Raw genomic sequence first — 70,300 nt, forward strand, 5'->3', positions numbered from 1 at the left:
GTGCATTAGGCATATGGGTGCAAACTTTTATGAACACTTCAAGAACAAGAATCTTAAGAACCTGTTTAAGAGGTTGTGCACCCAAAATCAACAGAGAAAATTCAATGCATTATGGCAGATGCTTGATCAGTTGACTGCAGAGCTAGTGAAGGTAAGGGCATCAGGAGCAGGCACGAGTCAGGCTGCAGAGGCTAGGGATTCAATTGAGAAACCATTTTCACACTGGATTCGAGGTGCACCTAAGGAGAAATGGTCATTCCTTTATGATACCAACGGAATACGGTATGGTATTCAGACAACGAACCATGCATAGTGTTTCAATATGGTTATGCGTTCTTGTCGTGCCTTTCCACTTGTGGGAATTGTTAAGTTCATCATGTATGGGTGCATGAAGTATTTCAGAGAGCGTTACACGGCTGCAAGCATAAACATCAGCAACCCCCAAATTCAGTTTTGCAAAAGAGTGACACAATATATGCAAGAGAAGATTGAAAAGGCAAAACTGCACCGCGTCATATCCACAGGTACAATGGAGCATAGATTTGAGGTTCTATGTAAGGATAGAAGTGGTCGTGGTATCCGTAGAGATAGAGTGGTACAGGAGAGTTTGATTACAATTGATGGCAAAGCATTCTGCTCCTGCATGAAGCCTAAGTTAATGCATATGCCATGCTCCCATCTCATTGCAGCATGTGCAGAGTCTGCGTTACAGCCAGGACTATTTGTTTCACCGTACTTCAGCAAGGAAGCAGCTGTATCCACATGGGGACATGAGGTATACGGGATTGGAATTGTGGGGCCTTTCACTCAGGATAATGAGAATAAGATGTTTATTCCTGATCCAGCCACTAAGAAAGGCAAAGGCCGCCGTCAGACACGTCGTATTCGGAATGGTATGGACGAGTCGGAAGCAAGCAAGGCACAAAAACGTTACAGCCAATGTGGATCATTGAGTCACAACTACAAGAAGTGTCCTCAGAATGCACTTCACGATGCTGCTGACGTCGGTCCTTCCGGAAATCCCAGAGATGGAGCACCTCCTACGTTCAGACGAGCATCGGCGAGAATTGCTCGTGGAAGGCATTCGGTGTCATGATCCACAATTGTATTTCATTATTTGTAATATGTAGTAATGAAATATGGCAGGTATGTAATGAAGTATTATTGTATTTATGTGTCTAGTTTGTATGAAATATATATTTAGCTATGTGTTCTCATATATTTTTGAATGCAGGTATGGAGATGAACTCCTTGCTAGACCCAGTGATCGACTCGAACCACAGGTCTTACTTTGCAGCTGTTGAGCACCGAGCCCTAGAGGTGCTACGTCCTCGTCCACCCGGCGAGGCGATCTCTATACACAACGATTAGTGTGACCGGTATGTAATGAAATATTATTGTTTATGACTTATGTATTCGCCGGTATTCCTTTGTTTCGACATTTTTTGTTTTTTTGCAGGTTACGTGAGGCCGGCCTACTGACTCTGAGCCGTCTTGTCGAGGTTGGGCCTATTCAGCTCGACCGATCCCTCCTGACGGCGCTCGTTGACAGATGGAGGCCGGAGACACACACGTTCCACCTCCCGTGTGGGGAGATGACTCCTACGCTGCAGGACGTGGCCTACCTCCTCGGCCTCCCTATCGTCGGGGAGGCTGTAGGTCCGCGTGTGGTGGCGGCCTCATGGAAGGATGAGCTGGAGGCCCGTTTTGCCCTGGTTGACCGCGTGGATGAAGCAGGTCCGATCAACCCGCACCCGCGAGCAACAGGTCCTTCGAAGACCTGGTTTCTACAGTTTACAGTACGTATTCATTCCAAATATAAATTTAATTGTTACAATTCACATGTTCCATTGATAGTTGAAACTATTTATCTTAATTGTTTATGCAGCCTGCCCTTTTGGCTGCGGATGCCGACGAGTACAGTGTGACCAGATCGCTGGAGGCGTACCTACTTTGGTTGTTTGGTTACATCATGTTCAACAACACTCATGGCAACTCGGTCGATAGGATTCTCCTTCCGTATGCACGGGAGATTGCGGATGGGGACGAGGACGTACCGCCCTACAGCTGGGGTCGTACGAGAGGCTAGCCGTTGGTCGTACGAGAGGCTAGCCGTTGGTCGCCCCTTAGTCAGCCACGAGCCTTACCACGGGGGCATGTACGGCGACGAGGAGGACGAGAGGCCCACTATGGGAACTATCTGGATCTGGCGTCAGGTATGTTTGCAACAAACCTAATTTTGTTATTCATTGTTACATGATGTATTAGCGCACTTTTAATTTTATTTATTCGGAATGCAGAGGTCCTGGGCACATGCGCGGGTTAATTTATGTTTCGTATTTCGGTTTCTACATGTCATTACGAAATATACGAGCGTACGCTAACATCCATATTTTTTGCGTAGGATTCTACCCCGATGCGGGCGCCGGACCTTCTTCTTCCTCCTTTCGACCAGATAACGAGACATTCACCTTAGACGACTTCGACAGCTTGAGTCCAGAAGAGCCTGCCGCGCAAGGTGACCCCGATGTCTTGGGGTATTCATAGCTAGGAGGAGCACCACTTGGGATCTCTCAGCAGCAGACACCGCAGCCCCTTGCGCGTCCTGAGCGACAGGTGAGGTCTCCGGATGTTCTCACCTACTCCGAGGGACATGTCCGTGCCCAGCAGAGGGCTAAGAGGGTCCGACGCCCTAGGGGTGGTTAGATGTATATGATGTTTATTTGTAATGAGATAGCTGTGGACCGCTTATTTGTATCCGATGTTTATGATTGTGGTAGGTTACTTGTCATTTGTTTTTATAGATATTATTTATGTGAACTTATTATGTTTGTGGGTTCCATAATGCTCGTGAAATAAGGGAAGTTCTTGCGATTTTTTTCCGTGATTTAATGAAGGACAAGTAACGTGCGGTAGGAGTTAGCGGCCGAGATCTTGCCGATGATGATGACGAATACACGCTCGAATAGCTCAAAATAGGTCCCTGCAAAAATAAAAGTTCGAGAAAAAAAGGGGGGGCCTGTCGCCCCCCAATGGGCGACAGGGACCTGTCGCCCGAGGGGAGGGCGACAGGCCCCTGTCGCCCGTTGGGGGGGCGACAGGTCCCCCGTCTTTTTTTTCTCTCCAGGGACTTCGTTGCAAATTTGAAAAAAAAATTACACATTGGGCCTGTCGCCCTATGGGAGGGCGACCGGGGTATATTTTTGAAATATTTGAAAACGGACATATATTTTTGAAATTTTAATTTTTAAAAAATATAAAAAAGAAAAAACTTCTTCAATTTGCTGCACCCCTAACTGGCCCATTTCTGAACAGGCCTTCTCGGCCCGTGAACTCCGGTGTGCTCCACTGTGTTGTCACTTGTCAGCTCTCACGTGCCGCCGCGAGGTGCGGTGGCAGCGGCAGCAGCCACCCGTTCCGTTCGTCGTCTGACCTGACGAGTGGAGTGACGATGGCTTCCTGGTCATCACCAGCGGCTGCCCCGTGCCGGTTCCTGTCCCCCCTCGCCACCGCCGCCTCCTCCCGCGCCCTCCTCTCCTTCCCGACCCCAACAACAAGGAGGCGGCTGCTCCTCTCCAGCACCGCCACCACCATTGCCGCCGCCATGGCCGCTTCTTCGCCGAGCCCCCCCTGCAAGGTCCTCGACTCCCACCTCCACGTCTGGGCCTCGCCGCAGCAGGTGAGCGAGGAGGCGACGCGCGCCAAGTTTCGGCTTCCTGACGGGGGGTGTTGGTGGGTTAATCCTTCTGCGGTGGTTGTGACCTGGGTGACTCTGTCCCCGCAGGCCAAGGAGGGGTACCCGTACTTCCCCGGCCAGGAGGCCACGCTCCGGGGCGACGCCGACTTCTTGCTCGAGGTGAGTCTGAGAATTTCAGAAATGGCGCATCTCATCTGCCCTTGCGGTAGCCAGCTTGATCCTTGTAGCCTATTTCTTTCAGAGTCTCTGACGGTTGGGGGATGAATTCTGATTTGCGCCCGTGCTAGTGATAGATTGATGGGTAAACACCTGTTGCGGATTGTGTCCATGTGAAATCCTAAAGAATTGGCACAGGAATCTTGTCGAAATTGAAGGAAACAGCTTGGGCAATTTTTTAGCATATATGGAAAATAAATTATCAGCTAGTGGATTCTTTGTTTAGTCTTTGCTTCTGAACACGTGGTGGACCTACCGACCTAATTGCAGTCCTAACAGTGCTTCCTACTCTATCCCGTTGTTATATGAGTTGGATCAAAATCAAATGATCCAAACTTGCTATTGAAAATTGAAGTTTTGAGTCTGCATTTTATATTATTTGTTTGGTCCCACTAACCCACTATTACTAGTCCTTACAACTTTTGATGCGTATGAAGGTCCTGATTAATGAACTGTTTTGAAAATGTCCCTCTATCTAGTGTATGGATGAAGCTGGAGTGGATGGGGCTCTCATTGTTCAACCTATTAATCATATGTTTGATCATTCCTTGGTAACTAGGTAAGCATTTTCTTGCATGCATCCATTCCAACTGGAAACCACCTGAATTATTAGTTAACAGTAAGACCATGGTTTATTTCATTTTCATTTTTCCTGTAGTGTGTTGAAGAAATACCCATCTAAATTCATCGGTTGCTGCCTCGCGAATCCTGCAGATGATGGAAGTGGGATTAAACAGCTCGAACATCTGATTGTACAAGTACACCTCTTGGAGCTTTTTTGAGGAAAAATTGGTTTCATAGCATCGAAAGATCATCGTTTCTGAAAAATACCATCAAAAGATCTCTGTTACGTAAAATACCATTGAAAGAATCATTCCGTTTCGAAAAATACCATTCCGTTAACTTTTGCAATGAACCGATCACCATTCTTTTTATTGGACAAACTAAAATATCTGTTTTACCCTCATCTTCTTCCCTTACTCTTCCTTCTTCCTTCCACGAGCACGTATCCGCCCGCTCCTGCTAACCTGCCCGGCTCCGCTTGCCGCTCCGCCCACCCCTGCCCACGCCACGCACCGTTGGCCTGTGCTCGTCACAGCTAGCTATAGCAGCAACAATAGCGGCTAAGCGGCATTGCCAGCGGCACTGGTGGTAGTGGCCGCTGTGTTCGTGCTCGTGCTGGTGGTGCAGGTGTGCAGCGGCTGCCAGCGGACGCGCTGCCAGCCTGCTACTGCTGCTGCTTGTGCTTGTCTCCGCAGAAGTATCGGAGGATGCAAGGCCCAGGAGCAGGTCCACAAAGCCATCCACGATAGGTGCTGCTGCTTGCCATTGCCGTTGATCTTGAGGTACCACGCCGGGCGCCGCCCAGTTGTGGAGCCCGTGCGCGGACACCATCTCCTCCATGGACGGGCGAAGTCCCTGTGCGGGCGGATGTGTGCTCGCGGGAGGACGAAGGAAGAGCAGAGGAAGAAGATGAGGGTAAAAGAGACATTTCACTTAGTCCTATGGACAGCAAAATGACTGGTTCATTACAAAAGTTAACGGAATGGTATTTTTCGGAACGGAATGATTCTTTCAGTGGTATTTTACGTAACGGCGATCTTTCAGTGGTATTTTTCGAAAACGGTGATCTTTTGATGCTATGAAACCAATTTTCCCTTTTCTTGAACACAAAAGGAATGATCCAATCTAGTATTTTCTAATATACAATTCCTTCGTTCTCATCAGGAAAAATACCGTGCTGTCCGCTTCAACCCAAACTTATGGCCACCAGGTCAAAAGGTTTGCAAATGGCAAACTGAACATCACTTTCCTCTACTTATTAATTCTGATTTGTGATCAAAGTGGCCTGAAAACACTAAATGTCTCAAATAAACAGATGACTAATGAGGTTGGAAGGTCATTGTTTGCTAAGGCTGGAGAACTCGGAGCACCAGTTGGAATAATGACGATGAAGGTAAAAGATGCATTCCTCTACTAGATTTATGCGCAGTTACTATTGGACTATGGGATTCTGACAGCAAGAATAATATAGCAATATGTTCACAGGAGTTTTTGAAAACCCAGTCTGCATCTGTTTTGCAAAATAAAATTGCATGAGGCTTCTTGAATGTAAAGTAACATGGACTTAATTATGCTATTTGTTACAAATTCAAAATCATATACTTTTTCTTTGATGTTCTTGTGTATGCAGGGAATTGGTTTATATATTCAGGAAATAGAGGAGCTTTGTAGGGATTATCCCGAAACTACTGTTATCCTTGATCATATGGCTTTCTGCAAGCCACCAACGTAAACTTGTGGTTTTGCTTGTTCCTAGTTTGTATGAATGTAGTCATATGAAGCTGTAGCCTATAGTAGTTTATGTTGTATTTTAATGCAGGAACAATGAAGAAGAGAAGGCATTCTCTTCATTTCTAAACTTATCCAGATTCCCAAAGGTAATTTTCAAAATCTGTTTATTTGTCCATTGCAGATCAATATGGTCATGAAAAAATAGTTTTTATGGTGCAAACGAGCCATTTTCAGTACCAGCTGACATTAGCACCCTCAGATTTTTGTTATCAGAGATCAGGGGGCAGTAACACTATTTCAGTACCTGAGCTGATTTTATTGTCAAATAATGACATCATGAATAAAGTGCCAGATTGTCGTAGAAGTTGTGCGGTTAATTCCTTCTGTTTCGGTATCACTATACTTACTCTAATGCCATGATGCATTACTTCAACAGGTTTATGTCAAATACAGTGCTCTTTTCCGCATCTCAAGAGAAGCGTATCCATATGAGGACACTGCTCAGCTTCTTTTCCGTGTGATATCTAACTATGGAGCCAATCTAATAATGTGGGGAAGGTGAATTCACATATCCACTGATAGTTTTAATTGAATATACACTAACGGTGACTATGAGAGACCACTCTCAGTTAACTGATAGCAGCAGCAATTACAAACTCTTAACTAAAGAGGGGGGTTTGCTGTAGAATACAGAAATCATATAATCACTTCATCCTTTGGCGATACACTATTACCATTGATTAATTATGCTCTGAACCTGTCTGCAGTGACTTTCCCTTTGTTGTTCCTGAATGTGGCTACAAAGGAGCAAAGGAGGCAGTCTCTCATGCCGCGAGCAAGATATCTGTTTCACCATCAGATTTGGAATGGATCCTAGGTAGAACAGTGAGCCAACTATTCCAAGGTGCATGGGTTGCTCCTTGAGGGAGCTGTCATGATCAGTGTAGTGTAGCTGGTAGGATAATGTATTCCGGGACAGCTAACTCTTCACACGAGGGTAGTCTTTGTCCTATTTTCCAATGTTCAAATGTATACAATGTTTTGGTTTGACATGAATACAGGAGATAAAGCATTTCTAAAGTTCTGATTTCTATCGCCAAAATAACCTAATTTATTCTCTTCTCATTATGACTCCTGTTTTCTCGGCAAGAAAAAATTCTTCATTAGACTTGATCGTGCAACTTAAACATGTGAAGATGAACTAGAGGTGCATAGGCCAAAATGTGGTCAGTATAGGATAACCCGAATGCATGTTTGCTTCTGGAATAATCGGAATTCAGATTCAGTTAGAAATGTCGAGGATGGCGTTATAACCAGCTCATCGACTTCTTGGGAGAATTAAGTCTCGAGCAAATTACCACTAATATATCATTTTAATTTATTTAAGCTGTAACAATTATAAAGATATCGTTAGAATCATTTCTGATGCTCCTAAAACACACAAAATGGAATAGCCAAAAAATACAAGGAATAAAATCAGAGTTGAGTTGTAGCCATAGAACGTAACGCAGCTCAATGATGCGAAGCATATGTAGAATCACACATTCAATATTTGTGATTGCGCAAGGTTTAGACGCTCAATAATACTACGCATCAAGAGACCCAACCAGTGCAAGGTATATAATTGATTTCCGTGCACGTAGCATTACCAAAGAAAACAATCCTCCTATGATAAACATCCAGTTTTGTGATCTACATCAACCATGATAAGAACTCACATTCACGCCAACCTAATGCCTCCTTTGAAATGCGTTAATCTCAAAACATAGGAATAAAAAATGACACTTCTAGCATCCGGATGTCCGATCAGAATTTTTCCATCGCACAGTCTATCATAATATTAAAAAATACCAGCCAGAACAGTAAGCAGAATTGTTCCGGGCAGATGATTAACAAGGACAAGACGGCCGTTATGTTTAGTGGGAATACCAGCCAGAATAGTAAGCAGGAGGTAATGCAAGCTCGGGACATTCTGGACATTCCTAGAGAGACAGCGAATGAGAGGTACCTGGGGTTACCTGTGTATATTGGTAAATCAAAAAAGAAGGCGTTTGAACATCTGAAAGACAGGATTTGGAAGAGAATTCAGGGGTGGAAGGAAAAGATGCTGTCGAATGCTGGGAAGGAAGTGCTAATTAAAGCTGTGGCTCAGGCCATTCCAACCTATACTATGGGTTGCTTTGAAATAACAAAAGAATTATGTGATGACATAAGTGCCATGATCTGCAGATATTGGTGGAGCAGCCAGGAAAAAGATAAGAATATACACTGGATTAGTTGGGAGAAATTGATGAAGCCGAAGAGTGAGGGAGGTTTGGGGTTTAAAAATATCCACTATTTTAATTTGGCCATGCTTGCAAAGCAGGGGTGGCGTCTTGTCCAAAACAAAGAATCACTGTGTGCACAAGTGTTAAGAGCAAAATACTTTCTGGGGGGTGATGTGCTACAGGCAGTGCCAAGGCCTGGGATGTCATATTCTTGGAGAAGTATTCTAAAGGGAGTAGAAGTTCTGAAAAAGGGGATAATCTGGAGGGTGGGCAATGGCGAGGCTATCAGAATTTGGCAAGATCCATGGCTCCCAAGGCAGTGGACGAGATTACCATCGTCGCCAAGGGGGACAAGCCTGGTCCAGAGGGTGGAGGAACTGATCAGCCCGGTAACTGGAGGGTGGGATGTTCAGCTAGTGGAGCAAACATTCAGGCCAGAAAATGCAGAACTGATCCTGTCATTACCAGTGCACGCAGAGTTGGAAGACTGTGTGGCTTGGCATTTTGATCCGAAGGGAATTTTCTCAGTGAGATCAGCATATAAAGTGTTGGTGGAGGAGCAGAAGAGAAGCTCGGTCAGAAGTGTTCAAGGAAGTTCATTGGGGTGTAACCAGCAGACTGAGCATTGGAGAGGTATCTGGCGCCTGAATTGCCCAGGGAAAATAAAACACTTCCTATGGCGGTTAGGCCACAATAGCTTGGCTGTGCGCATGAACCTGAGGAGGAGGGGTATGGAGCTAGATACGAGATGCGTGATGTGTCACAGAATGGACGAGGATGGGGCTCATCTATTCTTGAAGTGTAAGAATGTAAAGAAGTTGTGGAGGGAGGTCGGTCTGGAGGAGACCCGCATGAGGCTGGCACAAACTGAATCAGCGGAAGAATTCATTCGTAAAGTGCTCGAGCTAGACAAGAAACAACGGATGCGAGTGTGTATCCTGTTGTACCATTGGTGGAGGGAGAGGAATAATGTGAGGGAAGGGGAAAGAGAGAGGAACACGACCGATTTGGGCCTCATGATCCAAACCTACACTGAGGATCTTCTGAAGGAGCAACTGGAACAGTTGGGGTCGAGCCAGAGACAGGAGGAAGGGTGGAAACGACCAAGCGAGGGCGCTCTGAAGATAAACGTGGATGCAGCTTTTAAGCCCGACACGGGTCAGGGAGGCTGGGGTGCTGTTATCAGGAATGCTGAAGGAGTGGTGGTAAGAGCTGGCGCAGGAAATCTGAACCGCGTGATGGATGCTTTTCATGCGGAGATGATGGCGGCCAGGGAGGGAGTTCGATTGGCGGCAGAAGCAGGCATGGGGCGAGTGATCCTGGAGACGGATGCCATGCTAGTAAAATTTTCTTTGCAGAATAACAGTTTCAGGTTATCGACCCTGGGAGGCATCATCTGGGAGATCAAGACGTTGGCTGCGTCTAGCTTTAGTTCCGTCTCTGTCATTCATTGTTATCAGTCATGTAATCGTGTTGCACATGAGCCTGCTGCGCTTGGTTGTAATAGCCATGCTGGTACCTCCCTCTATTGGGACTCTGTACCGCCTGAGGTTGTGGAACTGGTGGCCGGCGATCTAGCTGGGCCGATGGTTTAATGGAATGAGTTTTATTCCGCTCAAAAAAATAATATTAAAAAATAACAGATACAACATTAGAAATCAATGCTTGCAATGTCAAAAAGAATATGTACACAAATGACTCTGACATCCCATTTGAGGATGGAAAATTCCCACCCTAATATTAACACCCTATTTCATGCAACATCTACTATGGAACATAAAGAAATAATTATTGCAACATCGGTGCTTGTCTCTTACAACATCTGTCTAGCGTCCGACGATCAATAAAAATCGGACGTCTAAGTCGTAGCATTACCAATAAAAAAAATACATGATCCGAGTTGGTCCTCCATTGCAACTCTATAGGAATCAGTCTTGACAGGAATGGAGACTTTCCAGTGGAGTCAAATGAAGGGATAGGCACAAAGAAAAGCTTTCAAGAGGTTAGACCACATTAATTTTTTTCTTAGGATGGAGCTTTTCTTAGGAAGTTTATATGACTTGAGGATGAATGGTCCTATGTTCTGAAGGGACACGTATGAGTTGATGCAATGATTCTTCTCTCGAGAGAGTCATTGCATATATATCTCTCTCCTCAAACTAGTTTTTTATTAGCCATGAACCCATGCAAAGATATGAGTTAAATCTTCTCTGTCCTTATGGATTGGCATGCTACGGTGGGAAAAATCGGTTCATCAACTGCCAACTCACTTTGAGTTCACTTTTTCCCTCGCTCTCACGGGAGAAGTCCTTATAAACGACATGTATTGTTGCAATGTAAAAATATCCTAAAACCTATAACACTGCTTAAATTAGCCATAGTTTTTTATATTGTCTCCGTTTTTTCTCAAGGATGGTGGTTTACTTACTTGTTGACACACTACAAACATAAACTATAAGAGCTCTATTACAATAATTGTAAAGTACCAGAGAGTATTTTCAGATACTTTTTCCTTGCAATTTTCTTGACCATTGATGTATGGAAAATTAAATTAAATTAGTATTCAGTCCCACTCTTTTTGGTACTTGACCCCATATTTTTGTACCACCAGATACTTTAGTCTAGGCACTTTCAGGTACTTCCTACCTTGACCACCGTACCATTCTGTCAGATGGACGGCTCTCATTTTTTTCAATCATTATAAAAATTCTCATACTATAAACCAATATTAGTACACATGTTTTATTAGGTTTATTCTTTGACCAATTGGGTTCTTCACGTGCCTAGAAAAATAGTACTATACTCCCTCCATCGTTTTGGCTTTTTAAATGCATACTACTCACCCCGTTCCAAATTATAGTTTTCATTTGATTTTTTTTACCTCAAGTTTGACCACTCGTCTTATTCAAAAATTTATGCAAAATTTCACTTCTTTTATTGCGGCTTGCTTTATTAATAGAAGTTCTTCAAGAATAACTTAAATTTGATGATGTTTGTGCAAATTTTTTGAATAACACGAGTGGTCAAATTTGAGGTCAAAAAGTCAAACAAACTATTATAGATGGAGAATGTATCTAGACATAATATATATAGAGAGAGAGACTAAAACCACCTATAATTTAGAAGGAATGGAGTACAATACTAGCAATAGTAGTCCATAGTTTTCTGGGGCAGTTTCTTCAAGGAATCAATGATTACTTAGATTTGCAAGGCAGCTAGCAGTAGCAGTCCATAAGATCCGTTACCACATCTTTTGTATTACAATTGCTATAAAATAGAGCTGCATGCGTATTTGTATCGTGACATCGATGGCCGGAGGATTTTTTTTTTGACATAATTCACACCTAAGCAAAGAAGCATCTCAAATTCGCAATTCTCAAAGGCTGGAAAAGAAAACGGAGAGAACGGGAGGAGACCCAGGAGGGACGACCCCCTGACCCCACCGACCAGCGTCACGGACTCTTCTTCGGAGACCACCAAGCCCTACTACAGCAGCCGCGACAGCAGCAACCGCCGCAACCGCGGCGCCGACCCGCCATGCACCACCACCACCACCAGCAGCCGCAGCGGGGGCCGCTCCCGCCGACGCAGGCCTTAGTCGGCGCCGGAATGCCGCCGCCGCCGGCGGCGCAGGGAGCCGGGGGTCTCGCCTCGATGGCGGCGGCGCAGGCCACGGCGGAGGCGGCGGCACGGGCGCGCGCGGCGGAGCAGATGGCGCTCGAGGACGCGTGGAAGGCCCTCAACCCGGACTTCAGGACGCCCTTCGCCTCCGTCGAGGACGCCGTCAGCAGGTGCGTGCGCCCCGCGCGCGTCCGATCTTCCTCGCCGCCGCCGATCGGCCTGCTTCGTCGTGGCGCCGTTACCACGCGCGTTTAGCGCGTCGTGCTGGCTCGCTCTCGTGTTCTACTAGGGATCTAGTTTTCCACTTTCGTTTGCTGCGCGGTTCTTCCTGCTTGCATCTTCCGTGGGATATGTTTGTTAAGGGTTTTGGGGATTAGTTCATCGTGTTGGTGAACCCGCAGTTGATTGGGTTGCACTTTGTTCTCTAGAATTTGGTGCGGCGAGTTTGATTTCCACGTGGTACGGCTTGATTCGGGGGAAAGTTATATGCATAGACATAAGACATATAACAACCTCCCAAGAAATCTGTCAAGGATCGGAACATAACGAAACTCTGAAATGCATGGTAGGAGATCATCAAAGTGAGGATTTTTTTTCTGGATCTCTGTGGGAACAATCTCCCAATGATACATAAGGAACTAATCCGACCAATAATTGTGACTTTCACTTTCATTATTTCTGACATGGTATCTGAAATACGGTTCTTAACTGACAGTTTTTAGTGAGATCATTAGATTAAAACCTGCATCTGTAACTGAATAATATGGTTACCTATCAGAATATAAGCTAGCTCTTGACGATTGAATTATTTTGACCAGGCATGCAATTTCTGAATCCAACATTTGGTTGAGTAAAATTACTGTTGTCAAGTTGTTCTAATTAATCTGACAAAATAGCTCATCCCTTTGATTTTTTTTTAAAATCACTTTATACATCATTGCAAATGCATGTCACCCCTGATAAATGCACTGTATACTGATCTATCTCTTGAATAGAGACTCTCTGCTTGTTCTTAGAGGGATCACATTTTTGCCCACCGGCCACCGCTCTTCTTGGAAACTCAGACTATCTTGCATGAAAGTTAGTTGTGATTTGTTGGAGATTAGGATTAACATATACATGTGCTTACTAGATGCAACCTGAAAAGGTCTAGTTGTTGCAATCTGCTGAAAGAAAACAGTTGAAATCAGAGGATGTCACATGCCTATTTTGCCATTTATTAATTAAAAGAATTCGAGACTATGAAGAATAAGAATTGTTCATACCCATATTGGTGCTGTCACTAGTTAGCAATTGTTTGCATGACTAACAATCTTCTTCATCCCCATCCCATGCCCATCAGGTTGCTGCCATACCATGTCTTCGCGGACTACGAAGAGGATGACGATGTCGTTGATGCCACCGGCGGCGGCAGCAGCAGCAGCAGCGTCGCCACCGCGACGGAGAATTCAAGCTCGCAGAAATGGGAGGACCACATGGCCGTCACAGTGGAAGGTTTTCTCGAGGTCTTCGAGAAGCAAGTGCTGACCTTCAACGTCATGAACCAGCAGCGCGCGGCGGGCCTCAACCGCGCCGAGGAGCAGCTCATTCTGGAGAGGGCGCTGTACGAAGACGAGCGCTCGCAGGTGGAGCGCTTGCGCGCGGCCCTCGTGCAGCACCAGCAGCGGGAGCATCAACGGGAGCAGCAGGAAGCCGCGCGCGCGCGAATGGCGCTCGCGCAGGCGCAGGCGCAGGCGGCCGCGGGGGCGTGGCCGGCGGCGCAACCCGCCGCCTCGTGGCATGCGCTCGCGGCTGCGGCTCATGGCGAAGGGGGCTCCCGCGGGCAGGCGCAGGCACCAGGAGCCATGATGATGCAGCAGCAGCAGCAGCAGCAGCAGCCGCCGGAGACGATGATGACTTCCGGTTCCGGGGCCTGGCAGGCGCTCGCAGCGGCGGCACGCGGCGAGGGAGGCTCCAGCGGGCAGGCGCTGATACAGGCCGTCATGATGCAGCACGTGCAGCGGCAGCGGCAGCAGGAGGAGATGATGGCTGCGGCGGCGTTGCGCGGCGACGGCGTTCCCGGCGGGCAGGCGCTGATGCAGCTGATGATGATGCAGCAACAGCAACGGCAGCGGCAGCAGGAGGAGATGATGGCAGCGGCGTCGCGCGGCGAAGGCGTTCCCGGCGGCTGGCAGGCGCTTCCGCCGAACCCGGTGATGCAGCAACAGCAGCGACAGCAGGAGGAGATGATGGCAGCGGCATCGCGCGGCGAGGCGAGCCCCGGCGAGCAGGCGCTGGCGTCGGCCGCGTTGATACGTCAGCTACAGCTGCTGCAGCAACAGCAGCAGCAGCAGGAAATGATGGCGGCGGCCGATGGATGGCAGCAGCTGGGCGGGCGGCAGTTGTATGCGCCGCCGCGCGGCGACGGAAGCTCGAGCTCGCAGGCGGCGCTGCCTCCTGCGGTGCTTCAGCAGACAGGGCAGGGGCAGACCAGCAGCGCGGCCGCTGGGATGGCGCTGCCGTGGCGTGGGGGCGCCGCCGAGGGAAGGGAGCAGTAGCGTTGCTTAGGCTTTGCGATTGCTGCGAGAAAACCAATCGTGAATCTCTGTTGGATGAGTATGTCACTGTTGTAGTGTTCATGTGAATTAAGCTCGTTTGCAAAAAGCGGCCGAATTTGTCCGTTTAACCTTCAACTGTCATTGTTAATGTGTCATTATAGAAGCTTATTATAGTAATTAGTGAGTTTGTTAAGTGGTGCATGGAGCATTTCAATAACGAAGTGCTAGAAGACTATGAGAGATGACAAGGTTAAATCCAGTTCTATGAAGACGAACGGAAGGATGACATGGGCCCTCGATCTTTAGCCCTTTGAGGACTAAAGTTTAGTCTTTGCATTAGCCTTCTAAAATTTCATCTCTGAAGTTGTTTGAGTCCGTTGGCTAATTTGAAAACTAAAACATATATCCCCAATCATTAGCTCTACCTTTCATGCAAGAAAAATAACTTTTTGGTAGAATCTATACATAAATAGTCCCAATAAGCACCTCTTGGAAAGACTAATTTTTTGAGGAAGCTAATTCACTTTAACGTCAAATAGCCACCCATTTGGATCGTTTGGGCTAAAAGAAGGGATGCTAATTTTTAGCCCCTAAATACAAACAGGCACAAAATGTTTCGGGTATCAATTGATCAGATTCATGTGGACTCGTTTCCCAACAGGATACCTCAACTCTGAAACAAACTTGACAAGGTGGCGCAGCATGTGTTTGTATCTTGTACATCATATAGAGCATCTTGTAGCGTAAAACACGACAACCACGGCAAACTATTTCCCTATCCGCATGGCAGAGGGACCGACTCTTTGTACCTAGGTTACAATTACAATAGTAGCTTACAACATATGGACGTCGTCTTCCGCCGTCGCCACCCGTTAACGGAGAATGACACCAGACTTCATCGACCTTTGGGCTCCAAGTCGCTGCAGGACTTTTGGTGGGCATACAAATTATTGTTGGTCTCGTAGACTTGACCTTCGTAATTCATAGTATGGTACAAGAGCAGCGAGTAGTTTTGGGCAACTTGTTGGCCTTCTTATCTGTCAGAAAAGAGTAACAGAGGTAGCTACATTCAGGACATGAGATTAACATGAACTCCCAACTTACAAAGTCCTAACAATTCGGCTTAATCCAAAATTTCAACTGCTAAGACAGAAGTAATGAAGAGCATCCAAATTTCTAGAAATAGTGCTGCAATTAATTCCATCACTGCGAGAGTTAATTTGAGTAATGGATTTGTCCCAGCACCAACTCATTGGTCATATTTTGTTCTCTTTTTATTTCATTTCAAAAATGGAATCAGCTGGTTGCTCACCCTATTCCTCATAAGAATATGGCTAGTGAAAAAATGACAAACTCAAACTGGGTCATCCCACAAAAATCATGGGATGATGAGGTCCCAAAAATCATGGGATGATGTACAAAAATCATTTTCTTTAAAGGCATAAGTGTATTTTACACATCTGAACTTTGCAAAACGTCCATGACATCGAGTACTTTCAAACACGCAGCAGGTCAAGTTACACCCTAAGGTGGTTTTGGGAGGCAGTATAGCTAAACCGGGATCCAGATCATAGTAGTTTTTGCCATGTTTGCAGCCATGACTCCGAATTTTGCTGACTAGTATCAGTTGAAGTGGGAAAGAGAAGACAGAAAAATAGAAGAGAAAGAGATCAACCATATGGATGTAAAAAACTCTGAGTTGGATCTCCATCTTAGAAGTACAAGGTACAAAGCATTAAAAAAGTTACTCCAACTGAGAGCCAACTAAAGGAGATTGATTTAGACCACATGATGGACCTGTGGAAATAGACTAGTTATTTTGGGTAGCCTACATGCATACTTTTGAACCCCAGTTTCAAAAGAGTCAATGGAATGAAGAAGTCAGTAGTTAATACCTGGTAACTACACGGATACCGGTACGGGTATCGGATACGATACGTACCGGATACGCGGATACGCACTTTCCCAAAAAACACTGATACGGGGATACGGCTAGGATAATTAATAATAAATATCACATAGATATGCAGCAAGTGAGATTTTACTCTTGAGTAACTTCCCCTATACTCAGACATGCAATACTTGCATGTCCATACAACATTACCTCTAGAACTAGCCTTCTCTAAAAGCACAACTGATTCCACAAGGGGTTCTTCAGTTGCTGCTCATCTAGTTCGATTGCAGCAAGTTCATCATTCTGTACCATCTCTTACTACCAAAACAGCACTTGGGTGGGCTGATTGGGCTGATTACTGCTTTGGGCTGTATCCCCATCTAGCCCAAAAGTATCGGATATGCGTATCCAAGCAAATACGTATCCATTTTTTCAGGATACGGCTCGAAACATATCCGAGGCGTATCCGGGGCGTATCCGTATCCGATACGTATCGGATATGGATACGCCACCCCCTAGGAGTATCCGTGTAACAGAGATGTAGTTACTAATTCAGGCTATCTGTGAACCATAATCAGCTCATTATTTTCTGAATAAAAGGGGTGTGAACAGTCAGTTTGCACAGGATTTGTAGCTGATTCCTGGCGTCCTTTTGGTTCATGCCTAACTTTGCACAACTTAAGGGAAAGTGGGCTGCCAGAAAAGTTGTGGCGAACAAAATGGTAGCCACACTTGTGGCAAAGTTTGGCACGAAAATGAATCTGACATGTGGGGCAAAGGGCTAAGAATGTTTGGGGAAACCACAGTTTGTGGCGCGAACCAACACATGCCTATGAATCTGTGTGAGCTACTGTATGGCGTGGCAAGATGTGACAAGAACCAAACAGGCCTGATCGAGAATTTAACAGGAAGAACTGGGGGAACAACTTCTTGACCATTGGCAAATTTGTATAATTCTCAGGTCAGCACTTTCTACATTTCTGAAACAGTGTACTCTTAGTGAAACATAAAGAACACACTTCTGCAAGTATAGATCCAATCAAAGTCCAACAGAAATGATGGCAGCATGATAAAGCATGCAGCTTAGAAAGGGAAAGTAATCAAACCCCAAGTAGTAAGTAAACTAAAGCAATAGTGGCAACAAAAAAGTACTGAAACTCTGATTAGCAGCACTGGAATTTAAGCAATTTGATAGTTACAACAAAGCTACCAGTCTACAGAATTGGATGAGATATCCATATGCAATAATTTGCTTGACATGTGAAAACTTGCAACTCACCTGGTTTTGATTTGGCTGATGATGGTTGAACAACAACGTGCATTGTGATAGCATTACTGGGAAGATCACCAAAAGGTGCTCTGCATTGAGCAACACTCTTATCATTTTCTAGAATTTTGCCTCCGCTTATCAGTTTCACATCATTAGCAGTCTTTGGGCTAATTGATTTATCTGCAACCAAAAAATGCATTAGAAATATTATCTGGGCATGGGCAAACGTATGCTGTAACTGAACTGGTAACCGGTATAAATTGCGGCATACATAAATGTAAGCCAATTTACTGCATCAAAACAAACTCCACAAATTAACAGTGGAACAGAACAGCCAAAACTGTTCATGCAACAACTCTCTGCAGCAATACTAAACACCAGCAAAAAAGAATATCCTAGCCCACAACAAAGTTGCCTAGTTCAATCAGTGAAGAAGTGTCATACAAGCCTGCAGGATAAGCAAACGAGAAAGACTAGCAAAAATATGGCACCAGCAAAGCGAATGGTATATAATTTGAAGTGTAAACATTGGTACTCATTTTCAGTTTTTCACACCCTCGGGAAAACAAAGCAAAGAATACATTGCCCTTCCTCCCTCTTTCTCAAAAACTATCCACAAGGAAGCTGTTGTAAATGGAAGCTAAACGTTCTCAGCTAGAATCCCATGAGCTTCACTATATGCTTCTTCTACTGGGTTCATGGTTCCCCATTGAAATTCCATCAGTTCCTTAAAAAACAATCCTGGCCACCTTCCAAATACTCTACTGTTCGAACCAATCATAGACCTTTCAACAAGAGATGTAATAACATTTCAGTTTGTAAAAAAAAAACTCTATTATTACTGTTTGAACCAAGCCAATATATGGGGTTGACATTTCTTCAAATATGTTCTGGCACGACCATAATAAAGAATAGGTACCGTTGTAGTTAATGCTGAGATTTACAGGCCACGAAGCAACTAATTCAAGCCCAAGATTTACAGGCCACGAAGCAACTAATTCAAGCCCAAATCTTCTACTTATCGGCAAAGCTTAGATCCAGAGAACTTTTTGTAAGGGAAAGAAGGGATTCATAGTTATCTTATTGCTGTGACATATTCCATCTTTTATTACAGTGCCGGTTTCTGCTACGTGTTCAATCTTCCAATTCACCCACCCACAGTAGAACCTTAACAAAAGAAGCACTTGCTAATAATGGAGGCAACCCTTCCTTTTCCCCAAATCGGATACCGAACCATAAGGCACCGAGCAAGCAAATCTGAAGCTCGTCCCCCTTAAAGCCCTCTGTTCCTATCTCCTCGCGACAAGCACGGACTAAAAATAGCAAGAAAAGCTACACAAACTTAGCAGTACGGATCACAGGACTTCCGAAGCCGGCACATCACGGCCTCATAAGAGTTACATAGCTCAGGGAGGCGGCGGAATCTATAAGGACCTTTGGGCCAGTCGGCGACGACGCGGTCCTTGAGCGCGGCGACGGTGGTGGCGGCGGCGTTGCAGCGGACGGGGCCGATGTCGGAGCCGTCGAAGAGCCGGAACTTGACCTCCACCTCCTCCGCCTCCCCTTCCCGCTCCCGCTCCTCCATCTCTTCGGCCCCCACCTTGGCCCCCTCCTTCTCCGCCATTTCCCGGCCTCCCGCCAAGAACCAGGGCGCTTCCGGGACCCAACCGGAGCCCTAAGGATCCCGTCCGTCAGAGCGAGAACCCCTAAGGCCGGCGCGAGCGGAGGCGGAGTGGGGCCCGGTGCTGGGGCTAGGGTTTGGTGTAGGAACGCGAGGGGGAGGGCAGGAGAGGAAGAGGAGCAGGAGCAGGAGAAGCAAGAAGCGCGAGCTAGGCAGGTTAGGAGGATAAATTCTTTTCCCTCCGTCGCTGCAAATGCGTGAGCTCGCTGCAGTCGTCGTATTCTAAATCCATTCTTTAAAACATATATTTTATTTTAATCATTAATATTCTCTCCTCTCCATTCAATTTCTCCACAGTCGTTTGTACTCTATAGACATCCTCTATACTAACTACCAAGACTTCCCACCCGTCAGTCTCCTTTTTATTTTTTCACCACCCCGCCGTCCTCTCTATCCCTCCCTTCCTACCTCTCTCTCCCTCGGCCTCGCCGGCGTCGCCACCCGCGCGACCTCCTCCCTCCGGCCTCCACGATCGGCCAAGGAAGAGCTACAGCGCCGCCGCCGAGCTGCAATGCGTAGGGGAGAGGGTGAGCGCGCGGCCGGACCTGCTTCTCCCCGACGCCCCTCCTCCCCGGAGGTGCGGGCTTGAGCTCTAGCTCTAGCTCGGGCGGCCAAATCCGGCGGAGGTCCAGCCGGGTGCTCCTCAAGCTCCTCCGCGCCGGGGAGAGGGCGAGACCCGCATGCTCGAGCGCCGGAGCGACCGGATCTGGCGCCCCCTCCTCCCTCCCCCCCCTAATCGGCGGCCATGGCGGATCAAGGAGTGTCCATGGAGGCGGTGGGCTGGGCGCGGCGGATGGCCCCATCCCCTCCTTCCCTCCCTCCCCCTTCCCCTGCCACGGCGGCGGCGTGCGGGCGGCTCAGTGGTGCTCGGCTGCCCCGTTAGCCAGATCCGCACGCGCCTCGCGACGGCCATGGCGGGCGGCGCTGGGCCATGGTGAGGCCGCGCAGCGGCGGCGGCGCGCATCCGCGGCGGCGGTCCGGCGGCGACGAGCGCACGACGGCGATGCGCGTAGGGGCGTCCCCCGCGGCGGCGGCTCGCGCGCGACGCCGGGCCATGGTGAGGCGCGCGTCCGCGGCGGCGGCGGCTCGGCACGGTGGCGGCGAGCGCGCGTACTCCCTCGTTCCTCCCTCTCTGCTGCCCCTCCCTCGTGCCTATGGCGACGGCCGGTGGCGGCGTCCCAGCGACGTCCGGCCGCGGGAGGAGGCGGGAGCGCAACGGCTGGAGGCGGGCCCCACGCCGCGTCGCCGCGTAGCAGACGGCCGCTACCGCGCTTGATTTGGCGTGCGGGAGCCCCGTCCGCTATGATAGCGTGCGGGATGGCGTACCCGCTGCAGAAAAAAAAACGGCATAGCCGTCCGCTAAAAGTTTTACAGTTCCTTTTACAGTGTCCACTGCGGACAGCCAAAGCAAGGGGTACGCAAGAGTTACTCCTACTAGATTTACTTTTATCTTTCTAGAATATTCAAGTGTTTGTTTATTTTCATCAGATATGTAATAATTGAAGAGAATGAAATGTGCCTTACTCAGCTTAGAGAAAGTTCTATTTCTCCTTTCACTGTAACGTGAGGAGTTTTCTTGATGGGTTGTGCTTATTAGGATTATATTCTTTTCTTGTGGTGGACTAGATCCATGTTCACCTTACAACTTTGCGATATGTCATCATATGTCATGTGCGAGTGTTTCTTCATCCCACAAGCAGGAAATAAAGGTGGCTGAGTAAACATACTGCCTCAGTAGAATAGAAAAACATTATCTCCTTTAATAACTAAAAAGTCTAGCTTTATTGATGGACTAACGTCATTATCATGTTCTCTTCTTCTCCTATTTTTATCCATATATTCTTGCAACTAAATATTAATTAACATGCTAAAACAGATGAAATGGAAGAAAACAATAGGTAACTATCCATCATAGTTGTCGCTCTTTTATTTAGGATAAAATGTTAACGCTTAGTTTCTGTCAGTTTCTTCGAGCGGCTTCTGAAGTCAAATTTTGCTTTTCTCTCTCCCTTCAAACCAAATGGACCTCTCTCTAACACCTCGTGGCTATGGCAAACCTTCACATATATAAATGCGATTTGGAAGTTAGTGGAGCCACCAAATTAAAACAATATCATTTTCAATGGTGAAGAACTGAAGATCCCTCTTACGCACACTAGATTGAAGCAAGAGTTCAGGTTTCCTTATGGTTATCCGTAGAGCTAAGCTATCTATAAAAGTTTTCTCGTATGATTGGCAATTATAGTGCACATTTGCTTTGCACATATTTTCCCTAGTGTCTGTGCATGGTACTATCTCTTCTCTTTAATAGAAATCAAAGTTCTTTAATAGAAATCAAAGTACGAACATCCCGTCCTATTTTGTTTTAAAAATATTGCTTATTGATTCAATTTACACTTTTACTTAAATTGTACGTTGTGCAGACGATGCCTCTAAAATATGGGGCTCACCTTTGTTAGCCTTCGAGCGTGCGTACGTAGTACTCTCTCTGTTCCAAAAAAAAAACAAGTCATTTTAGAAATTCTAAGACAAACTAACGAAAATGTAAAATGACAATATTTACCCCTATTTAAAGAGTATGAATTTGAAAGACTACTAGCCACATGTTCCATGTGACTTTATGTTTATCCCTATTTATTATCCATGTTTGACACTAATTGATTCTCGCATGCACATGCATTTTCTAAATAGAGTAAGATGACTTGTTTTTTTTAATAAATTTTGAATCCTAGAGTGACTTGCTTTTTGGGACGGAGGGAGGAGCGTTCTTTCTATCTTCCAAAGATTTCTTCATTAGCAGAGGGCATGAATCACAAATAACTCAGGATTCTGTTTAATACATGATCCAATAGCACGTCGCCACGTCTCCACCAATGACAGAAAATTATGAAGAAGTTTAACTTCCACTTTCCCCGGGCCCCTTTCGACGACGTAAGTTTTGGGCTGGGCTGCCAGCCTGCCACAGACATGAAAGGCCATCAACATGCAGCTCTTTCTCCGGAAACGGAAACAGGTTGGGCCGCATGCAGAATAACTGGATCCACAGTTCCACACAACATGGTCCATTTCTTCCTCCTTTCCAGCTTATACTGGTCCTTTCAGGCGTTGGCACGCCACAAAAAAGGCAAAGGCGCCATACTGGGTTCTTCCCCCCGGCAGAGTTGTCGGCGGCGTGAAGCTTTTGTTCCTCCTCCTCTCCGCTGGCTTGGTGCTCGGTAGCGGCGCGTGGTGCTCTGCTGAATCGGGTCTTCCAAGCTTCGCGGACTGCGGCGTCGTGAGGTTTGCTTTCCCTCTTTCCGGTGGAAGGGTGGGAGTCTTCTGCGCCCCTAGGGATGCCCTTTGGTGCTGTCGACGGCGGCGGATTCTTGTTCCTCTTCTTGTCTTCGTGTCGCGATGGCTGATGGCCAGTCAGCGTTCAGCAAGCGTGCCGGAGGTGGCTCCAGGTGCCGAGTTCTACAGCAGATCCATGAGTTGGAGTCGTGCGCGGAGGAGGAAGGTGGATTGCTCCTGGCTCTGGTGATCTTCGCCGGCGGTCATTGGTTGGCGGTGGCGGATTGGATGCCGGTCTTCACTTGCTGCGGAGATGGCCGATGTGCTTGGGAGGCCATTTACTCGGCTTCATCGCCTAGCAGTAAGTCCTCCTCTGCGGTCTCCACCTTGTGGACTTTGTCGTTGGTGAAGATGGCGGCTATTGGTTTGGCGCCGGCGGACTGTGGTGGCCGGGCTCGGGGAGTCCAACGAGTCTTGCCAGTGGCCGGAACTCTCGACGACACTCTCCACGCTGGGGATTGCTTGTTGTAATTTACAGTATTTCTAGGGTTTTTTCTATAAAATTTCATGGATGTACTGTTCTATCTGGATAATACAGTCCCCCTTTCGCAAAAAAAAGGCAAAGGCGCCAGGTGCGCGCCCACGCCCGCCTGCGTTCGAGTCTTGACTCCCGCGGGTGCTCACCGGGGTTTCCCCCAGCTTATTTCAAGTCCCAGGTTGGACTGCGCCTCACACGCGGATGGCCCACAATGGTTAGAGTGACGTGCCCGTCACACTCGGAGCCCGGTGGTGACTTCGGAGATCTCTCAGCCGCGTGCATTCCTAGGTGTAGGTGTAGGTTTAGCTCGCGCACAGTGTGCGTGTGTGGGTGTGTGAGTGTGGTGTTGGTGTGAGTTTGTGCGTGAGTTCAGATGCTACAGCTTGTACATGAAGGGTTGAGGCCTCAAAAAAAATACTCCATATCAGGAAAAATAGCATTCCGTTATTTCTGGTTTGGCTTTTGGAAACGCAATAACACTTCTACAATTGGACTTGGTTGTGGAGGTAGCTTTTATGGATGAACTGATTCAGGCCATGCATATTGTAAAGGTAGGTCGGCATCAAATTAGCTTTTCGCCTTTCAGCAGCGGGGTTTTTATTATAGAAAATTGGTTCCATAGAATCGAAAGATCATCATCTTTTAAGAGGGTGGATGTGTGCTATAGGAGGAAGAAGGAAGAGCATGGAAGAAGATGAGGGTAAAAGAGATATTTCATTTTGTTCAATAGAGAGGAAAACGACTGATTCATTGCAAAAGTAGATGAAACGTTATTTTTTAGGAAACGTTATTTTTTAGAACGGGATCATTCTTTAGTGATATTTTACGTAACGACAATCTTTCAATGATACTTTCCGAAAATGATGATCTTTCTATGCTATGGAACCAATTTTTCCTTCTTATTAAAATGAGCGTTAGCTAGAGGATAGAGGTGAAGATCGTTGCTGGATACTAGCACCAGCTCACGAGCGTTCCAAGCACACACGAAAATCATCCTCGTTCTAGCATCCTCGGTACCTATTTTCCCAGTTATATATGTGCTTGTTCTACACGCATATGAATGTTTGGTCTGCTCCTCCCTTGCTCCAGTACCATTTTCTCTTATTTTTCTATTTTGGGACAGCTGTGCATGAGGGAAATACAAACTTATATGCTGAACAAAAAGTTGAAATGAAGAAAAAAAAACTATGTTATTGAGCAAAAAATAAGAAACTTTGATCAGTTTCCAAAGAAATATATGATACAATAATGTTTAAATGGACTTGGTATAGAATTTGAACTGATGAACTTAACACTTTAATTTGATTCAGAAGAAAGTTTTGAATAGATACCTTTTAATTATATGAACAAAAACTTTGCATCTGGCTTCATAAACTTTGAGTTCAACAACTTCCAAAAGAATCTGAAGGGACTTTCGACTAATCAGCTAAACACTTGCGATTTGATTTTGAAAAGTTTTGAGGAGAGGGCTTTCGATTCCATTGATGAAAGCTTTCTATCTGACTGCCATAAACTTTCAAATTGATATAGAGACTTTCAGTTTAGCAACTAGATACTTTCAATTTGGCTTCGAAGAACTTTTGATAAAAAAAACTTTCAATTCCATTTGTAAGAGCTGTGTATCTAATTTTCATAAACTTTTAATTAGATTAATACAAACTTTAGATTGAACGTCAAATCAGATTTTTGAAAATCTTAGTTTCAAATTACAAATAGTTTGTAGCTAAGGTGATGCATACGACAACAGACATTGCAGCAAACACATCACGCCCATCATCACAACCATACGAGAGATAGATCTGACCTCCGTCTTAGCCCTCGTCTCTGGCCGACGCAGCCGTCGCAAGATCTCGGAAAGATTGTGAGCTAAGGAGACAAACAAAGATAAGAAGAGCAAAGCGTTACGGAAATAAAAATAGATGGATCACGCTCCAGCTTGCCCACACCCCCGCACGTGGGTGATCTCTTGTAAGACTACGTCAAGCAGCGCTCGCGCATTAAATAAGAAATTTGCTCTTGCGCTGGTATATGTGATGCTTGCTGTTGCATCAATATATAGCAATAAGCTCTCTATACTCCCGCCGTCCCTAAATATAATTAAGGATTCATACGCTTAATTTTTAGGGGAAAATCCGGTTTACACCCTCCAACTATCGCAAAAGTTTGATTTTCAACCTTCAACTACGAAACCGGACAATATAGGCCATCGAACTATCAAAACCGTGCAAATTTGGCCCCTGGGGTGGTTTTCCATTTTGTGAGAATTAAAAATATTCAATTTTACACTCAAAAAATTATAAGTAATTCATTTTAAGTCAAAAAATTATGAAATGGGTATCAAAAGTTTCTATCTATTGTCACATGACTTGTGAGATATTCAGATCTAATTTTTTTATGTTCATAATATTTGGCTACTTGCAGTTATGCCTATTATTTTTAATAACTAAGATTCAAATGGAGCAATAATAGATAGGTTATATTTTTAGAAAAATTTTGGTACTAGTTTCATATTTTTCTAATTTAAAGTGAATTAGTTTTGATTTTTTAAATCTAATTAGATTAATTTAATTTTTTTAGAAAATGCAAAACCACTTTCAAAACCATCCAAGGGCCAAATTGCCCGATTTTAACAGTTGGATGGCCTATGTTGTCCGGTTTCGTAGTTGAAGGTTGAAAATCAGACTTTTGTGATAGTTCGAGGATGAAAATTGGACTTTTCCCTAATTTTTATCTTAAAATATATCCATCTGCTACAAATTATAGGCTGTTTTGACAAATTAAGGAATATGGTAGTACTACAAGATAACAAAAAGGCAACTCATTATAAAGGTTGTTAGCGCGTGAGATTGTCTATTAATTAGATGACGTCTCCAGTATACTCGTCCTTAATGGACCTCACAACTGGAAATTAGAGGGTCTTGTCTAACCGCACTGATCGCACGTCCATTGGGAAGACCCTGGTCTGAATATATAGTGAAGATTACTCATAGTAATTAGAAAAAAGTCAAAATAACCTATAATTTAAAATAGGAGTAACCATTGTACCAGTTTATCAGCTTGTAATTCTTTTGACGACCTGTCGTTCCCCATTAAAAATTTGGGAGTTAACCAAGAGGTGAATACTAGGGACTTTGATCCCATGTTGCTTGAGGCTCAGGCCTACGGGGTCTCCAGGGAACCTTGTTTGGCTACTAGGGATTTCGACCCTATGCTTCTGGAGTCTGTGACTGGGGGCCCTCCTCCGGGTCGCCACGAACCACCGGTGCCGCCAGGAACGGAGGCCCTGCTCTATTCTTCGTCTGTCCCTCTGGGTGCGACAACCACGTCCTTGGCGGAGCCTGAGGCCACCTCCCTGCCTTCAGTCGCCGTCGCCAATAATACCTCGAGTGGTCGCCTTTCAGCTGATAATGCTGTTTTGGAGACGGTACGTTTCGACGTTCCGGAGGGGGGTTCTGCTGCTTGTGACTCCCTGTGCAACATTACCGTCGCTAGGGGAACCCGAGCGACCCTCCCTTTGCACTTGTTCTCTGACATCAGCTCGCCGGGCCGAGAGGTGGTCGCTAATTTTGCTGCTGCTGTTTGCAGGGATGCCCCTGCGCCGGCTCTGCACAACTCGCCGCCAAGGAGGCGGTCCAAGCAGCCGGACCAGGCCTTCTCCATCAGGCGCAGCGAGCGACTGGCAATGAAATCTCGCCATCGTGCCACAAAGACGGCGATCCAAGCGCAAAATGTTTTGATGAAGAAGCTGGGGGTAACTTCGGAGTCCCAACCGCCGGACGCTACTTCTTTCCAGCGGTTTACGGATACGTTCTCCTCCACCCTGACGATCTCTCACTGTGAAGCTCTTGACGCCCTTCTTCCCAAGGGGATGGGCTCCCTGGCTGTGGAGGCGGTTGCACCCATGGTGGTGTCTTAGGTCTTGCTGTATTTCTTGGTCGCAAACTTGTTCCAAATGTTGAAAAAAAACTGCTTGGTATGGAACGTGTGAGGTCTTAATTCCCGATCTCGTCGCGATGTGGTGCGTGAACTGATTGCCCAGGAGAACATCTCTCTCCTCTCGCTTCAGGAAACTAAGTTAGATGATTGTTCGGCTACTCTTGTTAGAGAAATCTGTGGGTCGGGCTTCGATTTTTTCTTTAAACCTGCTACGGAAAATCGGGGTGGCATTCTTCTAGCTTGGAGAAATGATGTGTGGTTGGTCACAAACCCTCTGATTCGGTCGTATTCTTTGACTGCAAAGGTCACTTTACTACACAAAAATGAAACTTGGTGGTGGACGTCTGTTTACGGACCGCAAGGGGATCAAGAAAAGCTGATGTTCCTGGATGAGTTGCAGCTTATTAGGAGCTCATGCCTGGACGCTTGGGTCGTGTGGGGGGGGATTTCAACCTAATCTATCAAGCGGCTGACAAAAACAACCGCATGTTGAATCGGCGACTAATGAATTCCTTCAGAGATTTTCTAGGCGAGGTTGAGCTACAAGAATTACACCTCAAAGGCCGTCTGTTCACCTGGTCTAACGAACGTGACAATCCAACTCTTGAACGCCTGGATCGGGTTTTTGCTTCAGAGGAATGGTTCTCTGCTTTCCCAGACCATGAGCTTTCGGCACTAGCATCTGAATGCAGCGACCACGCTCCTCTACTGCTTCGAACAGACTTCGTTCTCCCCCACTGCAAGCGCTTCCGCTTCGAGAACTTTTGGCCAAAATGTGATGGGTATCTTCAGGTAGTTCAGGAGGCATGGAACGCGCCGTTACCTTGGTCGCCAAGCGAGGTCGACGCTTTCAGGTGCCTTGATTTCAAACTCAGGCACACAGCTAAGGCTCTCAAAAGCTGGAGTGCGAAGCACATTGGCTCTGTGCGTCTACAGCTCGCAATCGCAAAGGAAATAGTGTTTAGATTAGATGCTGCTCAAGATCTCAGAACTCTCGCACCACATGAGCTCACCCTGCGAAGAAAGGCCAAACTGTGTTCTCTGGGACTCGCCTCTTTCCAAAGGATGATCGTGCGGCAGCGTTCCCGTATCACTTACCTCGTCGAAGGCGACGCAAACACTAAGTTCTTTCACTTACAGGCTTGTCATAGAAGTCGCAAAAATTACATCACGAAAATTCGTACTTCTGATGCTTTAATTTTCAAAGATAATGAGATGGCTCAGGCCATCTTTGACCACTTCGATTCTATTCTGGGGACGCCAGGCTCCCAGGAACTCAAGGTGGACTTTGACAGCTTGCTTTTGCCAACGCTCGGTGACTCCTGCTTCGACCACTGCTTTTCTGAAGACGAAATCTGGGAGGCGATCAACGACATGCCTGTTGACAAAGCTCCAGGGCCAGACGGTTTTACCGGCCTGTTCTATAAAACCGCATGGTCGATCATTAAGGCAGACATCTTGAGGGCATTCCAGGCTATCTGGTCGCTAGACGCTCGGAGCTTCTTCTTGGTTAACCAGGCCTACATGGTTCTCCTTCGCAAGAAAAATGAAGCAGAAGAAATCGGGGACTTTAGGCCCATCAGTTTGGTCCACAGTTTTGCGAAGCTCTTCACCAAGGTCCTTGCCCGACGTTTGGCCCCCCACATGTGCAGTTTGGTTAGACCGAATCAGAGCGCTTTCATTCGGACACGTGTTATCCATGAAAACTACAAGGTGGTCCATTTAACAGCCAAGCTTCTGCACCGTTCCAAAGTACCAAGCTCACTGCTCAAGATTGACATTGCAAAAGCGTTTGATACGGTGAACTGGGTGTTCTTGCTAGAGCTACTACAACATCTTGGTTTCTCCAGACGTTGGGTAAATTGGATTTCCATCTTGCTTTCTTCGGCAAGCACAAAGATTATTTTAAATGGCAGCCCGGGACGGAGGATTTGCCATGCTAGAGGTCTTCGGCAGGGTGATCCTCTATCACCTCTTTTATTTGTGCTAGTCATGGAAGTCTTGAATGCTTTGTTGCATCTAGCTGATGAACACGACTTGCTGGACAAACTACACCCGAAGATCGGCGAAAGGATTTTCCTATATGCTGACGATGTTGTCATTTTCTCTTCTACTGAGCAGCATGACCTAATGCTTATTAGGATAATTCTGGACATTTTTGGATATGCTTCTGGTCTCAAAGTGAACCCAAACAAGTGCCACATCTCCCCTATACAATGTGATCTGCAGGCCACAGCCAACCTGGTTGCAAATTTTCCTGGCAAAATTGATCCTTTCCCAATCAAATATTTGGGTATTCCACTTGGGATCCTTAAGCTTGGCAAATCGGATCTTCAGCCCCTAGTGGATAAAGTCGCCAATCGACTACCGCGTTGGAAGGCTGGAATGATGACAAGGGCAGGTCGCACAGTTCTGATTAGAAGTACTCTCTCTGCCATTCCAATTCATACATCTTTTGTTATCAAACTCTCGCCATGGGTGATCAGCAAAATTGACAGCTTTAGACGAAATTTTCTGTGGCGAGGGGCGGGAGAAGCTAGAGGTGGCCACTGCTTACTTGCTTGGTCGAGTGTTTGTCGCCCCCTAGACATGGGAGGCTTGGGTATTATTGATCTCCACCTTTTTGGTCGCGCTCTTCGCATGAAATGGCTGTGGCAAAGACGCTCTGATGATGCTCGCCCTTGGCATAATCTGCCCGATGAGAAGGACAGGATTGTGGAGGCAATGTTTGAGGCTTCAATTTACGTTGAGATTGGTAACGGTCGCAAAGCGTGTTTTTGGACGGATCGATGGTTACAGGGGCGCTCCATCTCGCGCATAGCGCCGTGTCTTTCTAAGGCAGTTGGCAGCAGGGCAAAAAGGGAGCGTACGGTAGCCGAAGCACTGAACAATAATCGATGGACTTTAGACATTTCGGGCGCCCTGACCGTGCAAGTAATCGTAGAATATCTTATGATTTGGGACTTATTGAGTGAGGTACACCTTGACGACAGTCTGGAGGACCGAGTGTGCTGGTTTTGGACCCCGGACAAAATATTCACTTGCTCCTCGGCTTACAGAGCGTTTTATGTTGGGCAATCTCATGTTAACGGCGCAAAAGTTCTTAGCAAAACAAGGGCGCCTGGGAAATGCAACTTCCTCCTTTGGTTGGCTTTGCATGATCGTTGCTGGACAGCAGTTCGCCGAAAGCGACATGGGCTCCAGGACAATGATACTTGCATCCTCTGCAATCAGGAGCCAGAGCACATTGATCACCTACTGCTTCAGTGTTGCTTTTCTCGAGACATTTGGTTTGGTGTCTTGAGTTGGTTCGGCTGGGGTGAGGCAACACCCGGCAGTCAAGCTGTTAACTTTGCGGTTTGGTGGACTGGGGCAAGGAAGCGTTTCCCCAGGAGCTCTCGCAAGGGTTTTGACTCTCTTGTGGTCTTAGTTTCTTGGCTCCTTTGGAAAGAACGAAACAATAGGACTTTTGATCGTCGGGAGTTTCAGGCCGCAGTGGGTAATGAAATTGTCATGTGGATTCAAGGCGGCTTCAAGAGTCTAGAGGTGGCAGCCGTTGTTACAAATAGGTTTTTGGGTCGCCTAGGGAGTTCTTTTCCGAACGGTTAAACGAGTGTGTTTTGAAGGGTTGGTTCCCTCCTCTGTAACCGACCTAGAGGTCGTTGTAACTTCTTTTCTTCCTTCTTAATGAAAAGCGTGCTCAGGCACGGTCGCGAAAAATCAAGAGTTGGACTAGCCATTAATTGTGCCAATCAAATTAAGAGTTAACCAATTGTTAGAATGAAGAGCCTGGGTGGTTTAGTAAGGGGCAATAGTGACTTTTTCCTACCTATTTAATTTGTCCTAACATTCTTTGAACTCCTTAATATTTTCGAATGGAGGAAGTAGTAAATACAAACAACGACGAATGTTCTGTCTGTTGATAACAACTAGTGCATTCCTACACTTTACAATTCGATCACATCTCCCTCTCTTTCTCACTCTTGCCAAGATCGTGGATGAATGATAGACTGTTTTTATTTAGAAGTAGTCTAGCTCAACTCGTGAAGGTGAGAACCGCGCGTGCGCGTGACGATGGGGCTGTCCGGATCCAGGCCAAGGCAGCGCTAGTTCCATACCTCTTTTCTTTATAGACAATGATTAATGGATCGGATCAAAAAGATGAGCAAAGCTATGCGCATATATAGGCAAACCCTTGAACTTCATCAAGTCCCGAATCCTTGATCACACTCTACTTTTCGTTGGCCAAATCCAAACAGCAGCTCATTTATAGCTCCTACACAAAGTGTTAAAAATTAACCTCACTAGGAGCTAGAAAAGCTGTCGTTCCTTCAACCTGCCCCGGCCTACCCTTGCCGGAGAGAGAGCACGCTATCAGAGCAAGGTTTAACAATTTAGTCTACTGCTGGCTGCAAAGATTCATCCAGCCTACCTCTCAGTCTACTTGTACAGTGGTTAGTCTTTCCTCATCATTAATATATAGTTCACTTGTCTCTCTCACAAAGTTCCTTGGTTCTTGTGTTGAAGCCGATTGTAAGCTTACAACCCGATTCTCCTCTCTCTCCTCTTCTCTCTCCTTCACCTCAACATTCAACCTGCTTACAGCCTCTTATAATACTTGCTCTCACATAGCAAGCCCTATGTGCGTCCCATCCTTTAATTTTGTCCCAAAGAACAGCTTCCTGCTACTCCGTTCATTCCAAATTTGTAAATCATTTTAGTAAATAAATACATAGGTTCTGCTATGAATCTAGATACATAGTATTTATCTAAGTGCATAGCAAAAGTTATGTATCTAGATTCACAAAAATAACCTACAATTTGGAATGGATGCATTATCTGTGTACATGGTGTGTGCATATTTTGATTTGGTCCTCCTCCCAAACGATCATCATGCATATATGATTATATCGTTGGGCTTTGAACTGTTCGTCTCGGTGATCTTGTCGCCAGTTGATGGTAAGCGCTACATAACCACTTGTTTCTAATTCCGATTTCGATAATTTATTAATTTGTGGGCTATGGAAAACCAGCTGAGCTCACTTGAATCTAGCTAAGGGCCTGTGAGCTCACTTGAGGCAGAGCTCACAGGGCAACTTTTAAGCTGAATCCAGGAGAAATACTACTAAACAAATTTTCAGAAAAAAGTAATTCTATGTTGATTCCATGAGTGTGATTCTCTAAAATGAACTAACATGATGAAAACTGAAAAAATAGCTTATCATGATTTACTTCCCACATAGAATTCTTTTTTCATAAAATTTATCATAGAGAGAACAACTTGCATGCAACCACAAAATCAATTCTCTCGGACAATCAGCTTCTATAGAGAATCAAAAGAAGGTGTAGCTCCATCAAACATGCCCTAATGTTGCTAATGCCAACAATGATCATTAGTCAACTAGCTAGCAAACATGCCCTATATATAGGTTCACTATTGGGGAGATACATAATTTGAAAAAGGTATCTCAATTGAAATTTTATATATAATGATATAGGGATATAATATTGTTATCGCCATAAATTAACAGGGTTAATTAATGGGCCGCGAGCGAGTTGGGCTTGAAGCAAGAATTAAAGAAGGCTTGAGAATCGGCTCCTGCGTGAGTATTTGGGCCGTGCAGGCCATGTATCTTTAGATTTAGTTTAGTTTGGATTAAAGATAGAGTTCGATTTGGACGCGTTAGGTTTAGATTGTTTCCCATGTCTCCGGACTATAAATATGTACTCTATGATATTCGTAAAAAAAAGAACGTCATCACGTTTTGCAACAACACCTTGGCGCAACACCGCCCCTAATTCTAGGGTTTCATACAAGTAAGCGCCATGCTGCCCTGATCGTCTTCTTGTGATCAGGGCAGCATTGTTCTTGCCTTTACCTTGGTATTACTCGTACTGAAGCGTTTTTGATGGCGAGTAATGCTAGTTGACTTGATGTTCGTAGCATGATTTTTAGTAGATCTATCATGCTCTTGTTGTTTACCATCTACGAATATCATGTTTTCTCTATGCGTTCATGCTTTGAACTTAAGCTAATTCTCGTTGCAAAGAGTTAGTTGCGTAGAGATAACACCTTGCTTCTTTTCTATCTAGTAGATCCAATCTGTTATGGTTTGTTCTTATTTTATAAGGATTAGCTCAATATCTGCTAGGTTAGGCCTTGCAAACGGATTGGATGTTCCAGTGATGTAATAGATGCTTTGTTCTAGCCTTGATATGGATTATTCCGGGAATCGGCTCTTGCTAGTTCTTAGGCCTCTGTTTTTTTGTTATGGTTTAGTTATCTTTTATACTCGCTAGGCCTAGTTACGTGTAGGATGTTCCGATCTAGCGGTGAAGCTCTTACTGTCGTGGGTTGGATTAGCTAGATTCAATTGAAGCAAGTTTTTTCATAGTTATTTGCCTTATCCGCTGATATCCGGATATACAGATCAGATCTGACACCGGGACTTGATCGGTTCTTTGAAAGCCAATGCAAGAGTCGTCCCGGGGAGCCGACCACGGCTCGGACTAATATTTACACGTGTTTGTGCATGCAGGCAAATCGTTTAAAGCATGTTTGCACCTTCCTGATCAGGTATAGGTCAGGTGGCACGCCTTACATTCTCCGGAATCTTTGGCGTGTGCCGAATTGCGGGCCGTTGTCCGAGGAAGCAGTGCTTGCCAGCGCCCCGGCGACCTCCCGGCTCTTCGTGTTGCCTGTCGCTACTCGCCGGTGGGTTTTGACCGACAACACATTCTGGCACGCTTGGTGGGACCCTCATCAACAACAACGCCCACCGCAGAGATGACTGGACCTCAAGACCAAGCGCCCGTTTCGCCGGTCACCAAACCTGTCATGTATGAAGAGCTGACTCCAGAACACAAGCAAAAATATGATGAGGACAAAGCTCAGTTCGAAGCCGATCTCATCGGCTCTTTCGAGAGGACCCACAACCACGGCATCAGGTGGAAGGGGTTCTCACCCGAGGGCGCTCTCGACAACGTTGACCTGTCCGTGCCGTCAGAGGAGCGCATCAGGGCCCTACGCCAGGAGATGAATTATATGGTGGCTCACACGCTTCATCGGCACTCAGAAAGCCCGGTGAACGAGCTCGAGCGCGTGGCGCGTCGTGTTGTCCAGGAGGTGATCAAGAACCAGTACTCCCCATCGGGACCAGTCCTGGGGAGCCACAGAGGGGAAACTGCATTGCAATCTAGGCCGCCAGTATCATACTCGCTCACGGCACCAGGACCGCACGGTTCGCCGATCTACGTCGTCTACAAGATCGGCGGTGACCCCGGGGAGGGACAGTTCCTGAGCGAGCCGCCCAAGGAGATCCCGCACGACTACACGTGCGTATACATACCTGACAATATCAACCCAACACGCGCGGGGTAGCTGGTGAGTACAGGGGCCTCAGGGGCAGATGCGGACAAACCGGGCCGAGTGCTGAGCCCTCGTCCCCAGGAGTTCTTAGTGTGGAGCAGGTCAGTGCAATACTAAGGGACCAGTTAGGCATCCTGCCCAAGAGAAAGGCGATCGGCTATTCCAAGCCGTATCCAAGTGATTACGACTTGATCCCGTTGCCACCCAAGTATCGGCTCCCGGAGTTCACCAAATTCAGCGGATCAGAGGGAGCCAGCTCTATTGAACATGTGAGCCGATACCTGACGCAGCTTGGGATGATTTCAGTATCGGATCCTTTGAGGGTCCGGTTCTTCTGCCAGTCTCTCACGGGCTCAGCTTTTGGATGGTACACATCTTTGGCCCCAGATTCGATCCGTACTTGGAGGCAGCTGGAAGATCAGTTCCACACCCAATATCACTCAGAGGCTGCTGAAGCCGGGATTGCCGACCTTGCCCAAGTCACTCAGAAGCGAGGGGAAAGTGTGTCAGAGTACGTACAACGCTTCAGAGAGGTCAAGAATCGATGTTACTCGTCGCGCATCACAGAAAAGGAAGCGGTCGATTTGGCAGTTCTTGGACTCGCAAAGCCGATCAAGGATCTGGCTTTTTAGTTGGAATTCACCTCTCTGGCACATATGGTGCAGAAGCTTACAGCGTATGAACACTATCACCCCGAGCTGTACTAGGAAAAATTCAAGCGACATATCAATATGGCCCAAGCAGATGATTCTGATGATTTTGACAGGGAACATGAAGTGGCTGTGGCAGAGTGGACCCGGGGGGCAAACCCCGTCCCATGCAAGTGGGTCAAACAGAAGGGGCTTGTGAAGAGCTTTGACTTTGACGTGGCCAAAGCAGAGCAAATATTCGATCTACTGCTGAAAGAAAAGCAGTTGAAGTTCCCAGAGAATCACAAGCTGCCAACGGCACAGGAGCTGCAGGGGAGGCTGTACTGCAAGTGGCACCACTCGTTCACTCATGCCACGAATGACTGCAAGGAGCTGCGTCGACAGATTCAATCGGCTATCGAGCAAGGCCGATTGATTCTGGCCCAACACACGATGAAAGTGGACAGTCAACCATTCCCACAAGCTAACATGGTGGAGCTGTCGGATCTTGGACCTGAGGGCCAGAACTTGGCGTTCCAGATCAACATGGCGGGACCCATGCGCCGCTGTGTCGAGCAGAGGAAAGAGGCCGCTTCTGGCAAACGGCCCCAGGATGAACACGAGCTATAGCAGCAACATGTTACCGAAGAACAAGTGCGTCACATCCACAATCAACTCCCAGCTTCTAATCGGCTTCTGGAGAAATACCAGTATCAGTACAAGTTGTGCCGCCGATATGAATTGGAAGAGGAGGAGTATGAGCATCGCACAGGGAGAATACTGGGGAGACGCCAGGCTATATGCGACCATTGGCATTGCCCGTTCTTCAGGTACTGTTGGAATTCCGGCATGAGCCGATTGCCTACTATCGATGATTGCTTGGAGTGCAGGCCTCGGGGACGCCATCTAGGTGAGACGTCGGTGTTCCAGCGCTTGGGGCCCAAAACACGTCACGGTGACCATATTGAGCGGCCATCCAGGGACGATCTTGAGCTAGAAGAGAAAGACAAGTATCATCGTCCACCGTGGTGTCCTGACGGGCTCAGCCGCTCACAGAAGCGCCGAGTGTAGCGCCTACGCAATCTCGAAGAGGCAGAAACAAGGTACCTCAACGTGCTGAGAAAAGCGCGTCCGGATCTCGCGGAGCAAGTCAGGCGCCCGCGAAGGGTGGAAAGGCGTCCTCCAAGGGGGGAGTGGCGCCCCAAGCAGCCAAGAGCCGATGAAAAGCCATCGGCTGATGTGAATATGGTGTTCGTGCTCCCGTCGGAGTTTCGGGCGCCCCAACTGGAGGAATTGGCCGTCGCTCAGCTGGATCTCGGCCCACAGCCGATCATCTTCGAGAAGACCAAGGAGAAAAGCTACAAGCACCTGAAGGGATTGTATCTCAAGGGCCTCATCGACGACAAGCCTGTGAACAGGATGTTGGTCGACACTGGCGCCGCAGTTAATCTGATGCCGTACTCAGTGCTGCGCCGATTGGGTCATTCCGCTGCTGATCTTATCAAGACCAATGTGATGCTCAATGATTTCAACGGTCAGCCGTTGGAGGCACAGGGTGTCCTCAATGTGGAGCTGACAGTTGGCCGCAAGACCGTCCCAACCTCGTTCTTCATCGTCAACAGTAAGAGTACATACACAGTGTTGCTTGGGAGGGATTGGATTCACACCAATTGTTGTGTTCCTTCCACGATGCACCAGTGTTTGGTCCAGTGGGATGGCGATGAAGTGGAGGTGGCCCGTGCAGATGACTCCAGCCAGGTTTTGCTTGCAGACATGAACACCTGGGACACGGAAGGTCAAGAGCCGATCTCAGGGATCGCACTGGAAGACTGTGATCGGATTGAAGCGACAAAAAACGGGCTGAGGCTGGTCTTATCCACTGGCCTCATAGAGTAAACATATCCTGGCAAGCTACGGAATCCAGCAAGATTAGAGAGGCCGGTCCCAGCAACCGGCCCCAAAAAATGAGTAATATATATTTGGAGTTAAAATTGTTACATTATGTACAAACAATGGCCTGCTCTGGTAGTTGGTCAGTAGCTGAGCATTCAGTTTTGAATGATAATGGAAATACAGGAACGGCCAGCCTGTGCGGTTGGCCGGAAATTTTTTCTTGTTATCTCCCTGTGTTTGCTGTCGACGTTGATCTTTCAGACGATGGCAAGTTAGGGTACGGGTTTACGTCAGCTGACGATTTGGAGGAAGTTGATATCGGTCCCGGGGATAAGCCGCGACCAACGTTTATCAGCAAAAGGTTAGACCCGATCTTGCGTGAGCAGATGATAGCACTATTGAAGGAGTATCGGGACTATTTCGCATGGGATTATACTGAGATGCCCGGCCTAGATAGAAACATCGTCGAGCATCGGCTCCCGCTTAAGAAGGGGTTTCGGCCGTTTCAGCAACCAGCACGTCAGATGAAGGCCGAAGTCCTAGAGGAGGTTAAGAAAGAGGTGCAAAAGATGTTAGATGCACGATTCATCAGGCCGTGTTGGTATGCGGAGTGGATCTCCAGTGTGGTCCCTGTACAAAAGAAATATGGCCAATGGCGAGTCTGCGTGGATTTCAGAGACCTCAACAGAGCAACGCCAAAAGATGAGTATCCGATGCCTGTTGCGGAAACATTGATCAATGCAATAGCCGGTCATAAGATGATGAGTTTTATGGATGGTAATGCCGGCTGCAACCAGATTTTTATGGCCCCAGAGGATATACACAAGATCGCGTTCAGAGTACCAGGCGCGGTCGGATTGTTCGAGTACTTGGTTATGATCTTTGGATTGAAAAATGCAGGTCCAACGTATCAACGCGCTATGTATTACATTTTTCATGATCTCATCGGCAAATTGGTAGAGATCTATATTGATGATGTCGTGGTCAAGTCCACGTCGGCTGGGGGACATTTGGAAGACTTGCGTCAGGTCTTGGAGCGGACTCGAAGGTTTGGGCTCAGAATGAACCCAAAGAAATGCGCCTTTGGCGTATCGGCCGGTCAGTTCTTAGGATTCCTGGTGCACGAGCGGGGAATCGAGATCGGCTTGAAAAGTCAAGAAGCTGTAAGGACAATGAGGCCGCCTACTACGAAGAAAGATTTGCAGAAGCTCAACGGCTAAATCAACTTTGTCAGACGATTTATCTCCAATCTGTCTGGGCGCATCGAGCTGTTCATGGGTTTGGTGAAAGTCAAGTCTGATGCTGAGTTTCGCTGGGGGGCAGAGCAGCAGCAGGCTTTTGATGAAATCAAAGAATATCTATCGAAGCCTCCAGTGTTGGTTCCACCCCAGCAAGATAGGCCTTTCTACGTGTACCTGTCCGTGGGTGACACTTCCATTGCTTTAGTATTGGTTCAGAAGCACGATGGCCAGGAAAGGGTGGTTTGCTACCTCAGCAGGCACATGTTAGACGCCGAGACCAGGTATCTCGAGATCGAGAAGCTTTGCCTTTGTTTATTCTTTACATGCACCAAGCTTTGTCATATTTTGCTCTCGGCGGAAACGATTGTAATCCGCAAATCGGATGTCATAAAGTATATGCTATCGGCTCCAGTTTTGAAAGGCCGGCTCGGGAAGTGGATGTTTGCATTGTCAGAATTCGATATCCGATATCAGCCTGCGAAGGCAGTCAAAGGACAGGCACTGGCGGATCTCGTGGCAGACAGGATCAGCACCGATGTGCCTGGGCCATGTTTTTTGACGGATCGGCATGCGATGATGGGTGCGGCGTGGGAATTCTGTTGGTATCACTTCGAGGGGTGACTTATTCTTTTTCCATCAGGATGAATGTACTAATAATTTAGCAGAGTATGAGGCCGTTCGCAAGGGGATGGAATTACTCCTGGAAGCTGGTGCAGAAGCAGTGGAAATATTTGGGGATTTGAAACTGGTGATTTCTCAGTTCACGGAGGAATACAAATGTGAGAACGAGGCTCTTTTCCCAATATGGATGCAGTGTCGTGAGTTGATGTCACAATTCAGGTACGTTAATTTCCACTGGATACGAAGAACTTTGAACGGTGAAGCCAATGACTTGGCACAAATGGCAAATGGATACAAGGAAACAGTCGATGGGGTCGATGTAGAGGTTCAGTTTCTAGAACCTGTAGACTGAAGAGCCGATATCTTCAATTATTTGAAGGATTCGGCTCGGGGGGCACCCAGAAGGATAAGACTCAAAGCTATGAAGTATGTTCTGATTGGGGACGACATGTTCTACAGGACTTTGAAAGGACTGCTGCTTAAATGTTTGGGGCCTTCAGAGTCGAATCGGCTCTTGCATGAGGTTCATGAAGGAGCCTGCGGTACTCATCAATCGGCTCATAAGATGAAATGGCTGATTAGACGATCGGGATATTACTGGCCTACCATGCTTGAGGATTGCTTCAAATATTACAAGGGATGTTAGACATGTCAGAGATTCGGCAAGATTCAGATGGTGCCGGCATCAGTAATGAATCCTATTATTAAGCCATGGCCGTTCAGGGGTTGGGCCATGGATATGATGCCAGATTAACCCGCCGTCTAGCAAAGATCACCAATGAGTGTTAGCTGTTACAGATTATTTTACAAAATGGGTAGAGGCGGTACCCATGAGATCGGTGGCGTCAAGAGATGTGATCAGTTTCGTTAAAGAGCACATCATTCATAGGTTCGGGATTCCTCAAACCATTACGACCGATGGAGGATCGGTCTTTATATCAGAGGAATTTTGAAAGTTTGCCGATGACACGGGGTTCAAGCTGATAAGATCATCCCCATATTATGCCCAGGCTAATGGACAGGCTGAAGCATCCAACCAGAGCCTTATCAAGCTGATCAAGAGGAAGATCGATGAATATCCTAGGCGCTGGCATGAGGTGTTGTCAGAGGCTTTGTGGGCATATCGAATTTCGTGTCACGGATCCATCAAGACGTCACCATACCATCTGGTCTACTGTCAAGACGCTGTGTTACCATGGGAGATCACGACCGGATCAAGGCGTGTTTAATTTCAGAATGATCTATCGGCTGAAGAGTATGCAGCTTTGATGAACGATAATGTGGAGGATCTTACAGAGCTAAGACTTTGGTCACTTGAGAAGATTAAGGAAAACAAGGCTAAAGTTGCTCGTGCATACAACAAAAAGGTCAAGCCGAAAGAATTCCAGGTTGGAGACCTAGTTTGGGAGGTAGTGTTACCATTAGGAACTAAAGATAGAAAATATGGCAAGTGGTCTCCAACTTGGCACGGACCGTATAAGGTTGATCAGGTTTTGCCTGAAAATGCATACATACTTGAGGAATTAGATGGTGTCAAGTTTCCTGTGGCGGTCAATGACCAACACCTCAAGAAGTATTTCCCGAGCATGTGGGAAGGCGAGTGATAAGAGCCAATGAGATCCATCTGGCTGCATTATAAAAGGCGAACACGTTGAGTTGGCCAGTAAAAAAAATAAAAATGAAATAAGCCTACACGTTGAGTTGGCCAGTAAAAAAAAGAGAAAGAAGGAAAGGCCAACATGTTGAGTTGGCCGGTAAAAAATATATATATGAGAAGCAAGACAGCCGATGTGCAACCATCGACTTAAAATGTTTTTAATGAGTCCAAGTTTCAGGTCTAATAGGCAACATTAAATATTTTCTGAATTGTTCTGCTAGTTCAGGAACTCTTCTATGGCATGGATGGCTTCTGCGCGTACGACATCGGCTCTTGCGATGGTCGCTTCGTCATCTTTGTGTATCACCTGTTACTATCTGTTGGCTTAAGGTACTTATCTCTGCAAACTCTGCCCGTATCTGCTCGGTCATTTCTTGGGCTTCTTGCTTGGAGTTTGCAATCGCGGCTTTCTCCTCTTGGATCAGTCTTTGGGTGGTGCGGACTTTTTCTTCTAGTTCCATAAGTTCTTTTTCCAGGAGGTTGAGCCGCTTTGTACTCTCGGAGATGTCAGCTTTAGCATCCAGAGTTGCTTTCTTTTGGTTGAGCAGTTTGCACTTCTGAGTAATGTCGGCTTTCAGAGGGGTCTGAGAATGACATAACTCTATTCTCTGTCGCGTTGCTTTCACTTCTGCCCGAAAGAAGGGAAGATGGCCGGCTGGCCAAAGCTTGACCCGAAGTGACTCTGGGAGTTGGGATTCTATCTGCTCGAGGATTTTCTGTATTTCTTTGGAGTGATCGACCAGTGTACTAATTGGAGCAGAGAGCAGACCCTTGATGAGTTGAAGCTGATCTGCCAGGTTAGCCGATTGCTGTGGAGTTGGTACTTTTGCTTCAGGGGTAGTCAAACCCATTGATACTGGGTCAAAGGAGAGTAAGTCTGAAATATCAAAGCCCTGTGAAAATATTGGAGTTAGTTTGGGGGCAAAGTGCATTAATGGAGTTATCGGCCGATTTAGAATTGGCTCTTTTAGTGTTACCTGTTTTGAAAAGGAAGTAATGGTCGGACCAAGTGCGATCGTTCCAGTTGAGTTTGAGGCAATGACAAGGGCATTAGCTATGTTGGCCTGTTCGTCACGCGTCTCCACCAGAGCATCAGGAGTTGCAGTTGATTCGTGTTGTTCTGGGCTTTCAGTACTGGGGATGTCTTCGGCTGTGTCCTGAAAATAGAATTACGGTCAACCAGAATATATATGCATAAGGAAGAAGTTTCAGGAAAGGTAAATAACCTGGTTGGAGTTAGATTCTGATGGACTCGGGGAAGGTTGTGTTGTTTTCTTGATGATTCGTCTCGCGATGATCTTCCTTTTCTTAGTCGAGACTCGGGCGGGGGGGGCAACATTTGTAGAAATTTGTCTCCGCTTAGAAGCCAACTGTAGTACGTCTGGCTGAACAGTCATTATTACTTTCTTCATCGACGGCGATCCCTTGCAAAAAAGAACATCAGGGGCAGTTGGAAGAAAGTGGAATGGTTCCCCGTTACTGGCCATAGGTTCTGGACCATTTTATTGCTGTAAGAGAGGTGAGCAAGGATTAGCCAAGTAAAGGGATGGAGGATTTAGGAAAAATAAGAGCACAGGTCCAGTACCTCTTCCTCGGGGATTGCATATTCAAGATCAATTTGCTGCAGTAGAGGGCCTAATGCTTTTCTGAATACATGAGTTTTCCACATTTTCCACCAAATGTTGAAGCCGATTGACGAGGAAGTAAAAGATAGATCGGCTGGTATTGGAATGTGGAGATTGTCAAACATGTTGTAGCATCTTGAACTAGTAAGACCGTCAGGTAGATCGGCTCTACTCTCCACCAAGTGGTGAATATAGAAGTGGGGAGGGACTTGTCCTAGGCCGAATTGCTGAGCTGCTATGACCGGTTGATTGGTTTCATAACCGGATTTGATGATTCTGTTGGAAGTGCTTATGCCGACATGAAAGAAGCCAGGTCGGATCATTAGAAAATATAGATGCCGAGTGCTGTCGTCATCGGCAAAACTATCCAGCCTGAAGGCAGTTGGGTTCTCAAAGGCTTCAGATTCAGTGAATGGAAAATAAAGGGGATTGTATAGGCCTTTGTAGAAAATTCTAAACCAGTTTGCTGCATCTGTTGAGTTCAGTTTACTGCCAGGAAGACTGAATAGAGCTTGGCCATAGCTGGTGCATCTAATTGGATTGCCATTTTCATCAGGGAAGGAATTCTTGGTTAGGTTTTGAAAGTTTGGGATCTGATGCTGAAAGTAGAGTTGTGCCCATAACTGAATAAACCACCAAGGGCCTCCGGTTTTAAGTTTCTTTTGGTTGAGTAAATTAGTTGTCATCAAATGGAGATATCTGTATGTTTCTCCAAAGAAAATTTTGCCTAGGCCGGTGCGGTTGCCATGGGCCAAATGGTAGGCCAAAGGAAGGTAATTCTTAGTTGGAGCTAAGGAAGGACCACAGAAAATGAAATGTTCTAGCCAGAGATTTAAGAAGGTTGTGTGTTCCTTTTTAGTTACTGAGTCTTTTGTCTTCATGTGCTGGTTCATGTAAGTACTCCAGTTTGTGCAGTCTGCTTTGGATGAGAGTTTGAAGGGGATTTCTACCATTCTGTGAGTAGCAGGATTGGGAGATTCGATGTCAAGGCCAGTGATCATGGTAACGTCTAGCAGAGTAGGGGTCATGGGTCCGTGACCAAAGAGAAAGCAGTTCAGAGCGTCAGACCAAAAATAGTCAATGGTCTTTAGAAGATTTTCATCTTTGTCGAGAGGAGACAATGATAAACTAACTGCATCAGCTATGTTTAACTCCTACCACAAAGGCATATGAGCTTTTGCTACTCTGCTATACCATGTCGTCCAGCTTTCAGGTGGATTGGGCCAGGCTCTTAGGCAGTCGGCCCAGGAGTTCAGATCAATGTTTTGACTTACGAAAGGGATCCTATTTGCTTCACAGGAGATTAAATCTGTGGGATTTTCATAAGTTCGTGGGCCAAGACAAAAGGATTTAAGGATCGGAAGGATGCGGTAGAAGGATGTCTGACACATGAGGTTCAGAGATTCAGAAATTTACATGTGGTGTCATATTTCAGAGTTTAATTTGTTGGAGGCTTAACTGGCTGAAGAAAGTTAAAAGGGCAGGCTGAATATTACCTTCAGGCTGTAGATTGCCGCATCATCGATTGCAGAATTCGTTGTCTGAGCTGCAGAGTCCGCCATGGTTCAGATCTGATGACTTAGGGTTTGGTTGTTCTGCGGGCTCTGATTCGAATTCTGGATGCTTGGAGAGTCTTTGCTCGAACTTATAGACTGGGATTTTCAAATTGCCCTCGGATTTGGAGTATCTATTTCGAGTTGGGTTCAAAGTGGAAGTGGTGTTCTGTTCTTATGCGGGTTGCTTCCAGTTTGAATTTTATCGGCTCTTGGATATTAATGAAGCCTGATGCGGTGCCATCGGCTTTTTGGGGGGATGATCCAAACAAGTAAGATTAAGGGATAATAAGCTTCATTAAAAGTTGGATTCTTACAGAAGAGCCAATTTGACAAAGGAAGAATCCTTCGGCTTTACAATACTACTTCTACAGTACTACATATATCTACCGCTCGTAGGTACCTAGTACCTACGGCGCTTGGGGCTTCGAGCCGGCGCATCTCCGCCGTCGCTGTCGTCGTTGTCGTCGCTGGAGCCGTCAAAGGCGCTGCTGCCGCCGTCGGTCTCGGCGTTGCTGCTCCGGCCGCCGCCGTCGCTGCTTTCTTCCTCGCTGTCCTCCTCGGAGGACTTGAGGAATTGGAAGGGGTTTCCTCCTATCGGGTCGTTGCCGCTGGAGGAGGAGCCGATCTCCTCTTCCGAGGAGGAATCGGCTCCATCCTAGGAGAAGCCTTCCTCGCTGCTGCTCTCCGGCTCCTCCTGGAACAGGAGTTGGAGGTCTTCGCCTTCGGTTTGGGGCTCGTCGTCTTCGGAGGCGATCCCGAAGTCGAACTTCTTTGCATCCCAGTGCAGAGGAGCGAGCACCTCGTACGCCGCTGCCGAGTCGTACTCCGGTGTCGGTTCCCGACTCTCAGGAATAGAGTCAAGGGAGGAGGCGGAGAGGTTTGAAGAAGAAGGGGAAGAAGAATAGTCGATGGAGTTGGAGCCGGAGGAGGAGGAAATCGCCATGGCTTCTGATGGTTGGGGTTTTCTGCGCTACTTGGCTCTGGGAGGAAGATGAGTTTGCCATGAAATGAGTCGATTCGGTATGAGATTAAATAATAAAAAAATAGAAGACGGATCGGCAGTTTCACATTCTACGAGGAGCCAGTTGCAGAGACGTTGCGTCTTCTTTGGTGGTTGCAGTGTGTTTTAATGGGCATTAACGGGAAGATGAAGCAACGGAGTGGTTTTGGAATTATCATTGCCAAAACCAGGGGGGCATGTGTTATCACCATAAATTAATAGGATTAATTAATGGGGCGCAAGCGAGTTGGGCTTGAAGCAAGAATTAAAGAAGGATTGAGAATCGACTCCTGCGTGAGTATTTGGGCCGTGCAGGCCATGTATCTTTAGATTTAGTTTAGTTTGGATTAAAGATAGAGTCCGATTTGGACGCGTTAGGTTTAGATTGTTTCCCAAGTCTCCGGACTATAAATATATACTCTATGATATTCGTAAAAAAAAGAACGTCATCACGTTTTGCAACAACACCTTGGCGCAACGCCGTCCCTAATTCTAGAGTTTCATCCAAGTAAGCGCCATGCTGCCCTGATTGTCTTCTTGCGATCAGGGCAGCATTGTTCTTGTCTTTACCTTGGTATTACTCGTACTGAATCGTTTTTTATGGCGAGTAATGTTAGTTACCTTGATGTTCGTAGCATGATTTTTAGTAGATCTATCATGCTCTTGTTGTTTACCATCTACGAATATCATGTTTTCTCTATGCGTTCATGCTTTGATCTTAAGCTAATTCTCGTTGCAAAGAGTTAGTTGCGTAGAGATAACACCTTGCTTCTTTTCTATCTAGTAGATCCAATCTGTTATGGTTTGTTCTTATTTTATAAGGATTAGCTCAATATCTGCTAGGTTAGGCCTTGTAAACGGATTGGATGTTCCGGTGATGTAATAGATGCTTTGTTCTAGCCTTGATATGGATTGTTCCGGGAATGGGCTCTTGCTAGTTCTTAGGCCTCTGTTTTTTGTTATGGTTTAGTTATCTTTTATACTCGCTAGGCCTAGTTACGTGTAGGATGTTCCGATCTAGCGGTGAAGCTCTTACTGTCGTGGGTTGGATTAGCTAGATTCAATTGAATCAAGTTTTTTCATAGTTATTTGCCTTATCCGCTGATATCCGGATATACAGATCAGATCTGACACCGGAACTTGATCGGTTCTTTGAAAGCCGATGCAAGAGTCGTCCCGGGGAGCCAACCATGGCTCGGACTAATATTTACACGTGTTTGTGCATGCAGGCAAATCGTTTAAAGCACGTTCGCATCTTCCTGATTAGGTATAGGTCAGGTGGCACGTCTTACATTCTCCGGAATTTTCAACGTGTGCCGGATTGCGGGCCGTTGTCCGAGGAAGCAGTGCCTGCTAGCGCCCCGGCGACCTCCCGGCTCTTCGTGTTGCCTGTCGCTACTCACCGGTGGGTTTTGACCGACAACAAATATCAAGTTTAATTTCTATGCACGCGCTTAGCAAAAATTATTAAGACCACCTTCAGATTTTTGAAAGTTCACTATAGGATCATGGTGGATCTATCTAAGACACCTGGTCTCCTCCATTGTGGACCCAATCAAACAACCCACACCCTCGTTTCTCCTCGCCATACAACAATTCCATATGAATTAACCACCACACCATTTGCAACATGCATGGTGTTGTCTCCTCATCACGATGATGCTACACAACAATTCCCTTTGGTTTAAAATATATGTTGTTTAGGACATCAACATGATCTACAAGTTGAAGCTTCAACAAATAATTTCTATAGAAATTCAAAATAAAGGTAATTATTAGATATTCTAAAAATATCTTTCATGATGATCTAGTAACATCTTTGCGTTTTCAATCTACGTTTTTCTATATATTGATAGTCGAAGTTTAACAATAGTTCGTGTATTTTGAACCGGCGGGAGTACTTTCTTCTCTGATTCGTGAATGGAAACATTGTAAAGTGAACCCAAAGCCTATATTTATTTCTGTACAACATGGGTATAATCACGCATTTAAACCATCCGATGCGTTTATTAGATTGAATCGAAATGATTTCAACCACTGGATCCGAGGTTGTACAAAAATGGTTGCAACAACAAAGAGCGAAAATCTCTGCCGTTTATTACATAATTCAAACTTAAATGCCGCCGATGCAATGAGCCTCTTTGTCTATCTAGCACTCTAGCTCCATATACCTTTTGAATATGCAGCCGAAGCCACGATCGTACCTCTGGACTAGTATGTAGCTAGAGAGAGAGAGAGAGAGAGAGAGAGAGAGAGAGAGAGAGAGAGAGAGAGAGAGAGCGAGCGGACCAAAGGTGGCAAAGCCGCAGTTAGCACGGGAGAAAAAACCGGCCGGCGAAGAACGAAGCTGTGCGCCCGCGGCCTGCTGCTGGACCACGCCGGCCGGAATAGGTCAGCAGTCAAGGAACATCGCGTCAGCCTCGGGACGCCGCGGGCTCCTCCGCGCGCGCCCACCACCCTCCGTCCGCGCGCCACACCACCCACCACCACCAGCCACTCTTTCTCTTTCCACAACGGCCGGCCGGCCGGCAGCGGCGTGCCTGTCTCGGCACAGCTTTTTGCACCCCCGCCGTCGCTCCAGCCTCCAGCGCTAGGCGCTAGCTTTTCCCCTCTCGGCGACGGCGTACGTCCGGCCTCCGCCTTTTCTCGGGCGGCGTCCGCCCGGCCGGCCGTCGCAGGACGAAGGGACGCGCGATCACGTACGTCCGGCCGGCCTGCTGCTGCATGCTGCCGATCCGCTTTAGCCAGTAGCCTGCCTAGTGGCCGGGCTTTCCTCCATCTCTCGACGATCTCGCGAGCTTTCTTTGCATGCCGACTGGCCGCAGCAGGAGACCAGAAGACAAGCAGCCAAGCAGGACACCCCTGCTGACAACCCTCGTGCTTCGATACTGGTACTACTGGGCATACGTACCACCGCCACTAGATTATTACTGTGCTTTGATCCTGTTCCTACGGCTGCTATACGTGCGTACTCGGACATTTCTTTTTTAGTATAATCGATGAGTCGATCCTTTTGGTCGATTGGTTTGCTAGCTCACTCAACAATTGCTTAGTTACTGTGTACTAGCATATATATGAAGATGCACATGCCACAAGCATATTTAAAAAACAATTATATTTAAAAAATATTATATGTTCAAAGAATATTTATATTTAAAAATAACATGAGATTCAAAATTGATATAACAATGTCGCCCACAACAGGAAAGAAAAGCAACCGTGAAAGGGCCCCTTCCTCAGCTCTCTCCCGCAACCCCCTCCTCACTGACCCAACCTGTGGCCGCCGCTGCCGCCGCCCGGCCTGCCGGCCGCCGCCGGCGGTGGCGGCCCATGGCTGTGCCGAAGTCGGCCAGCCGCCCCCCTCCCTCCCCTTCTCTCCCTCCCTCAGCCCCCTTCTCTCGCTCTGCCCCATTACCGAGGTCGCCCCCTCCTTCTCCGTTTTGGTCGCCGGTAGCCGGATCCGCTCGCTCCTTCACCGGATCTGTGCCTCCCTTGGTCGGATCTGGCGAGGCACGGTGGCTTTCCGTCCAGCCGGCTTGAGGTCGTCGCTCCCAGCGGTGCCAGGGGCGGGTCCCTCGCCTCCTTGCGCATGCTCGCGAGGTGGTCGGGGCTGGCCGGCGTGGCCCCTGGGCGTGGGTGGCCCGCGTGGCGGCCTGCTTGCTGCTGCTCCACTGGCTGTGCCGGTGCGGCCCTGGGCCTCTGCGGCGGCGTTGTCCGGCCGTGTGGCTGCCTAGCGGGGGCCCTGCGCCTCGCGCGGCGCGTGGGTCGCCTCTGGTGGAGGGCCGCCGCCGCCCCTGGTGGCCGTGGTGGCCCTGCGCGGTGGCTGTGGCATCTTGCTCAGGGGGCCCTCCTCCTCCTGGTGCCTGTGCCCCTCTCTGGGACGTCGGGTCGTCAGGTTTGGGGGTGGGCTTTCTTGGTCCTTGAGGGGTGGAAGGGGGTTCAGGTGAAAGCCATGCCCACTTGTGGGTCGATGACGGCGACGCCCGAGGGCGCTGCCTACCTTCTTGAAGGCGTCATCCGTTCCCCCTTCTTCCCTCCTCTACGGCGAACTTTTCAGGTGAATACCTTGACCTTCTGGTCAGGCAACGGTGGCGCCAGGGGTGTCACTTCCTCGTTGGAGGCGTTGTTGTCATCGTTCTGCCGGCTTTGGGGCCTTGGGGTGCCTACCCTATCCACCTTGTTCAGGCGTCACGGCGGCTGCCACTATCTCCTGACCCTCCGATCCTGCCTTCGCTTCATCTTCACCACCATCACTTTTGGTTGCTTAGGTCGCTTTTGTCAGGCGGATGCTTTGCCGCCTGGCTGGTTGAATTTCGTTTAGGTGGATGCTTTGTCACCTTTACTTTGTTTGGACGGATGCTTTGCCGTCAGAGTTGCTATTTGGTCATGCTTTGTGGTGGATGCTTTGCCACCTCTTTGGTTTGGGCGGACGCTTTGTCGCCGTGATTCTTCTTCACCTTTGGCGGATGCTTTGCCGCTGGGGATCTTGGTGTTGCAACGGAGGTTGTGCAACCATAGTGATGTTACGTCTCTCTTTGCAGGTCCGGTTGTATCGGTGGTGTGGGTTCCTCTGGTTTGTTGGTTGAGCGCTCTGTTCTCCCCGTGTTGCTTGTTGTTGTCCTTGTTGTTGTTAGATTTTCTCGCTTATGTGTGCATTTCTTCAATGTTTCTCTTTTCTTACTCCTTTGTGCTCTTGTGTTGGTCAAGCTCTGTTTGGCATCATCAAGATTGTGTTTGTGATTAATTTCTTCTTAATGAAAAAATGTTCTCAAGCATGGTCTCGAAAAAAAATTAATATAACAAACCAAAGTTTGATTGCGTTGAATTGAATGACTACCTAAAACAACTAAATTATTTTTTTATTAAAAATATAGAAATCAACTTCATTCTAAATCTAATCTAATCCAGATTATCGTAAGATGTTTTTTCAGTTTTGATTCCTTGAAGATTCTTGCAGCATCTCATATACTTGTACACATATTTCAATGCTGATTTATGGCCTTTAGCACCCATGCGTGGTACTTCATAAAACTTCTTTAGCTCTTCAGCTCAAGTGACAATCGCACATTTGATGCCATCACATAAAATAGGATCTGTACATATGCCAACTCTGACATCTGCAATAGAAAACCAAAACTGTCGATGGCGTAGCATATGTAATTCATAAATATATATTCATATAAACGGAGAGAGAGTACATATTAATATTGACAATCAATATATCAGTAATAACAATATAATAATGATAAAGAAATAAACTGATAATGAATACCATTAAATTACCTTCTAGTGTTGATTCCCACGGGTATCCTGTTGTTTTGCTTAAAGAGATTGAACTGTGCTCAGATGCAGCCAAACATCCTAAATGCGTATGGGATGAAAAAATTTTAATACTATAAATTATTATTCTATGAATAGACATCTGCAAAATCATACTCACCCATACTCTGGTCAACAAGAAACTTATTGACGGTGATAGTATAGTTGTGGATATCAGACTCAACAAAAAGTTTGTTGCTTGCGGCATCAACATGGGTAACAAAACGTATGAATGCCAGGGCACTGCGATCGATCAATATTAATGTATTACACTTATTTTATAGAGAATTGAGTATGAGTACAAATAAAAAAATATAGTATACTACATAAAGAAAAGAACTAACCTGGTGTCCTTGAGACACAATTCTCTACTTTCATACGGCTGCAACAACTGTAGTCCACTAGACAAACAAAAGCCACCACCGCTACTACATCAACCTTAAATCTATGAGGCTGTGCCATTGTAGATTCTAGGGACAAAAAAGAAGAAGTACATGATGAGTCATTTTTTCAGTAGGTCCTGTGGCTTGCGATCTGCTTGATGTCTTTGATTTTGCAATGAACTCAGGCGGCCACATGAACTAATTGCTTTGAATGAAGAACGTACATGTGAAACACTGGTAAGTTTCAAATAATATACATACCAGGTGTTATGTGTGTAGTATTGATATCCTCCATCTGTGTCGTCTGTTGTTGCTCCATTGCTCACAATATCACCCTTTTCTAAAATGGCATTATTTGTACCTATTTGGTTCAACAAGGATGCCACATCTATGGTAAAAAGCATTTAAGTGAGCCTCTCCATAATCTGACATGTGTGCGATACTATTGAAAGTACAATATACCTAGGGATCCTATACTTGTGTTAGCAACTGCTCTATTGGCCTTCTTCCGATGGTAGCTATCCCTCCTCTTAGCATTAAGCTCTGCTTTTTTGCAGCTGGCAAGCTTTTGCATACTTCTCCTTTGCCTTCTGGTGTTAAAGTTTCCTGTGATCAAGATGACAAGATCTTCTCTTGTGGTAACACCTGTAGCCATAGACGATGCTTATTCTATCTATATATGATACAACAAGATTAATCAAACCATTATATTATTCTAATAATTTTCCAGATAAAGGATAACCATGTTTGTTTGGATATTAGACCCTAAATGATTCCGTCGCTTCCGATTGTCACATGTGTTTGTGATGTCATCGAGAGGGAACGACCATCCATTGTACGGGACACTGCAATACATTTAAATCGTATCAGGATAGTCTGGGCAATTATTTTCCTATCGAGTAAGATAAACCCTTTTGAACCTTTAAAAGAACATGAACTGGCAATTTGCTAGCCTACAACATACCAGATCTAAGCTTGTAGTGCATTGTATAGATTAGAAATCAACAGCTTCATTTGGTGCTCTAAGCAATTATAATATGTGCTTAATAATAACAAGGATAAAAGATGAAATATTGAAGTATCGGTTTTCATATAATCTATGGTGTCCTAGAAAATACAGATTTATATCCAGCACTAAGAATTCATCCGTGAGGATGGATCTACAAATATTTTGTAGAGACTTTTGACTGCTTATTGTAATAATGTGATTGCAATAAAAATCCTCTATAATACTCCTCTGTTCCAAATTGTAGATTGTTGTAGCAAATCTAGATACATGATTTTTGTCATATATCAGGACATAGTCTTTATCTAGATGCATAGCAATATCTATGTATCTATAGTTGCCAAACCGACCTACAAATTTGAAGCGGTGGGAGTAATTGTTACTACAATATATTGAAGCATCTCCAACAGATTACTCATCCATCTCCCTAATATCAAAAAACTATTTTTTTAATAACGGATGAAAGTAAATATCAACACTAATAGATCCGATGAAAGTAGATATCGGCTAAAGTACGTCTCTCATCACATGCATGAATGGTTATGCATGGGACGATACCAAGATGGACATGGATCGACAGCGTTGCGTGGAGGCCAACCCCAAGTGGCCGGCCCTAGCTAGCCGTACTTACCTCACTTACCAATAATTATGCTCAGTGATGGCCGTGAAAAAGCCATGTATTCATTGCATGCATGCAAATTCAAATAAAGGACTGTCATGATCAGAACACATCCAGTAGCTCTGTAATTTCATCAAATCAAAACTGAGAGAGAGAGAGAGAGAGAGAGGAGAGAGAGAGAGAGAGAGAGAGAGAGAGAGGGAACCAAAGCATGCAAATAAAGGACGTACGAAAAACGCAGGAAATAAACAAGAGACCGTGATCGGGTAGATACGGTTGCAGCTGCCGCCCTCGTGAAAAATCCTGAAAAAAGATCTCACGCACCCCCGCACGATCATCTCTCTCCCTCCCTTGGCTAGCTTGCTATCTGGCCTGCAGGCGTCCATGCAAATAAAGAGAGACCCGTCGTCCATGCAGATGCTGCTGCATGCAAGCCTAAGGCGAGACGAGGCGGCACGATACGCGTACGGCGCTGCACGCGTGTGCTTTTTTCCCGTGCGCGCGCCAACTTTTACTTGCCCATCACCCCGGCCTGACGGCCTGCTGTGACTGTGTGCGCTCTCTGCTAACTAGCTCTCAAATCAAACTCTGCCCACCAGCCGGCATTTCACTACTAGAAAATAAGTCTTAGGTCCACCACAAAAGTACCGGTATGGAGATGAATCGGTACCTATGCTAATATAGGTACCGGTTCATCTCCATCCCGGTACTTTTGGGGTTGATGAAATCTATGAATGGGCCTTAGGTACCGGTTGGTATTATCAACCGGTACATAAGGCTCTTCATAGGTACCGGGTGGTAAATTTTATATTAGTACCGGGTGGTACCACCAACCGGTACCTATAGACGAGCCTTAGGTACCGGTTGATGTTACCAACCGGTACTTTCGGAGCCTTAGGTACCGGTTGGTGTTACCAACCGGTACCTTAGGCTCATCTATGTGTTACTTTAAAAGGAAAATATCTCATTCTCAATCAGAACCATTGTGTAGCTGAGATGGTAAAGAAGCAACGCGCGAGGCTAGAGGTCGCGAGTTCAAATCCCAGCCAAAGAGAATATTTTGCGTGAATTTTGGAAGCCTTAGGTACCGGTTATTTTAAAGACTCGAGCCTTTGGTACTGCTTTCGGGGTACCGGTTCAAAAAATCGATACTAAAGGGCATATGCAACCGGTGCCTTAAGCTTGTTTTCTAGTAGTGTTTGATCCGACGGCTGGCGGCGGCGGCGGTGGTCGAGACGCCGCATGCCTCGAGATCCGGAGCCACCCCCAACCTGACCCGAGCAAAGCTAAGTGGCGCACACGCTTTCACAAAAGCTTCTAGGGTTAAATTAGGGGGTTTCATAGCACTTGCATTGGTTAGTTACTTGTTGATCATCATATCTTTGGAGTACTTGACCATTATATATATTGTTTTATAAACTAATTAAAGCCGTAATAAGCCGGTGGCATGTGGGTGAATCCTTGCTCGGAACTTTCGTGATTTCGCTGACGGCACGCAAAAGCAGCAGCAAAGTTTAATTTGTTGTTGGTCGTACGTCGTCGTATACTACTAACATGAAGCTTAGCATGCATGCATGCAGCACTTAGGTTACAATATATTGTTGCAAAGTACAAACTCCAAAGTGTATGTGTACCATCATCATCATCAGTCAGTCAAAATAGTTTACCGACAAGGTCATTGGTCGCCATGATCTCACCCACCCACACAGCCCTGCCGCTAGCTAAGCTCATGCATGCTCATGAGCAGGACTGCAAGATAGCAACTACTTCGACCGTTTGTGACAGTTAGATAAAGGAGAAGGTGTGCATGGTGGCAGTGCCACCGCACGACAGCTTTGCATAAACAATACCGCACGTCAGCTACAGTGCAAAGTTCAACCTTTTGGTACAATATTCGACAAAAGAAAAGCTTAATACTCTACTACATACAAATCTCTCTCTCTCTCTCTCTCTCTCTCTCTCTCTCTCTCTCTCTCATACTGATCTAGTGATCTTGGATTTTGGTACCATATGCACCTTCATTTCAAACAGGCAATTCGTGTCACATATATATATATATATATATATATATATATATATATATAAAAGAGTTCCTAGTATTATTTATTAGAAACTGTTGCATATTTTTTTTATTTTTCTCTACATGTCGGTTGAATGGGGCCAACACACACTAGTATACATATGCCGGCATGCATGAAAAACGAAGCTTTAAACCGTTTGGGCAAAACCAAAACCAATGCAAGCAACAAAAAGCCGGCCGGCCGGTACTGAGAGACATTTCTCTGTGGAAGCAAAAGCCGGTCTTTGCTCCCACCACCGATCTAATCCTTGGGACAAATTTCCAGTAATGCATGCATGCTTCTCCTTTGCTGCACTCCGATCCTGACGAGATAAAGATAAAAGCAGGCCGGCCGAAGAAGCATGCACTGTCGGCCTGGCCTGGGAGACAAAGGGAAGCATCACCGTGATGTAATGCACTAGCTCGAGGTGTGTGTTCATCCACCGATGCATTTGTACCAAAAGCTACTAGCCTAGGCTCACTTGTTTCAGATATCTGTCTAGAAACCTAGCGACATGTAGACATGTAACTGTTTCAGTATCCCTAGACGATCTCCACCTAATTAATTCCTTCGCCGTCTGCAAATTAATTAAATAAATTTGAGTTCTTTCATTCGTCTCCTGATTTTGTGAACATGCATATGCTCGCATATCAATAGTCAAACCTCGTAATCTTTAACCAACAATTAGTATATGTACAAAAGCAATATCATATTGAATTCGTGTTTAAAGTTACTATTTATCTTATGCTTGTGTTGTGATTTTGTTGTTACAAACATTCTACTAGAAGAGAAATCAATCAAAATATAGTTTTGGTGGAGACTATCAATGCCAAATCAAAATGCGCCCCACATTTTCAAATTGATGGAGTATATATATTTAAATTTGGAAACATGGAAATATGTTATATTGATTTGACTTGAAAAATACTTTCTTTAAACACAAACAACAACAACAACAACATAGCCTTTTTTCCCAAGCAAGTTGGGGTAGGTTAGAGATGAAACCCGAAAGAAATAAGTTCAAGGTTCAGGCACATTGATAGCTAGTCTCCAAGCGCTCCTATCCAAAGCTATCTCTTTAGAGATATTCCAATCCTTAAGGTCTCTCTTAACGACTCATCCCACGTCAGTTTAGGTCTACCTCTACCCCTCTTTACATTATCGACCCGCTCAAGAACCCCATTACGCACCGGCGCCTCAGGAGGCCTTCGTTGGACATGTCCAAACCATCTCAGCCGATGCTGGGTAAGTTTCTCCTCAATTGGTGCCACCTCAACCCTATCCCGAATAACTTCGTTCCGGCCTCTATCCCTCCTTGTGTGCCCGCAAAACCACCGCAACATCCGCATCTCTGCTACACTCAGTTGCTGGACATGTCGCCTTTTTGTTGGCCAACATTCAGCACCGTATAACATCGCAGGACGAATTGTTGTCCTATAGAATTTGACTTTTAGCTTTTGTGTAAAGAAAAATATGTTCTATTAATATATTTCAATTAGTATCATCTTTGAAAAATATGTAATGGGAGATATTTTCATTGTTAACTACATCTTGTCACTTTTTATTACAATTTTCATAGAAAAGTGTTTCCACCATTCATTTTGATCTTTGACCACAAACTCATTTCTTAATACTTGATTGATAGTTACGAAATTATAATCAATACAAAGTGATGTCAAACTCAAATCCAACTGTATAAATTTTAGGAACAAGTCCATTTTACCCCCTAAATTTGTCAAGGAGTCCGCATTACCCCCTCAACTACAATACCAGGAATAGAACCCCCCTCAACTCTCAAAACCGGACAAATCACCCCCTGGACTGTGTGGAGGCCGTTTTCCACGGTGGGCCCCACTGTTAGCCTCTCATCTCTCTCACTTCCTCTCTCTCTCCCACCCCACCGCCGCCAGCCATCCCCACCCTCCCCGGCCGCCAGCCATTCCCACCCTACCATGGTGGAGGAGGCCGACTGCGACGGAGCTGGCCCGCGACGGCCGCGGCCGAGCTCTAGCTCGCGGCGACCGCGGCGGAGCTTGGCTCCATGCGCCGGCCGCCACGCGCCCTCCCTCCCTCCCTCACTCCTCGGCGGCCCTCCCTCCCTCCCCATGCCGGCGCGTCATCATCTGCCGCCCTCACTCCTCCCTCCTTGGTCTCGGGCCGGTGGCGGGCCTCGCGGCGGCGCCCCCCGCCCCTGCTCTCCCGGCGCAGGGCCATGGCTGCGGCGGAGCTCTCCTCCCCCGCGCGTCCTCGGCGAAGCAGGGGCGGCCGACGAGCAGGCACGGCCCGCGGCGGCCGGTGGGCGCGAGATAGGGCCATGCGGCCCGCTGGAGGCGGCGGACGGGCTCTAGCGTGGGGCAGCACCTGCGCCGGCGGAGCTCGTGCGCCCCCATCTCTTCCTCCGACGGCCTGTGCAGCGCGCGCCCCTCCTATCTGCTCCCTGTGGCGGGGCTGCAGCGCATGTCCATACGCGCCATGGTGGGGCCCTCGTCGGCGGAGCAGGCGGCGTGCGGGCGGGCGGAGCAGGCCATGGCCCCGGGCAAAGCTCGGCCGGCCTCGAGCTCGCCACCGCGCGCTCCTCTTCCTCCCTCATGGCGGCCACGGCGGCGGCGGCCGGATCCCCGCAAGGCCTCACCGCCAGCGGCCGGCTCCAGTGTGGCGAAGCTTGAGTGGCGGGGCGAGGCGGCCGACGGCGGATCTCCGGACGCGGGGCGAGGCGGCTGGCGGACGGAGCTCCAACGGCAGGGCCGGCGAAGGAGCTCGAGCGGTGGGGCGGAGCTCCAGACGTGGAGCTCAGGGGCGGCGGTGAGCTCGGGAGAGATTGAAAGAGAGAGATGAGAGGCTAACAGGTGGGGCCCACCATGGAAAACCGCCTCCACACAGTCCAGGGGCGTGATTTGTCCGGTTTTGAGAGTTGAGGGGGTTCTATTTCTGGTATTGTAGTTGAGGGGAGTAATGCGGACTTCTTGACAAATTTAGGGGGTAAAATGGACTTGTACACACCCATATGCCATTGCACTAAATGTTGGTCAAAGCATGATCTTTGAACTGCCAAAACATAAGCCTTACAAAGATGAACTTAGCGCACAAAGTTTTAGTATATTATTCGAGTGTCTAACATATAGTACTATACGTACAAGTACTATTAAGCAAGTAATAAGCAAGGATTCTTAATTATAATCAAGTACTACTTAAAATAGTAATCCCCTACACTGTCCAGGAGGAGAGAGAGGATCAGAGGGCACAAGTTAAATCCAGCTTTAAAGCTACTTGCCGCCACAAAATGACCGGAAAGCCCCTGACCCCGCTCCTCTATATATACGCGCACCTCCTCTCGCCTCTAGGCTGCCAGCCCTAAAGCAAAGCCACAGTCGCCCTGCTTGCTCTCGCAAACCGCACACACCGCCGCTAGCTACTAGCAGCTAGCCCTCTGATCCGTAGCCGTGCAGGCACGTAGCTAGCTAGCTCGCGACAGATCATCGGCAATGCAGTACGGCGCGGCGGCGGAGCAGGCGTGGTACACGCCGGCGGTGGTGGCACCGGCGGCCGCCGCGGAGACGGCGGCGGAGCGCGTGGAGCGGCTGGCGTCGGAGAGCGCGGTGGTGGTGTTCAGCGTGAGCACCTGCTGCATGTGCCACGCCGTGAAGCGGCTCTTCTGCGGCATGGGCGTGCACCCGGCGGTGCACGAGCTGGACCTCGACCCGCGGGGCCGCGAGCTGGAGCGCGCCCTCGCCTGCCTCCTCGGCGCCGCCGCCGCACCCGGGGCGGCGCCGATCGTGCCCGTCGTGTTCATCGGCGGCAGGCTGGTCGGCGCCATGGACCGCGTCATGGCCGCGCACATCAACGGCTCCCTCGTGCCGCTGCTCAAGGAGGCCGGCGCGCTCTGGCTCTGAGCGATCGAGCTCTCCCGGCCGACACTCGCGCCGCTGCCATTGCGTGCCGTCGACGTTGCTGCTCGTCGGAGCTAACTGTCGTAGGGCAGATTAAAGTAATACATCAGTTAATCGATCATAGAGTGAGTGCTTTATGTGTGTTTGTGTTTTAGAGAGAGGGAGGTCGGTGAATTTTTTTGCTGATGCTGCCTCCGTCTTGTGTGTGGGAGTGTGGTAGAGTTGGCACGTGCTCGCATGCCCACACGTACTGTACGAGTGTGCGCGATGCTTGCTAGATGCAAGAAGGGATCTGGCTGTTTAGTGCCATCAACAATCTCTTCGACCTTATTATCAAATGCAATCTGCAGTGTTTGGCTTGCCTTCCTTTAATTTTCATCATTTCATTCTCCTCCGGCCCTCTTGTGTTTTGCATCAAGGGAATGTCAGGAAATTCGGATTTTGGTTGCCACTTGATGATGGCACATGCATGACCATAGTCGTTTACATTCCCAAATTATTAATGTGAAAAATTAATGATAATATCAACAACTTCTTATAGCTATCTGTACTTGGATTAACAGGCAGAGCACATGTTGTTACTCTTCACATATAAACACACAAATAACATGCATGAAGCATGATTCTAGTAATTAGTCATCCCTCCGTTTTCCAAATTGTAGATCGTTTTAGCAAATATAGATATATTTTTACTATGCATCTAGATAAACACTGTCTAGATACACAATAAAAATTATAAAAAAACTCTACCCGGGGGGTGTGAAACGGCCCCACCATTTTTTCATTAAGAGGAAGCCTAACCGGCTTAACCAGGTAGAGAAACCCCCCGAACCCTGGCCCATGCCCGTGAGGGCCAAGCCTTGCGGTGAGCACAGCGAGGGGTTTTTTTTTCTCTCAGCAGCCTAAAATTCGTTTCTGATGAGATTCGAACTCAGGACCTGCTGAGAGCGCGATGCTACTGGGCTGGGCTAGCCAACTCGGCCGCCCAACCTTTCGCTACACAATAAAAATTATGTATCTAAATTTGCCAAAACGATCTACAATTTGGAACGGAGGAAGTAACTAACATTATAGACGTATTTACTCAAATAATTGTAGTATTTTACTACTGGTTTTGCTTTGTTTAATTTAAAAAGATGTCAAAGAAAAGATGGAACAAGTTGAATAATAATAGTGAGAGGGTTTTCTAATAGCAAGTGGGATTGGCGCTCCCGTACTCGATCGTGTAGTCGGTGCTTGCTCAGTGTAGTTTTTTTTTTGGGAGCTCCTTTTTCGCGGCTGCCACTGGCAGGCAGCATGCACGCTCGTCTTTTTTGCATGAGATGGCTAGCATCGCGTGTGCCCCCATCTTTATGCTTTGTTCGATCGAGATAGCTTTTCACTGTGTGCTTCGCCTGTGTCTCCTCTCTGCTCGCTTAGCTCATTTCTCCCTTCAATGCATGCATTGGCTATATAGCTATAGCTAAGCTAACTCATGGCCTAATGATCCTGTGCATTTATTTCTTTATAAAACAATGTTTATACATATGTAATGTGTGGGCCTGTAAAGTTCTCCACCTCAAGGCTTGTTTGGGCTTGTGGAGCCAGGATCATTAGACTGTGATTACGGACACAATAAGAAAGTGATTACCCGCAAAAAAAGTGATTTACTGCCGGTCACGTAGAGACTCAAATATAATATAGTCTCTGCCTATGCAAACAAGCCACAAGGGATAGTTAAACATCCAGAAAAAAAAAAAGTGACCCGGTGTCCACTCACATATATCACTGCCGTGACACCGTGTGTCTACTGTCTAGTCATTAAGCAATATTATGCCTTCTTAGTGAAATGTAGTGTGTTTAGTGGCAGTATAATATAGACGAGCGATTTCTGAACTTAATGTGAATGATTCAATTCGTTGGCTCAATAATGCAGTGTGTTTATTGGCAGTATCATGCAGCATTCTTTTTAGGCCAAGCAGGCTGGCTCATTCATTAACGCAAACATCAGAGATGACCACAATCTGGATGCAAGGGGTTGGTAGATGGTCCAAAAATTTAGTATCGATAATTTAAGGGTCGGGCTTAAAAATGGTTGACTCTTATTTTTGTAGAATTTTGAGCTAAAAATATATAGAAATTAAACTGGATTGTGAAACCAATATATAGTTAAGTGTGATCTTATTTTAAAGATTCCACAATAAAAAAATACAGCGGTGTAATCAAAATTTGCTACAGACACTTGGTTTGAAAATTATAGATTTTTCCTTCCTACTTCTCGTTTGCACGGAATCCGATACTTATGTCTGGTGAATCTGACTACTACAGTATTCTTTTCAGAGGTGGTCAAAATACATTTTCAGAGGTGGTCAAGTGCAACCGCCTCTGAGCTATCGTCTCAGTAAATAAAGTATTTTTTGAGGCGGTTGCACTACAACCACCTCTGTTAATCGAATAAAAGAATAAAAAAGGGACGTGCCTGCCGAGCCCATTTGTGCCGGTGCCGCCGCCCGCCGCCGCCGCCACCGCACGTCGCGGCCGCAGGCACGCCCCGCCGTAGTTGCACTCGGCCGACGCCGCCGCCAAGCCGCACGCGCCCGCCGCCGCCCGCGCCCACCGCCGCCCGAGCGCGTCGGATCCGCCCCGCCGGCCGTCGTGCTCCTCCTCCTCCGCCGGATCTCGCCTCCCCAGCCGCGCCGCCGCCAGATCCGGCCTTAGGCGGCGCGGAGGGGGGGAGGGGGTGGTAGCGCGGATTCGGCGTCCGGTCGGCATCGGGGCCGGATGGGGCGAGGGTGGTGCCGTCCGGGTAGGCGTTGGGGGAGGTCCCAGCGGCGCGAGCAGGTCCCGCGCGGCCGTCGTCGCCGTCGCCATCTTCGACCGCCGCCCGCTGCCACCGTCTTCGGTCGCTTGAAGATCTGGCTCGAGCACGTCGCGGAGAGAGAGGGGGAGGGTCGGGAGAGGGAGAAAGACCGCCGACGCGATTGGAGAGAGAGTGGGAGTGAGGGGAGTGAGCAAAAAATCCTAACTGTTGTATTTATATTTGAAGCTATCTATCGGACCGAGTTGGACTTGGGTGGGCTTTGTTTTTAACTTAGGCGGGCTACTTACAAAAATCATCTCTGTTAATCGATTTTCTGAGGCAGTTTTTGTAACCGCCTCAGTTAATAAAAAATGACCGCTGAGCATTAACAGAGGCGGTTATTTTTTATGCCCACCTCAGAGGTCTTTTTGAAATGGCTTGTTTAATCCAGAATTGTAGTAGTGTAGATCTACATTCTACATACTGCTTGCCCATTCCCTTACGGCCGATGTGATCGTTTCCGTTTAAAAGAGAGAGATAAAACAGCTAGACATCAAAGACCCGTGGGCCGCTAAACCGTACTGGGCTGCAAAATCGAGGAATCGGGACACCCGAGTTGGCCGGTGTTGAAGCCCCTTACAGCACTTCCGTCGAGCACCTAGCCCACGACCAAGGTCGGAGGAGATCCTGGTAAAAAAAAAAGGTCCACGAAGACCTCAACTAGCTAGGACTGGGCCAGGCTTCTGTTCTCTACGGCCGGTTACTACCAGCGTGTGTATGGGCCACAATCTTTGGGCCAGGAGGCAAGCCCGTACTTCTTGAGTTCCTAAACTGTGTTCTCCCAGAAAATTTTTGGTGGTGGTTCTGTACTTCTGTCTCTGCTCTTTCTTTCCTCTGCTGGTAGATCTCTCTCCTTTATAATTCTTTTTAAAAGATCTCTCTCCTTTATGCCTCGCTTCCTTGAGCTGACGATGATGACGGTGCACCGCAGCTCAAGTCAGGCAGAGGTCCTTTCCCCGGAGTAGAAAGTAACCAGCACGTGCGGAACCCACTGCGAATAACTAGCAGCAGATGATGCACCTCGAACAAGTCTGCGCCTTTAATCTCTCATCGATCGTGCCGGCCTCGCCTTGAAAAAAATTAAAAGGTGCATCATCGACCTAAATTTTGACAAGATTCGTGGGTTTGTAGCTATCCATAGGGACAAATAATACGGCGATTCGTCCCTGAGGATAACGTGGGGATACGGGAATATATGCTGCCTTCTCGCCGCAACTTGCAGGCAGCAATGAGAAATGGGACCTGTGCACGTTGGGGTGGTTTCTTTCACCATCCATCTTTTTTTCAACTGAAAATGAGTCCTGAATTCAAAAGCAAATGAATGTAAGGTAAAATTCCAACCGCCAAATCTGCTAGGGCTAGCCTGTTTGAATCCAGGAGCTAAAAATTAGCCCCTCTTTTTAGTACCTTTTAGCCCCAAAGAATCCAAATGGATAGGACTATTTGGGCCAAAGTGAATTAGCCCCCCTCTCAAAAAATTAGCTCCTCCAAGAGATACTTATTGGGGCTATTTCTGCGTGAACTCTACCAAAAAATAATTTTCTCCTCACTCCCTATGTATGGAGGGTAGAGCCAATAATTGAGATATATGCATTAGTTATTAAATTACCCCATAGATCCAAACAACTCTAAAGGCTAATTTTATCGTGCTAATTCAAAAATTAAACTTTAGTTGTCAAATGAGCACAAGGCTAAAGAACCAAACAAGACCCGAGTATCCCGATCAAGAACGTATCGCTGTCTCATGCTGCGTTTGCGTGAACAGTGGCACGACTATCACGTGGACCCGCCGCAGCTTCGGAAGGTCCTTCCTGGCTTTCTTACCGGTCAGGCGATCGAATGGTCCGTGTACATCTACATCAAATCCTTGCAGCATAAGCATCGACCTTTGCTTTGTTCTTTTTTACTTGACAGGGATGGTGATAAAAGCACTTTTATTAGGAGCCTAGAAATTCCTTGAGGAAATAAAAGTTAACCCGGAGTTCCAATTCTGGTTATCTCTGCACAGAATTTGGATCTACTACGTGCTATATGTAGTTGTTACTTTGGTTCGGAGGCCACACTTTTGAGGACAAGCACAATGTTTTCAAGAAAGGATTTTTTTTGGTACAACAGGAATCATCACTTGCTCAGACTCAGTGGCGGATCCAAGAATAATTTAAGGAGGGGCTAAGTTTCTTCTTCCTCCTCCTTCCTTTCTTCTTCCTCTCTTTCTCCTCAAATATGGAGGAGGGCTCAAGGGGGGCTCCATTGTTTGTGGGGGTCTAGGAGGGGCTGGAGCCCCCTAGACCCACCGCTAGATCCTCCCCTACTCAGACTCAATTATGTAAAAAAAAAGGAGAATGCCCCCGCAAGTTTTTTTTTAAAATCTGTGCCTACACGTGCCGCAATGCATTTTCTCCCGTTGATTAATATACGGATAGCGTTGATTAATATGTTCTGTATCATAGAAGTTATTTATAGAGTACTTCACTAATTCTTGACCAAATTCTTATCCTAACGAAATGAAATACATCTTATAACTTCAAATGGACTAGTACCTTTTCTATTTTGCTGAAACACATGTGTCTATCGACTGTTAACAGAAGAGTGGCATCCCGAGTTAGGTTCAACTGCGAAGGACCTATCCATTAGCCAACCGAGCAGCTTTCTTATCTGTAAAAGGCTGATATGTTCCTCTTTTACCAAGAAGAAAGGTTTAACCCTTTCTGTTTACCACTATAAGAAAAGACTACTCTATCTCTAAATAACTGTCGCTCGGGGAGCGTGTGTCTGTGGGCAAACACGCTTCCTAAACGACAGTTATTTAGGGATGAATAGAGTATATGTCAGTAGTGATCTTCCTGACTTTTGAGTTCCTTTCACCTAGCTTTTCTAGATGAATGTGAACTACTCCCTCCTCCACGGTTATAAGGCATATACGCATATCAAGATTCAAACTTTTCTATCTTTGACTAATAATTTGACTAATAATTTTTTATTTTTATAATGTAAACTTTATATGATTGGATTCGTAATCAAATATGATTTACCATGATTATAAATTTATAACCATAAATGATATAACATATGAGAAATGAATGGTCAAAATGTTATTTTTAAGACCGTGCGATGTTCTAGTATGCCTTATAAACGTGGAAGAAGGGAGTATGTGATAACATAAAAAAAGAGTTAAACCTTGCTTAAAATCCTTAGTGGTCCTCTCAAATATGATTAGTAGGAGTTTACTTTTAAATTACCTTCACCTTTGTGTTGTGTTTTCAGATAATTGTGAAGTGTGACCCTTTCAAACTAGATCTCGTGCTGTGTCTTTACCTAGCTCAACAAACCGAATGAATTGACTAAGAGGGAATGCAGAACGAATAGGAAAAAGTCCAATTTACTCCTTCAAGTATAGCCAAAGTCTGAATGACCCCCTAAACTATAACGTAGTTCAGTTTACCACCTAAACTATGCAATTTATTCCATTTTACCCCTATATACAATTTATCTTTTTTGTTTCTCCATATATAAGTTGAATTTTAATTTCAAATTTTGCAGGGTAATAGTGGACATCACAATGCATATTAAAAAAAATTGTTATAATTTTCTCATCATTATTTTTCATAAAATTTTCTACTCCAATGATTAATTTATTATTAAATATCCTAACCTATCAAAATTGTGATGTATTTTTCTATGATGTGTTATGATGTGTACTATCATCTTGTGAAATTTCAACTTAAAACTCCACATATGCATGGAGAAATGAAAAAATAAATTGTATTAGAGGGTAATTTGAACCAAAGGGGCATAGTTTGGGGTGTAAAATGAACCAAACGATAGTTTAGGAAGTTATCTAAACTCTTGCTATAGTTCAGTGGAGCAATTTAGACTTTTTCCGAACGAATATGCAAAAGGATATATCACAGGTTTTTGTTTGTCGAGTTAATGTGTCTGCAAGTCTAGTGCTTAAATACTCGTTTGATGTATTTGCAAGGTTTGTATAACCAAAACATATATGTGATTTTTGTTTTTACGGAGTCGCGTGGAAAATATGAACAATTTCTTGTCAAACTCGTCCATTCAAAACTGAGCATATACATGATTGATTCTTGTTACAAAAAGTGTATTAGTAAAAGAGTTCTTATTCCCCCAACAGTTTAGATGGTCTCAGGAAAAGAAGAAAACCACCATGTGAAAGTTGGATCATTGGAAAGGCTCAAGCAACTAGCGTTTAAAAGGCTGAGCAGGCGACAGAGGATCTTATTCCTCCAACATGACCTCTGGAAGGCGACTTGATCTTGACTCACACGGCGCAACGGCTCGCCGTCGGCCCGTCATTCTTTACGAGCTAATAATCAGCTGCTAATACCAGTCAACCGGGCAATTAAATTAATCGGCACACAATCAGGAGTAGTAGTACGGGTGAGTGAATGAGCCGACATCTGATTTGGACTTGGCCGCTCCATCTGCAAGTTGCCAACCAGCAGCTTGCTGCTGAAACCACCAAGTGCCAGTATTTTATTTACTGCGAGGTTTCATTCGTTTAAATTTTAAAACTTCGGCACTGTGAAAAAAATTCACTCATAATACTGCTATTATTCTTAACTTCGCCGCGTGAAAAAATAAATATTTTCACGGCAATGCGGGAAGCACGTGCGCGCGGGATAACTATCTGAGGGGGCGGGGAAAGATATTTTTCTCCAACCGGGGGCCGCCGAGATCACACGATAATCCACGGAAAATCGCCCCAAAATGACAGTGAAGTCGCTCCTAATACCTCCCGTTCCCGTCCCACGCCACTCCACGCCTTCCCGTTCCCGTCCTACCAACCCCCCACCCCCCTGCTCAAAAAAAAAAACCCCCACCCCCGCAGCCCCCGCCTGCTATAAGCAACAGCAGCAGCAGCCGGAGCCGAGCCGACGCCACCGCCCCCCACCTCCTCCCCTCCCCTCCCACCGCGTCTCCCCGATCCGCGCCGCCCTCGCCGACCCGGAGCCCGGCGGATGGTCGGCGCGGGAATGCGGGTTCCTCGCGCGGCGATTGATTGATCGATCGATTCTGTGGTGGTGGTGGTGGTAGTCGCGCGCCTGGCGGCGATGGGCTGCTTCCCGTGCTTCGGCCCGGCGCGCGAGGAGGAGCTCGAGTACTACGGCGCCAAGGGCGGCGGCAATGGCAGTGCGGCCGGGTGGGCGGCCGCGTCCTCGTCCGCCGCCGCTGGCGGGGGCGGCGCGGAGGCGGCGGCGCTGTGCGCCGAGAGGATCCCTGCAGGTGCGTGTGCCGCGTCCACGCGCCCCCTTCTCCCCCTCCCGGATCGGTCGCTTGGCTTGTTGGTGGGATCGGAATCGGATCCGTGCTGCGGGGCTTTGGCGCTCGGGCTAGTCTCCTCGTGTCGTGGTGGTTGGGTCGGTCGCTCCGTTGATACGAACGTACCGGCCGACGCTTGCGGGCGGGCGTGGGTGCGATCGAGGGAAATGACGGGAGCGATGGTGCGAGGCGGCGTATCCTTGGGATCTTCCAGTATTAGAAGGGGGGAAGCGTATCGGCTTCTATTGTATCGCCAAATTCAGAAACTCTACCTGATGATGACCCCATTGATTAGTAGCTGGGCTATTGTTTTTTTTTCCCGTGATGATTGGTGTAGTAGCTTGCTTTTGCATGACTGTATCTTGACCTGCTTGACCATGTCGAACAATGCATATGCGCAGGGGCAGACAAGTCGCGGGCCAAAGGCAATGCCGGCTCGAAGAAGGAGCTCGCGGTTCTCAAGGACGCCAACGGCAATGCCATCTCCGCGCAGACCTTCACCTTCCGCCAGCTTGCAGCCGCGACGAAGAACTTCAGGGATGAATGCTTCATTGGGGAGGGAGGGTTCGGCCGCGTTTACAAGGGCCGTCTGGACGGCACAGGCCAGGTAATGCACTTTGTCGGCAAAGCAGGGTGTCGACTTTTCTTCGTCTCTTGCTGCTGGGCTGGTACAAAAGTGGCTTAGTTGTACCAATGGCAACATTGATCTGTCTAGGACATTCAAGAAAAAGCAGTGTTTGCACATGAGTGGTGGATGACCACAGGCACAAAAAATTCCATGTTCACTTGTAGCTGATCAAACTTACACTGGCCTGATAATTGAGGGCAGTGTGTACTGTTCAGTAGGTCCCCTTTTAATTTCACAAGATGAATGATATGAAACAAACAAACAAGTGATACATGGCATTTGCTTTATATGCAACTAATTGAAACCCTGGTCTTTGAGATGAGGCACAACATTTGTATTTTGCTGAAATACTGATGCATCTGTTACAGGTTGTTGCTATCAAACAGCTTAATAGGGATGGTAATCAAGGAAACAAAGAATTTCTAGTGGAAGTTCTCATGCTCAGCTTGCTTCATCATCAAAACCTTGTCAGTTTGGTTGGCTATTGTGCTGATGGAGATCAACGCCTTCTCGTGTATGAATACATGCCACTTGGATCATTGGAAGACCATCTGCATGGTAAGACTGTTCTTTACTTTTGTATATTTGTCTCTGCATGTTAGTGCTTGTTAAGTTTCCTGTTGATATTTATTTGCTGGTACTGTGGCGCTCAGTGCTACAATGCATGATAGTACTTGTTTTTCACATGCTTGTTGGAGTACATGCTGTCGATCTGCCATGCTGTCTGCCCCCATCTATCTGCCAATGCGTTTCATTTTGTCCATGTGCATTTATGCATATGTCCATGATTGTGAGACACTTTTCTCATCCATGTCCTTTTTTTCGATGTGGGCACCACCCATTTCCATTACAGCAACGGAAAAACAGTCATCCATGTCCTTTTGTCCATGCAGCAGTACATATGTGCATAGTAGCCAATAGGTTTTTTCCAATAGTCAATCACGGTTCTGCCTTTCTATTTTCTCAGTGTTGCCTAATTAAAGTCGGATGGACTTTTCATATTTGCATCTTGACTCTGGGCACAGTACGATTAAATCTAGTTTACATCAACCAGTTGACATATGACTTTAGCTACTCTGGAGAAATCTCTGTACAGAGTAAATACTTCAGCTATATCTATTTTTTTCGAATTCCTGTACAGATTTGGAGATGAAACTTTAGTTGTTCACTTATGTGACTATAGTATTGGTGGCACATCCTTATTGTTCGTGTGACTGAAAATGTGTGTAAGAAAATGATCTTTGTTTAGGTTCATTTTTTGTTGCTAAGGTATAGCCTATTTAATTTCCCCACTTTACAATTCCTTAGATTGGAATGCAGATACTGTTATGTAACAATTATGTTATAGTTAATTTAATTATTTGAATAAAAGGATCATGTATGTTACTGGGTTGATGAATAGAATGCGCCTTATGTGAGAAAAGAGTAATATCTAGTCAGTCATAGAAGTGATCGGGACCTAGCAAAGAAGCAGACTGCTGACACGAGTAGTATCCCAATTTAATATTTCTCCTGAGCTTGCTATGCTCTGGCAATTTTTTTCCCACAAAGGGCATTTGAACTGTATCCCGTGACATAGTAGAGTGATACAACTATGCGCTGAGAACATTTCCTTTGGAGCATTTTAACTTTCCTTTATCTCTTTGTCGGTCAATATAGGGAACAGGAAGTCAGGAACCAATGATCTTCCAATGTTTAAGTAGTGCAAATTTGCAGTTTGTAGAAAATCAGCTGAGAAATTCATTCATATTATATACACTTTTTTGACTTTACTCCAATCAAATAAGTGTGAATGTCTAGCAATACTAATACTATCAGCAGTGGCATATTTTCCATTTCTGAATTAACTTAGCACTTAATGCAGATCTCCCTCCTGGCAAGGAGCCCTTGGATTGGAACACTAGGATGAAAATTGCAGCAGGTGCTGCTAAAGGGCTGGAGTACCTTCATGACAAGGCACAGCCACCAGTTATATACAGGGACTTCAAGTCATCAAATATTCTATTGGGAGAGGGGTTCCATGCCAAGCTATCCGACTTTGGTCTTGCTAAGTTGGGTCCTGTTGGTGATAAGTCTCACGTTTCAACACGTGTTATGGGAACATATGGTTATTGTGCCCCTGAATATGCTATGACAGGACAACTTACAGTTAAGTCAGATGTTTATAGCTTTGGAGTTGTCTTGCTTGAATTGATTACTGGCCGGAAGGCCATTGACAGCACTAGACCAACCGCAGAGCAAAACCTTGTTTCATGGGTAAGTTTGTTCAATTTGTTCATAAATCATTTGTCAATATTTTTTGGCCAGGGTATCCAGTATCTGAAGTTTCTGAATGTCAAGATATTGAATACAATTATTTTGTTGACATTTATATCTCAGTGTCTTCTAAGGATTTGGTTGACAAATGGATATGTAATTTTGATGGGAAACTGGGAAGTTTGTTTGTAGTTTAGGCAGAAATTATGATAGTTCTTTGACTGTGATAATGGTCTTCATTGATATGTTGAAGTATTGGATCTGATTGTGACAGAAACTATGTCAGATTCTTCTTTAGTTCTTTTTTCTTTGAAAAATTGTACACATACAGATGCAATGTCCATGCTAGGTTGCTTAGATAAGTATATGCATACAAGTATATAGTACATCTAGGAAGAGAATGAGCATTTGATATCATTGTACACTGATCAATGGTTATCTTCGATATGCTTATTTGGATTAATTAATTGCATGTAATGAAGCTAACTCTTTGTACATTGGCAGGCACGGCCTCTTTTCAATGACAGGCGGAAGCTCCCAAAGATGGCTGACCCAGGGCTGGAGGGGCGATTCCCTACGCGTGGACTTTACCAGGCACTTGCGGTGGCATCAATGTGCATCCAGTCTGAGGCTGCGTCCCGCCCACTCATTGCCGACGTTGTGACTGCTCTTTCCTACCTTGCGAACCAGATTTATGATCCTAGTCCAGCCAACACCACCAAGAAGGGCAGCGGCGACCAGAGGAGCAGGGTCGGCGACAGCGAAAGGGTGGTTTCCAGGAATGAGGACACAGGCAGCTCTGGCCATAGGTCTCCGAGCAAGGACCGGGACGACTCTCCCAGGGAGCATGCCACGGGGACCGCGAACAAGGGCCTGGAAAGGGAGAGGATGGTGGCCGAGGCAAAGATGTGGGGCGAGAACTGGCGGGAGAAGCGGCGTGCCACTCAGGGTAGCCTGGATTCTCCGAAAGGAGGTGGGTAACGCCACTCATCAAGGGCTGTTTTGCCTGTGCGTGTCCTCTGTCTCAGACGGTGTTTTTGCCTTTGTGTGGTTGGTTATGAAGAAGACAGAATTGGGTTTCTGGTGTTGTTAGGTGTACATTCGTAGGGGTAAAACAAAACAAAAACGTGGGTGAAAAAAGCACAGAAGGGAAGCATTGGGTGCTTTGCTCTGGATGTGGTCTGAGTCGTGCCTGTAAATT

The 70,300-nt window shown here is 46.5% G+C and overlaps 5 protein-coding genes across 5 annotated transcripts in view; 4 read left to right on the forward strand and 1 right to left on the reverse strand.

The window, feature by feature from the left end:
- Positions 1-3,379: 3,379 nt before the first annotated feature.
- Positions 3,380-7,301, forward strand: LOC120682621. Its single transcript, XM_039964593.1, has 10 exons — positions 3,380-3,679; positions 3,785-3,856; positions 4,393-4,472; positions 4,572-4,671; positions 5,642-5,695; positions 5,793-5,870; positions 6,108-6,205; positions 6,297-6,354; positions 6,645-6,766; positions 6,976-7,301. The coding sequence occupies exons 1-10, from the start codon at positions 3,452-3,454 to the stop codon at positions 7,130-7,132; spliced, it is 1,047 nt and encodes a 348-aa protein (XP_039820527.1). The 5' UTR covers positions 3,380-3,451; the 3' UTR covers positions 7,133-7,301.
- A 4,711-nt stretch (positions 7,302-12,012) lies between these two features.
- On the forward strand, positions 12,013-14,633 carry LOC120681075 (chromatin modification-related protein eaf-1-like). Its single transcript, XM_039962619.1, has 4 exons — positions 12,013-12,072; positions 12,154-12,266; positions 13,439-14,165; positions 14,271-14,633. Exons 1-4 carry the CDS (start codon positions 12,013-12,015, stop codon positions 14,631-14,633), a joined length of 1,263 nt encoding a protein of 420 aa, XP_039818553.1.
- A 603-nt stretch (positions 14,634-15,236) lies between these two features.
- On the reverse strand, positions 15,237-19,688 carry LOC120682293 (membrane-anchored ubiquitin-fold protein 4-like). The gene is made up of 3 exons (XM_039964119.1): positions 19,232-19,688; positions 17,807-17,977; positions 15,237-15,670 (listed from the first exon to the last, which is right to left on the reverse strand). The coding sequence occupies exons 1-3, from the start codon at positions 19,419-19,421 to the stop codon at positions 15,615-15,617; spliced, it is 417 nt and encodes a 138-aa protein (XP_039820053.1). The 5' UTR covers positions 19,422-19,688; the 3' UTR covers positions 15,237-15,614.
- Positions 19,689-57,557: 37,869 nt separating this feature from the next.
- Positions 57,558-58,465, forward strand: LOC120682682 (glutaredoxin-C5-like). The gene has a single exon (XM_039964661.1). The coding sequence runs from the start codon at positions 57,683-57,685 to the stop codon at positions 58,088-58,090; it is 408 nt and encodes a 135-aa protein (XP_039820595.1). The 5' UTR covers positions 57,558-57,682; the 3' UTR covers positions 58,091-58,465.
- A 7,334-nt stretch (positions 58,466-65,799) lies between these two features.
- Positions 65,800-70,300, forward strand: part of LOC120682162 (serine/threonine-protein kinase PBS1-like) — a 4,574-nt gene continuing 73 nt past the window's right edge. Inside the window, exons 1-5 of the mRNA XM_039963931.1 lie at positions 65,800-66,179; positions 66,617-66,822; positions 67,212-67,401; positions 68,708-69,099; positions 69,604-70,300. The exon at positions 69,604-70,300 is cut by the window's right edge and continues 73 nt beyond it. Coding sequence (XP_039819865.1) covers positions 66,008-66,179; positions 66,617-66,822; positions 67,212-67,401; positions 68,708-69,099; positions 69,604-70,080 — 1,437 coding nt within the window. The 5' untranslated portion in view covers positions 65,800-66,007 and the 3' untranslated portion in view covers positions 70,081-70,300. The remainder of the gene's footprint in view (positions 66,180-66,616; positions 66,823-67,211; positions 67,402-68,707; positions 69,100-69,603) is intronic.

The sequence above is a fragment of the Panicum virgatum genome, chromosome 7N (assembly GCF_016808335.1).
Source record: "Panicum virgatum strain AP13 chromosome 7N, P.virgatum_v5, whole genome shotgun sequence".
NCBI lineage: Eukaryota > Viridiplantae > Streptophyta > Magnoliopsida > Poales > Poaceae > Panicum > Panicum virgatum.

Excerpts from the sequence above, each read along its gene's own strand:
- LOC120681075 (XM_039962619.1), top strand. The coding sequence starts at position 12,013 with ATGCACCACCACCACCACCAGCAGCCGCAGCGGGGGCCGCTCCCGCCG. Across the intron at positions 12,267-13,438 it reads GTCGAGGACGCCGTCAGCAG|GTTGCTGCCATACCATGTCT; the intron begins GTGCGTGCGCCC and ends CATGCCCATCAG. Across the intron at positions 14,166-14,270 it reads ACGGCGTTCCCGGCGGGCAG|GCGCTTCCGCCGAACCCGGT; the intron begins GCGCTGATGCAG and ends GGCGGCTGGCAG.
- LOC120682621 (XM_039964593.1), top strand. The coding sequence starts at position 3,452 with ATGGCTTCCTGGTCATCACCAGCGGCTGCCCCGTGCCGGTTCCTGTCC. Across the intron at positions 3,857-4,392 it reads ACGCCGACTTCTTGCTCGAG|TGTATGGATGAAGCTGGAGT; the intron begins GTGAGTCTGAGA and ends CCCTCTATCTAG. Across the intron at positions 6,355-6,644 it reads ACTTATCCAGATTCCCAAAG|GTTTATGTCAAATACAGTGC; the intron begins GTAATTTTCAAA and ends TTACTTCAACAG.
- LOC120682682 (XM_039964661.1), top strand. The coding sequence starts at position 57,683 with ATGCAGTACGGCGCGGCGGCGGAGCAGGCGTGGTACACGCCGGCGGTG.
- LOC120682293 (XM_039964119.1), bottom strand. The coding sequence starts at position 19,421 with ATGGCGGAGAAGGAGGGGGCCAAGGTGGGGGCCGAAGAGATGGAGGAG. Across the intron at positions 17,978-19,231 it reads CGTCGCCGACTGGCCCAAAG|ATAAATCAATTAGCCCAAAG; the intron begins GTCCTTATAGAT and ends TTTTGGTTGCAG. Across the intron at positions 15,671-17,806 it reads ATCAGCCAAATCAAAACCAG|ATAAGAAGGCCAACAAGTTG; the intron begins GTGAGTTGCAAG and ends CTTTTCTGACAG.